The 72,089-nt window shown below is 45.8% G+C and overlaps 1 protein-coding gene and 1 pseudogene across 1 annotated transcript; one reads left to right on the top strand and one right to left on the bottom strand.

Moving 5' to 3' along the window:
- Positions 1–18,396: 18,396 nt before the first annotated feature.
- On the bottom strand, positions 18,397–42,457 carry LOC149359597 (uncharacterized). Its single transcript, XM_089567709.1, has 4 exons — positions 42,373–42,457; positions 39,415–39,588; positions 25,777–26,430; positions 18,397–19,225 (listed from the first exon to the last, which is right to left on the bottom strand). The coding sequence occupies exons 1-4, from the start codon at positions 42,455–42,457 to the stop codon at positions 18,939–18,941; spliced, it is 1,200 nt and encodes a 399-aa protein (XP_089423835.1). The 3' UTR covers positions 18,397–18,938.
- A 30-nt stretch (positions 42,458–42,487) lies between these two features.
- Positions 42,488–43,348, top strand: LOC149359596 (uncharacterized; annotated as a pseudogene).
- Positions 43,349–72,089: the final 28,741 nt, after the last annotated feature.

Genomic DNA, 72,089 nt, shown 5'->3' with positions numbered 1-72,089 from the left:
CGTGCGCACACCTTGTGGGGACGCCGGACGTTCCATGTGTGCTCATCCAGTTTGCGACGCACTGGCGTACCCTGGCTGTTGGGAACTTGAGAAAAGGTCCATAAATAAACTGTATACGGCTAGACAACCCGAGTAGAGTATTGTTTAGAATTATTGTAGCTGAATGCTCTTTTTAACCGATGTTCAGGTAACATACAGCGCAACAAGACTTCACCTAAATGAGATGATGAAGTTGAAGTCTTGTTTATCTAGGGTTTGAATGCAGCAGACAATATCCATGTCCTGTCACAGCGAACGAAACAGTATTATAAGCTGAGAGACACAAGGCGGCAGAAAAGAAAACTACACGTGCGCATATTGGATCATTTTTATAGCTCTGGTAATAACTAGTCACTTTAATAATCGTGCTCTTGCAGAAATTAAGCACAGACAGTGAGGTGGAACACTGGCGGTGAAAGTATTCGTAAAGCATTTGGTTCTTTTTTACTTTAGCACCCATTACTACTGCCGGCGCATACTAGGGACATGCTCTGTCTAGCGAGCATTTAATCCCTTCGAGATCGCCAGAAAGTGCTGAGTCAGGAAACATAGGGAAGCAGTGACAACCACAAACATTTTTTATATATATACATTTTTCATTTTATCATCCTTGTCATGCGGTGCGGCTGAGATCCCTTCAGCGGGGACGTCTGTTGTGTTCCTTGGCCCGGGTGGCCCCTGAACCGTCCCTGGTTTGTCCAATTTCACCTTGGGAGGTCCCGGGGGCACCACCACTAGTCTCAGAGGTGGTCACCTACCCCTGCCACATTGGGAGGAGCCGAGGGCGGCTCCTGCAGTGGTGCGGCAATGCGCCAGATAGTTTCGGAGGTGGTTTCGATTCCAGCCGTTTGACAGGACCTGAGGCCGCTGCTAGTGGTTGTATGGATGTCGGCCATTTGCGATGAGACAGGGACAGCACTAGAGGCGGTTCCTCCTTTTAATAACGATGTAAAAAAACCAATTTCCTCTCATTACTAACGCTGCAATGCAATTGCAAATAAGACAGGCTCTAGCATTCATCTGCTTTTATTTTTTCGCTTTTGTTTTCGCTCTACAATCCCCCAGCATCAGGCAAATTATGGTCAATTGATTTTTATTGAGAAGTCGGTGCTAATGCTCGTTCAATTATGGTCGAGTACCCGGAATGGCAGTGAACTAAGATAATGACGCATGAACCGCACGGCTCGCACCACCCCTACATTACCCCTAGGAGCACTACATTTTTTTTATGCGAAGCATATTACTAGAGCTACATTACAGCCCGTCGAGCGCGGCGGTGGAGCTACCATTGACCTTTAGCGTGACCACGTGACACCACGTGACAACATGACGTCACAGCAGAGGAGAGATGGGCTGCCGGCTCGCGCGGTCGGCCGCGGCGGTGGAGGCTCCACATCAGAGGCGCTGCAGCTGACCACGTGACGCTAGGGCAGCGGTATAAAGCTGAGCTTGCCTCGCTCTCTGGGCACTTACGCTGCGATGCCAGTGCTGGGGCACTTACGATGCCGGTGCTGGGGCAGCGGTTGTACACTCTGCATTGAATTCACCGATGATCCCGTATATAGCTGCCACGGCAATCCTTGCTACACTTCTAGTGGTTGTATTAAAATGACCAAGTATTCAACCAAGGAAAGCCATGTATTACCAAGCCTAGCCATCAATATGCTTCGCATCTGACTAGGCTTAACCTTAGCTAAGCCTCAGCCATTTTTTTTCGACCTTATCTGTGGTATCAGTGTGCGGTCAAAAGTCAGTTGCAGTTTCTCTTGCTTATTTTCTAGTTAACTTCGGTTCCCCTGGTCGCTTTTGATGCATTACGTGCTGGCAGATGCAGCCGCTTCCTTCTTCAAGTAGCAGGCGTCACGCAGGGTGTCTCTCGCTTGATTTCGCTCTTTCACGTGTCATATCCCTCGCCCGTTCTTCAGCGGCCATAGCTAACATTCTCTGCGATCATGACTTCCAAAACATAGCCAGAAATGCTACCAGTTAGAACGCGAAGACTGAGAGTCTACTGTGATAGCCGCGCGCTCCAAGGCATTGGGATGCCTAGCTGCACTGCGCATCGATGCTCCGAATTAAGCTTGGTGTAAAATTTTTATCAATTTTTTTTCGCTTTATATTTTTCTCACTCCAAAGTTCTCAAGTTCGGAAACATGAAAATGGCACCTGACAGGTGCTACACACAAAACAAAAGGCAAGGAAGAAAGTGTGTAAAGGACAAAAGAAACCCAAATTTATTTTCACGTGTTCTCTGATTTCGAGCATGAGAAATTATTTTATATAGTACATACACTGATCACAACGTACTATTCACTTGCGACTGCTAATTACTTTATAAATGAATTTCGGCGCCGGTGCTGTTTTTGTTTCGGTTCCAGCAAATGAACGATGGCTGTTCTAAGCAGTTCGCCGATAAGAAATCCGAGCACTGCGCCAGGGGTGACACGTTAAGGGTGATTTCATGGTTCTTTGCGTTATTATCGATGCTTGCATCGGACGATAAAGCTGTCTAAAATGCCTTCTCCTTTAACTATCGGAAATTCGTTCCGGCGCCGCTTCCACCGGGCTAGCGCGAGGAGCAGACGACAGTTCCACCAACAATATGGCCGCACCCAGGGAACCCTTATTTTAAAGGACTATAACAAATATTCTGGCGGTTTGTTTTGGCCTAAAAACAATCGCACGCCGTGGTCGTCATCTTGTTTGCTAACAGTAGCAAAACTTAAATTAATAAAAAACTTGTACAAAATAATTTTTTACGCATGGGTATACAATTTTTTATGTGAATAAAAGAGTGTGTTGTCTTATACAATTATTCGAAATTATTTTTCATTTTAATCAATAATAACCACGCAATAAGATGCAAAAACTGCGATATAATTATTTTTTTTTTCAATTTTGACATTCTCAGTGCAGTCATTCTACGTGTCGCCCCAACATGTCCAGTAGGCAAAGAAGCCGATGTCCCTGGAAGTGCGTCATATACGTTAGGAAAAAAGGGGGAGCTCGTCGCCGGTGTATTCTCAAGCTCGGACATAGTTTTCACGTGACGTCCCCGGCGCCATCTTTCGGTGCAGTAGAGTTTAAGCAGGAAACGGTCCTTTGGCCCCGTGCTATTGGGAGTGGCCTCTTCAACCCTAGCGACTCTAAACCCCTTCTTAAATTTCCCCCTTTCACTACCATTCACCCCTGGGCACCACTAGCGGAAATAATGAACCACCCTCACCCCACAGCAGCGGGGACTAGCTTCTGCTTCTCTGCCATAAAAAGCAACCGGTTGGCGATAAGCGAATCGGGAAACAGCCAGGCTTTCGCCGCGCTTTCTCCAGTCAAAGGTGGCGGTCTCGTTGACGTCGTGCAAAGCATGTATATCCCGACATTTTTCTTTTTCTTTGAGCTAATTGAAATTGTGGGCTGGGCCTTAAGGTCGTGCTGAGCAGTTATACGCATAGTAATTGAGGAAATGTAAATGAACTGAGAAAGAAGTTTTTCTTCCAACTATGGAAACGAAACTCCAATGGAGTTCTCCCATGTGGATGGTCACACTACCACAATAGAATGGGCGTCGTTTATTTGGACGCATCGGCGTTCGTCACAGAAGACATTTTGTTGCCCAGCGTGAGGCTTCAGCTGTGCGAAAGAGCAAACTGGGTGTTTTAGGCCCCCTATCGCATAAAATTCACATAAAACACAGAAAAAACAACTCACATAATCACGTAAAAAACAAATGAGCTTCAGGAAAATGAAATGACGTGGCGTTTCCACAGTGGGTTTTGCCTTTTCTTCTCTGCTTTCATTTTTTTTTATCATATCACTTGGTGATACTCTGCTTAGAAAAGTTAGCGAACGTTCGCTGAAAGAATATTCAATGTAATAGTTGCCATTTAAACACAAAACAGCATTACAGCTTGGCTTCGTTGCGCCTTTAGTCGTTTATACATCCATGTGATTAACGCCTCAGAGCAGTATATTAGTTAAGGCGGCTCTCTTATTATTGATAGTTTTCAAGCACCCTGATAGGAAGGCCACCTCAGAGGGTTGGCCCGATAGGCACCGTGCTTATAAAACTCGGAGCGATGGGTGCGCCTATAGCGGCGGGGCTAGCATCCAGAGTGGAATGGCGACGGTAACTCGGCATCAGCGGCAATTAGTTTAACACCACTGAAGTTCGTTGAAAAGTTGCTTTCACGCACCTAATGGCCCTAAAGAAAGTAATGCTAACTGCTGTGTCGTTGACAGCCACGGCTCTTAACAGAATTAACCGGGTGTCGAATTTTGCCGCCTTCCTACGAAACGAAATCGGTAAGATCTTCGAATAGCATGTCCACCGCTCTTGGGTGTGCTCAATTTAAAGCAGGCAACGAACTTGCGAGGTACGGCGTGCAAAGTGACAACAACAGCGTGATACGTCGTAGAATCGAATCTGCCTGGGTGCGATCAATCGGTATAACTCTGGTCGTCTCTTCCATCAGAAACGGCGTGATAAAGCCGATGCCGTCAGCTTCGAAGAATGAACAAATAACCATTAAAAATCTTTGCATCAATATTTTTAGGCGTAATTATTTTCATTACATATGCGCATGGTCTTAAAATCACTGTAAAAGGCTGCCTTCTTCTTACATGTATTCTTTAGAGTGATGCCCTACCAATAAATAACAATACTACCCTCATTATTTCCTCTGTCGCGTATCTTCTTTCATCGACCTGTAGAAGACGGCACCGCCACTTCACTCGCATCTTCGCTTACTAGTTCCCTCACGTCGTGAACGCGGCCGAATCAAAAGACGGCTCTTTCTAGCTGGAAGGAAACTTTTCAGGGCTTTGACAAGCCGAAGCCCTGCTTTGTCAGCAAATAGGGTGTTTTCGCGAACACTTTAGGCAGCCAGGAGTATCGTCTGCATAGGTGCGCGGCCTGCTTTCGTTCGCTTATCATGCCCTTTGTGAACCGCCGTTCATGTAGAGCATTCTATACTGTCCAGTTTCTACGGTAGTGCACGTGGCAGCATATCAGACTCCACGAGGAGCTAGTGTGATTCGGAGAAACACTAGATAAAAAAGCGCCTTTTACATTATAGCGTGCCATCATGGTCCGGCCGCAGAAGACGACGACAGTCCCAGTACGCCTGCCAAGCATGCGCAGACTGTATTTCGTGGCTGCTAACTGCAGGGCCGGCGGCACGCTGTTCCTTTCCCGCCTGGCTGGAATATATTTGGGGAGACCCGACGACGACCGGTGTCCACGATTCGTCTCCACAAATTTATTCGGCTGGACGCGCTCAGCCAGGCGGGAACGGAACAGCGTGGCGCCGGACTTGCAGTTAAGCAGCCACGAAATACAGTCTGCGCGTGCTTGGCAGGCGTACTGGGACTGTCGTCGCCTTCTGCGGCCGGACCGTGATGGAGCGCTACAACATCTATGTCCGGTGTCAAAACACACGTTCATCGTGTCGTTTTCAAAACACAGCTACTAAATTACTTTGCATACTTTGTCGCAGTTTTCTTCACAGCCCTGCCAACTGCTGCGAATGCCTGCATCCACGGGTAGTTTACGAGACGAGAAAAATATTTTGGAAAGTTGTTTATACGTGTGTCTCTGGGGGTCGCTTTCCCGTCCGGCACCCCCAGCCGGAAGTGAGGCTCATGGACAGGTATCGCGGTCTTTTAAAACTACACAGCGTTGAAATGATGCTTCATATCTTTAGAATTAGCTCTAGTGTATACTCGGCTTTTCTTCATGAAGGGACATCATAGCCCTAGTGAAAATATTGAGCACGGCTTCTGCGTGGCTTTCCGTGCACGTTTATGGCCACGCACAGTGCGAGGATTGAGCGTGACTCGCAAGACATGAGACAGCCTTGGAAAATGTGCAAGAGCTGAACGTTACACACAAAATTTGCTTGAGCTGAGCGTGGCTCCGCAGAATGCGAGAAAGTTGTCCTCGACTCGAAAAGCACTAGACAGCTTCAAATGGAGTTACCACAATCATATCGACGTTACTTTGGCTGAATTGAAGGCCCCAACATCACTGCTCACCACTATATAATACTCTCCTGTCTTAAGGCCTCCTCATCTGTCTGTATTTGCCTCATTCAGCATGCATGTTGTGGTACACTAAGCTTTGCTGAAATGGTGCCTCGTGGGATGTGTCTCAGGTGCATAGTATGCATTAAGAAATACACACTTAACGTCACCTTCATCGGGTCAATTAATGCCACACCCCTCAGTATGGGTGCCACAGGGTGGTCAGCAACTTCTTCAGCTCCTCGGAGTCCCGCACTCTGGCGCTTGGATAAAGCTTCACACTGTGCAGCGTCTCACGGTGTACCATGCTGTTACGTTCCAAAAATCACTTTCGGTTGTTTCTGAGCCATATCTTTAACTTAACGAAATGTGCTTGGGTAAAAATGAAACTAACATATGATTTATAAGTACTTAGAGCTCGTAACGACGAACATGTGCCGACGCGGTAGCGGCAGCGTTATCGCTGAGCGCGTGCTGCTGCTTGGCTGTTGAACATTCTGACTGTACAAGGCACCCTGACCAGCCACTCACTGTGGGTGTGCGTTGCTCCAACAGAGGACAACGCCGTTCAGTGTCAGGCGCTTTTAGGGAAAATAAACGCCTTTGCAAGTGGTGGCGGTAGCATTTGATCCAGTCCTGGAGTTGCGCACCGGCTCTGTAATATCCCTAATGACGAATGAGCCCCACCTAGCGCCCCAGCCTTCGCCTGCGTCCGTTACCTGAGCCAGCCATGGAACCACGGGAGCCTGCCGCCTTCAGTGGGACCGGCACGTGTGACGTCGAGGACTGGCTGGCTTCCTACGAGTGGGCTGTGGCGATGGCAAGCGCCGATATGTTGCGTCATGATCATCACCATCATCATCACCATCACATCATAAGGCATTGGTTATAAAGGGTGGCTAGTTTTACTACCACAATCCCCCCTCCGTAGTTCAAAAGATTTGCTGTTACGTGATGCTCACCAGCTACTTTCTCTACCGAATATGATATACGTGTCTCTTGGAATAAAGACATGGTCCCTCCCGCAAAGAACTAGCGTAGGTTGCTTCACTTTGCGCCTGCTCGCCGTCTTCAAGATAGCGCGACGTGGTGCCAAAAGTGCCGCCTGTCTAGCAGTGATATGGTGCCGCCGTTTGAGAGGGAGTTCGTTCCTTTTTGCTAAGTGGACGGAAGATACCAGGGCTAGGCACGGACTCGAAAAGTTGTCACGGTATGTTCGCCATTCAAGCACCGCCTTCGAAGGTCACCGCTATGCTTCCGGCTCCATTGAGCACAGCGACGAAGCGCACATGGGGACTTTCTTGTATATCAAGGCAATAGCAGCGAGAAATATCTTCAGCAGGCTTTATTTTCCAGTAGACACAAAGGAGTACGAAGTGTGAAACAACGCTTCGACAAGCCCTTCGTGGCCACCCAGAACCTAGTCTACGCAAGCAACACTTGCTATTTGGCGAGTTTGTTCATTTCCATGCTTGCAAGACACAGTGCAAAATACAACGGAAGAAAAAAAAAGGCGACACGACGGGACAGAGCGCTGAATTACTTTTCTTTCGAGAAGAAGCGAACCCGTACTTAATAGGTGTATATCAGGCCTCATGGTTAACGGGAAAGGACTGAACGAAAAAAAAACCGTAAAAAACCCGTGAGTGAAGCGAAAGAGAAATCATGACCACAAGCCAACTAAAATCTTAACAAGGTGGAGCTCTGATAGGGAATAACGTGGTAGCTCAGATGATATCTCTAAACCTACCACCACTCCCGCATACACCATGAACTTACAAAGCTTCTTCGTCAAACAACCAACAATGCATCAGTGCCAGGAGATCAGACACCTAAAGCGAAGCAAAGGATCATGTTTTAAGGCTGGACAATGAAAGAACCAATTTTTTGTCGCGAGAACATAAAACAAAAAATATGCCAAGAAATTAAAAATACTAATAACCGCCTTTAAATTATGGGTATCAATTTGAAGACTAAAAATGAAAAACCAAAACAAAGAACATGGCCAGACAAGGTAGAAACAGCGAGGGTCGAGTAACAAAAATGTCTGTACAAACATGTCTGGCAGACATGATGGTGAATGGACGAAACGCCAGCGAAAAACACGGCATAAAACAGGAAAAGACACAGCGATGATCGACTAAAAAGCACAAGAACTCCAAGATGTTGTTAAAAACAAGCGTGTTCAACAATGCCATCAAAAACTAGAATTTCTTGAGAAACGCTTTTTTTTTCCTTACAACCAAATTGAGCTTATGCTCATGCACTGATCATTTAACCTTTCTAGGCTGCCAGCTTCCATAATCTCGCATTTTAGCTTATCAATGTGTCATCCCATCAAAGCAGTTTTTGTGAACTCTAGTAAGCAGCCGGAGTCCAGATCTTTACAATCCTGAGAGTGAACGCCGAAATGGCGCAACTTATGAACACTGGTATTGTAGTTGTGTTCATTAGGTCTCTCATTTAAACAGCGACCGGTCCGACCAATGTACTTTTTGCCATTAGACAAAGAAAGGGAATAAATAACTTACCGAGAGCACTGAACAAAGCGCTGCTCGCGACTAGTGGTGCAAATACTCATCTTTTTTTTTCTACCCAATTTTTTTACATAATTGCAGAGGGAAGGTAACCGCTTTGGGGCACTCAAAAAGACCTCAAAACCTACTTTTCTTTAAATTCTTTACAGTTTGTGGAAACCTTTAAGCTTGTAAGGCCGCGCAACCAAGTTAAGTCATTTCTTCTCTTTCAGTCACAAGTCATTTAGACTTCATCATAGCTTAATAAGCACCGAGGCCGGAACCTTAAGAGGGTAGCCTGCCTTTTCCAATCTGGCTGTCTGCCCTAAGAAACTTTGTTCAGTGCTATGAATTTGGTAGGAATCATTTTTAGGCTTCTTGACACGATTGCAGACAGGAGATAATCGCTCTGGGGTACTGAAAACAACCTCAACAGCCACTTTTCTTACAATTGGAAGTTTGTGGGGAATTTGACAGCAACCTTAAAAAAGAGAGGAGTGTTTCTCCACTTGCCACCCGCAGCCTTTTGTTCAGTGCTCTCAGTCTTTAATTTCATTCCAATCAAAAGCATAGGAGGCCATCGAGTTTTCATTTGACCTGCGCACTGATGTTTCTGTTTATAAGGCAAAAAAAGGGATGGAAGAGAATATGCGAAAAATTGAACCCGCAGAAAATTTGCAATGCTTTTATGGATAGTAAAAAAAACTTGGCATTCAACCGTTCTTGACGCCAAAGACGCATAAACGATGTTGCCCTCTACGTGCTATTGCGTCACAACTTGGTACGTGGCAAAAATGTGTAGGGATTTTTCTGCAGCAACATCTTGGAAAAATGCGCCTCCAAGATCTTTTCCTAGTAAAAAAAGCAGGCAATGTTGTTCAGTTTATAGAGTAGAAAAAAACACGTTTAGGTTGTTCAGCGGATGCTAAGAATTCGTACTATTCCATTCCCCATGTCGACCTCCCCCTTTGTATCAATGAGAGCATAGATAATTCGAATACAGTCGCCTTTCAAAACGAATCAACCACTCCTGCTGAGGCCTTCATGGATCTCCTATCAGCTTACACGCAAACGTCTTTTGCGACGTGAAATGACAGTATTTACTGCCGAAGCAACCTATTTGGATTAGATCTGTTATAGCCCCAGTATTAAGCAACCTAGCTTCATTTAGCTCAACATGACAGTGTTATCAGTAGCCACCTTGAAGGAAGTAATCGCATTAAAGTCTTCTGGTTCATTGATGATTTTTTTGTGCTATTTGACTGTACACAAGAGATGACCATTTTGGACAACGCAGTTGTCCTTACTCGGTTTTCTCGGTGCTTGACACTGTTAAAGGTGCACTGAAGAGGATTCTGAACTTGTCTTTTTGCCGCGGGTACTCAATCTACACGTTCCTAGCATTCTTAGAAACTGCGACTTATTGCCCTCTGTGGCCGATTTCCCTAATTAAATTGAATTAACGTCCGGCTCCCGCCTTTTTTTTTTGAATTCTCCCGCGTACGGTGGGCGGAGTCGACCAACGCGTGAAGTGCCTTTCAGCCAGCTCCGTGGAGGCTTTGCTTTCGCTTTATTTTGTTTTTTAGGTTTCTATGAATAAATAGTTTCATTAGCAGATAATATAGCCGCAAAATAAGCCCGCATAAATAGAAATACGCGCGGACAATATGCTACTACGGACTACTACGCAATACTCCGCCGATGGCAGAGCGGCAAGCCGCCACGGGACTGGGTGAAAGGCGCTCCACGCGTTGGTCGACTCTGCCCACCGTACGCGGGAGAATTAAAAAAAAGGCGTGAGCCGGACGTTAATTAGATTTAATTAGGGAAATCGGCCACAGAGGGCAATAAATCGACGTTTCTAAGAAAGCTTGGAGCGTGTAGATCGAGTTCAGGCGGCAAAAAGACAAGTTCAGATTCCTCTTCGCTGCACCTTTAACTAATCACTTCCCAGAAACAGAGGGGTTTTACTATTCCTAGAAGTCAACCTTGAATTTAAGGTATATCATTCTTGCTGGACATGCAAACACAAGGGTAACTGGCACAATCTTCGCTTTGACTCGGGCTATTGAAAACTTGTTAAAAGGAATATTGTTGAAGCAGTATTCCAAAATGCTCCGCCAAAATCCTGCATTCAGAGCGCTGAAGGAAGTTTCTCAGGGTAGACAGCCGGATTGGAAAAAGGAGGGCAGCATCCTAAGCTTCTGGCCTTGGTTGCGCAAGCTACGCCAAAGAAGTCTGAACGACCTGTAACTGGCTGGGAAAAATGCGCATAATGAAAATGGTTCTTATGCCTTACAGGCATCAAATTAACCAGAACCGGAGAATAATTGGAACAAAAGTAGGTGTAGAGGCTGTTTTCTGTGCTCCAGAGCGGTTATGTCGTTTCTGCAATTGTGTCAAAAGTTGCATAAATAGAGGAGTTTCGCAACAAGCGCCAACATTAGCCTTTTGTTCAGTGCTGTTTATCGGTTTTTATTCCTTTTCTTTGTCTTGTCGCTTAAGTTGGTCAGAGTGGTCGCTGTTGAAATGAGAGGCCAAAACAACACAACTACAATCTGGGTATTCAAAGGTCGAGCCATCTCTGTATTCAATACAGGGGTTGTAAAGATATGAATTCAGGCTGCTTACTAGACTTCACAAAAAAATGCTTTAATAGGAAGACACGTTGATAAGCTAACTCGTTAGATTATGGAGGCTTCCAGCGTAGAAAAGTTGAATAATTGGTGCTTAAGCATTTCTTCAATTTTTTTCTCAGAGAAAGAAGTCACCTTGTTGTGAAGAAATTCTAGATTTTTGCGACATTTTTAACAAGGTTTTTTTTTACTCACATCTTTTTTATTTATTTATTCATACTGTTAACCCTCAACAGTATGATTTTTTTGTGTGTGTTTTCAGTGAATTATCGCTGTTTTATCTGGTTATGGCTGTATTCTTTGTTGGGCTTGTGTCATTTTACCGTCATGCCCCTCAATCATGCGCGTATTACATTTTACTCGACTATCGCTGTTTTTACATTTTTTTCCCAGGTTATTTCTCGAGATTTTTGTTTTTAGCCTTCAAACTGATGCTTTCAAACTGATGCCTTTATTTCATTGCGATTCCTTCCTTCACTTAATTAGCTTTGTTCTCTTTTATCTTTACCGCCTTGAAAGATTGGATTGTGTCGTTGTTCAGCCTTCAAATTTGATCCTTTGCTTTGCTTTAACTGTCTGGTCTCTCGGGACTGATGCATTCTTGGCTCTTGTTTGAAGAAAAAGTTTTCCATGTTCGCTGCTGTGTGTGAAAGTAGTGGTTGTTCTCGATATATCGTCTGAGCTGCTTATTATTTATTGAAGGTTCACCTTGTGAAATTTCTACATTGGGTTGTGCTGATGGTTTTTCCTCACTCCAGTCACAGCTTCTTTTGCAGCAGTGTTTTTTCCTTTTTAGTTCGTTTGCCTTCACTATGTGGCCTGATATGCACCTCTTAAATGAGCCTTCGCCACTTTTGGAAATAAAAGGGGTGCTGCGCTCCTTCCTGTCGGCCTTCTTGTTACTGAGTTTCGTTCTTTTTGCGCTCTGTCCCTCCAGCCATTATACGGAAGCGCGTGTTTACACAGACGCATTCAAGACGCTGGCGAATCTCTCGATTAGCTCGTCACTTTTCTGCATGCGTCGTCCGAACGATGCGAATGCGGCATGTTTTAAGATGGCATTATCCGCGACCGGTTCGTAGTGGGCCTTCACGATACGAAGCACTCAGAGACTTTGCCAACGCACGCAAGTCTCAAACTGGTCAGCGCTTTGTCGAAAGCCCTCCGTAAGGAAACTGTCGAAATGCAGAAACTAGTACTGTGAGAAGCTGGCGACGGGTTATCAGTTGCAGCGACCCCTTGGCGCCGCAGCAAACAAGTCCAACTAGAGGGATCAGACAGCCCGACCAGCCAATGCTCTGAAGGACAAAGCACCGGGCAAGACAAACCGCATTACTATTGCGGAAAAGGGCCGCACGCCAGTACAGCCTGCCCGGCGAGCTCAGCCAACTGTCACCACTGCGGCTTCTCGGATCATTTCGCTGCCGTGTGCCACAAGAAAGTTGGCGCGTACTCTAAAAAGGTGCGAGTGTTGTCTTTGCAGAAAGCCAGTAATGGCCATTTTGTTGGTTTGGTCAGTAGATAAAGCTGAAACTGTCGATCTATCCTGGCCGCAATTCATGGTACGCCAGTGTTTGCTAAAGTAGACTCGGATGCGGAAGTGTGTATGATATTGTGTAAGTTCTCAGGCTTACGTACTAAACTGTAGAAGTCAGATGTCACACTATAAGGTCCTATCAACGAAATTTTGTGGGTATTGTAAAGTTCAAAGCGATTATTCTGTGGAAAGAGAAATCGGTAGACCAGTAGGGGTATGCTGTCTCACCGTTGCACTCCGACCTGCTCGGACTTCCTGTATTTCGAAGTATTCAGTCGAGACTTCTTACACGCAGTTGTTAACGGTCTTTGGGTCATCGCGAGAGAACAGAAGACCAACCTGGTAGAAGACTGGGTTCCTTTCGCGATTCACGCGACGCGTCGCGTGCTGCTTCCTTTAGTGTAAGCAGTTAAGCAGGTGCTAGAGCCAATGGGGTGAGATGGTGGGATTATGGAAGTTGGCGAACCGACAGAATGGTGTGCAGGCATAGTCCCTGTTCTAAAACCGTCCGGCAAGGTGCAAATTTGTGAGGATCTCACGCAGCTAAAAAGTGGGTGCGCAGAGAAGGTTTTGTCACGCTTCCAGTCGACGAGATCCTTTTAAGTGGCGCAGCTGTGCTCTCGAAAACTGACGCCAAATCCAGTTTTATCCGATCAACCTCGCACCTTGGTGTCAAATCCTGAAAACCTTCATCAGCTACTTGAATACGTGGTGGATACCGGCCAGCGCGTCAGCGCTCAGATGTCAGTGACCGATAAAATAAAGAACATCATGAAAGCGACCGATGAGGATACCTTCCACAGGCTTCTGGCCAAGCAGCCGGGCACAGTGCCCTCCGTCTAGTGCCAGAGCTACGAGGAGCTCTGCAAAAAAAGCGTCCTCACTTGGCGCACCATACGGCACACCAAGATCTTGTCAGCTGATGCCATGGCATCCTCAGATCAACAGCTTAGCCTGATGCTCGGTGACATGCTGGCCATTTGCATCAGTCCCGATCATTGAAACTGGGACCTCGTACTTCGCTCGTCACATAAGCCTACAATACCATCGTCCGGTCAACAACCGGATATTCTCTGCTCTTTCTTTACGTACGCGAACCTGCCAGTATGCTTGATACAGTTCTCTGCCATCCTGATGCCACAGACTGCTCTCCAGGCTCCTGAATGGCTAAATATGCCGAGGAATGCCGCCAACTCACCCGTTCCCGCAGAACCGATGATCAGAATCGACAGAAAGAGCGCCGTCATTCTGTTCAAGCCCGGTAACCCTACCTACCGGCGCACTTGTTTGGCTCTGGATTCCTTCGGGCACTCCTAGCATCTCGTTCAAATTTGTCGCCAAATATCACGGAGCTTTCCGTGTTCTGTCTCAAGATTCCCCGGTGAACTATGTCGTCGAACCATTGACGTCCTCTTCTGAGTTTCACCGTCGTGGCCGTGAAATATTTTTCCCGTAAGTCTCCTGAAGCCACAGGACATGCAACTACAATGTCCTAGCAAACAACGTCCTCTGGAACGTCGTTTCGGCTATAAGCATTACAACGTTAGCATTGTCCTAGCATTACAACGTGGTAATCTGCCCTTAAGACTTGTCCTTACACCATAAATTCTCCCTCGTACCACAGCGGTGGCCTAGTGGTCTTCTTAGTACCCGCCTCGATCGCATGCGGGAGGTGCGGGGTTCGATCCCCTGTGGAGCCGGCTACCCAACAGTGATACAATGAGTACAAGCTTTCTCCTGGCCTTGTGCTCGGCTTATCTGGGTTGAAATGCTTGGGAAATAGGTCTTGGACCCGCCTTGAGTTGAAGAAAAATGCCTTGTGTAATGGTGCTCTTAGGCCATAGGTACCCATGCGCCATAAAAATCCATCATCATCATCAGCATCATAAATTTTCTCTTAGTGCCTCTTAAGGACGCATAACAGTTAAATTCGCATATGGCGAGAAGAGCAGTCCGATAAAGCTTCTTTATGTAAACCGTTAATGAGTTAAAATTTGTTTGAAGCCCACCGTGTATGCACGTAATCTCTATCAGCAAATCCAAACTGTGCTCATCGAGCCTTTGAAAAGGTACCTTATGTAATCGATGCTGACAAAAAAATGGGCCTACATTATTCTGCCGGGTTCATTACCACATCTACGCAAACCAGATAAAGAGAAATAAATGCCTTGTTGGCTGTCAAGCTTTTTGTTGTGTTGTCTGCTACTGAGCCGCGGAGTGTATAGTGCGATATTCTGCCACGAGAACCGCTCTGCTGTTCATGTCGAAGCCCGTGTCTGGCTCATTCTCGTACATTGGAGGCGTTCTTAGCGCAGGCCAACCATGGAAGAATCAATTTCAAAATTCGCCCACTTTTTGCTTAAATCTAACCCCCAAACTAACTGCTTCATCTGCCAGCCACATTACCAAACAGCTTCATTCGCGGAGACTATCTCTGAAGATTAAGAGAACAAGGTTAAAATAAAACAAAAAAGCGTTTTTTTCGAATTAAAATCAGTGAATGTTGTTACGAGTCAGTTAAAGGGGGCTCTGAAAGGGTCTCTCAGTAAAGTTGCGCTATGCTTGATCCTAAAGGATGCCCCCTGAGAAAAATCTGCTCGCAAGAATTTTTTTTAAACGCATCTTTTTTTAACCTCAGATATCTGCCATAAAAATTTGAATTACCGCGTCTTAGTACGTTTTCCTCTCCTCTCGTCAGTTTTCCCACGATGAAATGTCGGCGCTCCTTCGCCGGCTCCGCCCAATCAGCCCCTCCGCCGGCTGCCTACGCCTGCAGGAACTCCTCAAAAGGCGGAGCTTCCTGACCCGCCGGGCTGGCCGCGGACAGCGAACCAAAGATAACCCCCAGGCTCTTGACGTCACTTGCACGTAATGACGTCGTGTACCGGGGTTGGAGCGAATTCCCGACAACGCTGGTCGCTGGGAAGCGCGACAGCGGGACTTTTTGAAAATATATCGTAAATTACCCGCTCGTTTTTGAGGTCTCCTACTCATTTTGCCAAAAGTAACCGAGCATTAGGTTTTTGCTTCTCAACCGTATAACGCAGCCTTTACAGAAGCCCTAAAGAAAGAAAGGTCTAAGAACACAGAAAAAGGCCTCACCTTTTTTTGGACCGACTGAGACCTTAGTGGCTGCCATAAGTGATTCGTTACGCGGCTAAGAAATAAATCACCGGTGTCCGGTTACTTTTGGTAAAGACGGTGTGTGGCATAACCGCTCGGTGGCCAGTAATCTGCTTAATGAAAACATTTCATAGCCAACCTCGAACACCCCTTTTCAGACGCATAAACTGTAGAGGCTAGTACTTGTTCCTTACCCCTGCTATAGTATTTAGTCGACATTAATTAGCTTCCTATAAGGCTCTAAACCCCGGGGAAGTTGTCGGTTGCTATAAAATGGTCCGACTCAGGAGCTTGAGTCGAGGTAGCCATAGCGTAGCCGTTTTTATTTCGACAAAAAGTCTAAGCTCGCGTATTTAAAAAAAAAAGCCAAATGAAAGCGTTCTGCGTGCATGAGAATGTACACGCGATTACAGAGCTCTCATCCGCGACTTGGTGTAAAGCGTTGCCCACGATAGTGCTTCGCGTTGTATGTAGGCTTGCAGCTGGCTCCGAAATAGCAGACAGTGGTTGCTTACAGCGCGCCTTTCCGGCGAGCCAACGGCAGTTACTAGCGCATACCTCGGAATCAACACAAGCCAAAATTTCTGTCGTGGGCATTGGAGAAGGAACAAATTTGGCAGCGCCGCATTCTGGCCTCTGGGTCACATTTTCACGAGATATCTTTTACTATTCGCGGGCTGAGATTTCTCGCGAAGAAAAACGGCTGGGCTAAGGCTACCTCGTCAGAAGCACCTCAGTCGGACCATTTTCTAGGCGCTGGGCTAATTTTCTATTGGCACATGACAGTTTAAAGCCATATTTAATTGTTTAAATTAAAGTCAAACAAGTATTAAGTAGACGGAGAGGGAAAATTACTTGTCTGTACTTTACAAAACTCTACACACATGAACTTGATTTTAGTTCCGAACAGCGCTTTGTGTTTTTGTTTACATCTCCATCCGTTTAAGATACGAGAACCTAAATACAGGATATTTCACCCAAGACTTGGTACTTCATAACAGTAGGCGCGTGATTTAGAAGAGAGCACATTTCGGCGTAGCATTGTTAGAGATGTGTGTGTTATAATGCAGCTATGACGTGTTTGCTAACAGACTTGTGAACTAATACTTGATTTCTAACAGACTTGTAAGCGAATTCAGAATAGCTCACTTTATAACTATTACTGTTAGGTTCCTCGTGTGTACCCCCCCTAACTGAAATCGGTATTAGTTTCTAGATTTTCCAAAATGCCATTCTCGTCGCCGCTGTGTTGGAAGGTATTTTTGTGCCTCACACAGTAGAAAGCGAAGCAGCTTGTTCAAAAAGAATGCGTGCCCCGCCTACCACTGCCCGTCGCACAGCAGCGCGTCTGTGACGTTCTCTCTTCGCGGCGCCCTTGTGGATGGAATGAGCAGGCACAAACCACGTGACGGGTGAGCGCGTGGGTGAGCGCTAACAATTTTTCTGGTCGCGCGATTGCGGTTTCGCTCATGTGCAGCCCCAAAATTTCTCCTGCTGCAGCGGCGACGGCAATGGTATTATCGGTCAACTACAAACTGATTAGATAATACTTATTTTGGCCTACAAGCTTCTTAATAATGAAGAGCCTAACTGCAATAACTAGAAAGTAAACCATTTAGTACTAGTTAATCACCGTGTTTGTTCGCACGTTTTACTTGTGTTCTGATGCACAAAATTGCAGGCAATGCTTTGCCGAACTAAAAAAAAAATATGTTAAAAATTTATAATAGCCTTCTGTGGAACCCCCATCATATACACTCATCTTCCGACTCACGTGTGGTGGAGAACGTCGCATCCGTAAGAAATAAAAGAATATCTGAGCTCCTCTTCAACACACACAGCAATCTTTTCAGAGTAATTTTCCCAAGCTCCAACTCTAATCTGCCTCAACTAGTCATCAGGTCTCTTTTTCGACAAGATGGCAAATGGACAATTTCAAAACAATTTCATCACAATCTAATTGCTTTCAACTCACAGGTTCTAATCTGGTAGCAGGGTTCTCGTATACAACGTCCCTGGTGCACCACGCAACGAGTTCCAATGGGACAGATGCGATCATGGAAGTCAGAAAAGGAAACGGCACCGATGTCATCCAGTAAGCATGACAAAACGAGATGGGTTCTTTGATTCAATTCTACATTTTTGGCATCCCTCCTTCACTTTAAAGAATTGAAAAATTCGTAAGCAGGGTGTATTATTATCACGAAGAGGGCTTACATTGGTTATCGTCTCCGTGCTGTATTTGATTGAAAGCTCGCTTAGCCCGCTGCATGCAGTCACGTCTCCTCCACAAATCTCTAATTTTTTTTCTGAACTCCTAACACCCTTACCGAATCCTCTGCACCATGCATTGCTTGTAATTTACCGTGTTTTCTACTTAAATTGTAAAAAAATCTACGAAGGGCAAGCTGCAGATTAAGAGGTTTTTCGTGACAAACAAGAGGCAGCAACACTACTAAGTACTCGAGCATAGCGCACTTTCTTTTTCTTTTTATTCTCTTTCAATTTTTTATGGCTTCCTACGTGTGCACGCTTTCTCACAAAGTCCTCCCTCGATTGTTTATTTTTTTTTTTTCGCAACTCCAGACGCATGCTTGTCTGTATCCGCTGTAAAGAACACAGTTTTTGATGCCTTCTCAGTATATCGTTGCCATAGATTTTGCTTTCAGGCGCTGGCGATTGAGAAAGGTATTTACCTAGGTCGGGATTTCAGAGGCACTGGAGAACTTGCCCTGTGTTTTCACGGGATCAAAAGAAGCCTTATTGCACTCGCTTTCCTGGGTGGCCACGATGGCTGTCTCTTACAAAAAGTCCGACACTTTCTAGACTGTCTGCAGATTGTGTACTAAAATTTCAAAAGAGGAAGGTAACCTAAAGGTGTCGCGGCCAGCTTATGCGCCCCTGAGAAAGCGAGAAGTCTTCTCTTATTCTGTTGCACTGAAATCTGGCTCGATTGCCTATATGTTGAAAATCGTCAGCCTTAGACCTAAAGCAAGCCATAGCACAAACCTCTTGTTGCGATAAATGTAGTGTAGAAAACAATGTCTCTGAAATACTATTTTGTCCTCAGGGAATGCCACTGACTCCGCACAGCCTTGGGTTAGTTCCCCCTGGAAAGTCTCCCGGGTGAACATCCGGACCGGGGAATCCTCCTGGTCTTCGCCCGGGATAACCAAAGGGGGAACCGTTTGGAATCCTCTCCGGGCCTCGCTCGGGGTAGCCGCCAGGGAACCCACCGCCGAGCTCCCGGCCAAGCCCGCCGCCAGGAACCAGTCCACCCGGACGGCCTTCTGCGAAGTCTCCGGGCACCCGTCGTACGCCACCGCCGTAAGACTGGGCTCGTAAGGCGAGCACTGCACGGTGCAGAGAATTAGTCAGGTAACGACAAAGAACAATGATTTCGCGGCTAAAAGTGTAAGGCCGCAATGTTTCCATTCGGAGGCTTTCAAGTTTCTTATAGCCGGATGTTTACATAAAGGGGATGCAAAATTTACCTATAGTGGCACTGTAGTTGCTAGGGACTACCTGGGACATTTTTTCCGGATACCTTTTCTCACATACCGGTGGGCAGGTGACCACGTGCCAATGCTGGCAGGTTGTGATGACGTCACAAGATGACATGACCTAACCATAAGGTCGGTAATCTTCTTTTTCGCTCACAACGCCGACGATGCAACGACGACACCTGATTTTCTGCCAAACGGGAGGCTTAACGCTATCGTGTTAATACGTGGAGCAAACGACCAAGTACAACCATGCCTTCTCATTTCACCGAAAGTTGGCCAGCTCCGAATCACGCTAAACCGGCACACAGCTGTATTAACATCCATTCAGAACCTGTTACGAGAACGTCTCGCATGTAGTGCCACTTTCTACACTCTAAACACGAGTAAGCCTATTCAAGAGTTAAAAGGGAGTAAGCTGTCCTGTAGAGCACACTCTTTTATAAACGGGTGTGTGCTGGAAGATGGCTTATTACATTTTTATTCCTTTCTGTTTAGAGTGTAGTTCGAAAATGTTGCACCGACAAAATTTTCTGTTCAGTTTGGCATACGGAGAGTTGCTAGCCAGAAGCGACAGTGCCATCCGTTCATTAAATTTATGAATTAACGAAATATTGTTGAGAATTCCCCTGTTTCTTTTGAGGCGAGAGCAGTTATAATTCTGTTTTTGACGCTCAAATGAGGGACTGCGGAGTGGCTTTTCTTTTCGCGTCAGCGCTTCACCCGATCGCAACGCTCATAAAAATGCAAATAAAGGACTTCAACCAATTGCGGGGTTAATCTTACGAGACCACGCTTTGCCACTGATCTCATCTAATTGGGTTAATATTTAAAGGGCAAATAGGCGCAAGACTTGTGCGCCTTTGCGAGTGTAAGGTGGCGCTTATTTGAAGAAGCTTCGTAACGGGAGCAGGGCAGCAGCAGTCCGAGATCAGTTAGTCCAGCCTGGAGCGTGCACCAGGCGATGGCCATGCGGCTTCCGCGTATGCCCGTCGTCTTCCTTGCAATGGCCCCCGGACAGAAGAGGAGCCATCCTTTCAGTTATAAAAACAGCAAAAAATATTCATGGGGAGCTAGCCAAAGCAACTGGCATCGACTACGCGGCTCACTGAAGGTTAATTAAGTTTTCAAAAAAACCATGTGGCCCCCTGAGGCGATTAATCAACCGCAAAAAATGGAATGCGGAACACAGGGTTAAAAAGACTTGAGCCCTACACGGCTACAAGAGCGGCGAAAAGCAACTAATAAAGGAGGTAAAATACAAATACATTCAGATCGCTGGAAAAAACATGTCCCAGCCAGAAGACGGAGGGAAACAGAATCCGGAAATGGACAAAATATAACGATCAGGGAGGTAATAACTGCGCCAGAAATGAGAAATAATGTTAGTCCGGGTGGAAATAGGGTCACTGTCACGATGCTGGCAAAACTCGATGAAACCCAAGTTAAAAGGCTGACAAAATTCTTCAATAGCTGCTCGGCCGAAGGAAAAATGTCCTTGGCCTGGATGACGGCATGCTGCAATTCATACCCAAGCAGAAAAAAAAAAGAACATGGCAAACTTAAGACCAGTCTGGATCACACCCTGCTCGGGAAGCTTTTGAAAGAAAACTACCCGTAAAAGTATACAGTGACATGAAAAAAAAAACGGAGAACTATTGGCACCATGGTTGGCTTTAGAATCAACCTGTTAATCCATGACATCCGCTTTCAGCCAAGAACTGTAATCAGAACTCTTAATATTCAGGAAATAAAGAAGCGACAACCGAATTAAGGTAGAGATTAACGAAACCTGAATTCAGCAACTCCCAAGTCCTTGGGCTCACTATCGCAAAGAACAATAACAAAGGGGATATAAAATACCTAACCGATATGACAGAACAAGAAACAAGAATGACAGGCAGAACCACCAACAGGAGAAGCGGCATTTAAGCGCGTTGCACCCTGAAGCCAATACAGACATTCAAAAACAGTAGCATTGTTTACGTCCCGCTATCCCTTCGATTAAAAAAAGCAGACAAGGAGAAAATCAGCGCGTTGAAAAGGAAAGCATGTAAGAGAGCCCTCGGTATTTCCATCAGCGCCTCTACAGAAAGGCTACTGAAGCTGTAAATCCACGACAGCCTGAATGAAATAGTTATTGATAGGCTCACGTCGCAAAAATGTTGCCTAGCCAACAGTAGCATAGTCGTAGAAGTGTTTGAGAGATTCAAAATGTCGTGTATAAACACAACGCACGAACGATCTGAAGATCCCGGAAAGATGAACACCTTTCAAGTAACGCCCATAACAGGAGCATGCGCCTGATACCCTACTGAAGAAGTCAGCCCAGATCTCAAGCTATACAAAAGCAATGAAAGAACGACAGCAACACAATTTGGAGAGACGTGGACGGGCGCATGGACGAGCACAAGTACTCAAACATGCTGATCCCGTACTCAGAAATCCTGCAATACGATAGGCTAGACAGAAGAGAATATGCTCTGCCGCGTGAAGAACTAGGCAAGGAAGAACCGATGGCACTTGGAATAATGCAAAGAAATACACACTCAAGCCCAAAATGATATCGCGCAAACACCAAGAAGACTGTGAAACGCATTGTGCACATTATGGTATAGGGTCGTGCCAATACCAAATAGCTTGACGCTTCCAAGACACCTTTCAAAGAGAAAGTATAGAAGAACAGACGATTCAGAGGTGGGAGGTAATACTGTCAATTTAGAACAGAAGCTTAAGCAGGAGCAGACCGCAGAAGCAACGGCAGATTCAACACCCCTCGGGCTCCTGGAATAGGGGGACCGGACAATGATTTCTGGTGCAACTGCAACATCGCTGCATTATCATCATCGTCAACAGTAGCATCATCCACTACAGCCCTTCTTTCGTCTTTCACTTGGTCCAGAGCACAGAGTGGAGGGAAATAGATCAATATATGTTTATTAGAATGGGGAGCCCTCAGTCATAGATTATACTGAACTTCAAAGACAAATGGAAAAGACTGAACACGCTGGGTGAATTATCCACTTTATTTATTCTGCCGATCTTTCTAGATAGTCCCCAGGCTCTCTGCTTAGCATTAAAAAAAACATTTCATATAGAACCAATGAGCACCCGTGCTAAATCCATACCGTGTGGCGCCGGTGCAAATGTTTAGGCGCCCAAGAGTCCGAGGTTTCCTTTGAATACCCAGATTGTAGTTGTGTTGTTTCGGCCTTTCATTTCAACAGCGACCACTCGACCAACTTAAGCGACAAGACAAAGAAAAGGAATAAAAACCGACAAACAGCACTGAACAAAAGGCTAATGTTGGCGCTTGTTGCAAAACTCCTCTATTTTATACAACTTTTGACACAATTGCAGAAACGACATAACCGCTCTGGAGCACAGAAAACGGCCTCTACACCTACTTTTGTTAAAATTATTTTGAGGTTGTGGTTAATTTGATGCCTGTAAGGCACAAGAACCATTTTTATTTTCCGCATTTTTCCCAACCCGTTACAGGTCGTTCAGACTTCTTCGGAGTAGCTTGCGCAACCAAGTCCAGAAGCTTAGGAGGGTGCCCTCCTTTTTTCAATCCGGCTGTCTACCCTGAGAAACTTCCTTCAGTGCTCTGAATGCAGGATTTTGGCGGAGCATTTTCGAATACCGCTTCAACATTATTCCTTTTAACAAGTTTTCAATAGCCCGAGTCAAAGCGAAGATTGTTCCAGTTTCCCTTGTGTTTGCATGTCCAGCAAGGATGATATACCTCAAATTGAAGGTTGAGTTCTAGGAATAGTAAAACCCCCCTCTTTCTGGGAAGAGATTAGTTAAAGGTGCAGTGAAGAGGAATCTGAAGGTTTATTTTTGCTGCGGCAACTCGATCTACATGCTCCGAGCTTTCTTAGAAACTTCGATTTATTGCCCTGTGTGGCCGATTTCCCTAATTAAATCGAATTAACGTCCGGCTCCCGCCTTTTTTTTTTTAATTCTCCCGCGTACGGTGGGCGGTGTCGACCAACGCGTGGAGCGCCTTTTACCCAGTCCCGTGGCGGCTTGCCGCTTTTCCATCGGCGGAGTGATACGTAGTAGTCCGTAGTAGCAAATAGTCCGCGCGTATATTTATTTATGCGGGCTTATTTTGAGGCTATATTATCTGCTAATGAAACTATTTATTCATGGAAACCTAAAAAACAAAATAAAGAGAAAGCAAAGCCTCCACGGAGCTGGCTGAAAGGCTCTTCACGCGTTGGTCGACTCCGCCCACCGTACGCGGGAGAATTAAAAAAAAAAGGCGGGAGCCGGACGTTAATTCGATTTAATTAGGGAAACCGGCCACAGAGGGCAATACGTCGCAGTTTTTAAAAATGCTACGAACGTGTAGATCGAGTTCCCGCGGCAAAAAGACAAGTTCAGAATCCTCTTAAGGGCACCTTTAACAGTGTCAAGCACCGAGAAAACCAAGTTAGGACAACTGCGTTGTCCAAAATGATCATCTCTTGTGTACGTTCAAATAGCACCAAAAATCATCAACAAACCAGAAGACTTTAATGCCATTATTTCCTTCCAGGTGGCTACTGATAACACTGTCATGTTGAGATAAATGAAACTAGGTTGCTTAATACCGGAGCTATAACAGATCTAATCCAAATACGTTGCTTCTGCAGTAAAGACTGTCATTTCACGTCAAAAAAGATGTTTGCGCGTAAGCTGATAGGAGATCCATGAAGCCCTAAGCAGGAGTGGCTCATTAGTTTTGAAAGGTGACTGTATTCGAATTATCTATGCTCTCATTGATACAACGGGGGAGGTCGACATGGGGAATGGAATAGTACGAATTCTTAGCATCCGCTGAACAACCTAAACGTGTTTTTTTCTACCCTATAAACTGAACAACATTGCCTGCATTTTTTACTTGGAAAAGATCTTGGAGGCGCAGTTTTTGAAGATGTTGCTGCAGAAAAATCCCTCCACATTTTTGCCACGTACCAGGTTCTGACGCAATAGGACGTTGAGGGCAACATCGTTAATGCGTCCTTGGCGTCAAGAACGGTTGAATGCCAAGTTTTTTACTATCCATAAAAGCATTGCAAGGGTGAGGTGGCGTTCCTGGGCCAGACAGTGGAGGAGGCGGCCTGGTTTGAGGGTTTGAGGGTAGCCCCAGAGTGTATGAGGGGCATTGAAGTCACCACCAAAGAGGAGATGGGAGTTAGAAGCAAGAGAGTGAAGGAACTTGCCCAGAGCAGAGAATAAAGAGGAGGTGACAGGGGGGTTGTAGAAAGACAAAAGGGTGAGTGAGGCGCGGGAAGAAGGATGGTAATAGACCACACCAACTAAATATTTAAGGAGGGTGGAGGGGATGTCAAGTGGCTCCACGAGCACGTCGCTGCGTACATAAATAGACGCAAGAGGTGTGGACGTAGTGGCAGGGTAGGCGCGGTAGCCTGGTACAGTGCGGGCCATCCGAGTCTCCTGGAGAAGGAGAAAATGGGGCAGGGAGGAGCAGGTGAGGAGATACTGGTGGAGGGGGTCTTATTGTAGCGAAGATTTCGGGCGGCCTGGGCGGTGGAGGAGGGAGTGGTGAACGTGGCATGGTGCTCATTTAGCTTTGTAAGCTGGGAGGTAAGAAAGGAAGTGGTTGTCTGGAGGGTTTGGGTCAAGGCATGGATCTGCTGTTGTAGGTCGTGGGAAATGCGCTGCTGCTCTCGCTGCTGGCGTTCGAGCATAGCGAGCCGGAGGTCGAACGAGCGGCTCTCATCAGTCAGGGATGGAGAGGGTGGTGTAGGGGAAGAGAGGGACGCTGGAACCGAGGATCCTTTAACTATGGCGGCATAGGAGCCTGGTGGTGACGTGATGGGAGCTGATGGAGGTTCATGATTAGAGGAGGAGGAGGAGGAAGGGGTGGTGGGTTGAGTGGCCCGGCGCAAAGCTAGGCGTCGGAGGTACGCAGCTTTGGCACACTCGCGTTGTTTAGCAAGGAGTAAGGGGCAAGTGGGGTCGAGGGAGGGTGGGTGTTTACCTGGCAATGAACGCACCAGGGCTGGGCACACACATGAGCGGAAGCGTCAGCGGGTAGAGGAGCAGCACAGCGACGGCACTTGGCCGGAACGCTGTGCTGGGGGCATTGGTGGGCGCGGTGTCCTAGAGTGAGACAACAGGTGCAGGTGGGAGGCTTAGGTTTATGAGGACGGCACCGGAAGGCAAAGCGTTTGAAATATACAAAGTGGGAGATGACGGTACCAGCGAAAGTTATGAGCACCGACTGAGTGGATCCCATCATGCGAGCAGCGAGAATATCTGTTTTGAAAGATTCCAGATCATGCATGAGGTCATCAGGAATGAAGTGGCCCCCGACGTTATGGATGACGCCGAGGCATGAGGTGGGAGGATGGGGGTGTAAGTTTTGATGGTGACAGGCTTACCATGAAGCTGAAGATGCGTGACAGAAAGTAGGAGGCGGGCGGTAAGAGGAGAATGAGTTTTTAGAAACACAAGGCTTTGGGCTGGCTTGGCCTGAAGGGTGATGTCGGCACTGGTCTTGGAGGAAAGTTGTGCAGCGGAGGCCACTGCGGCGAGTACGTCGTAGAGAGGTAGCTTGGGGGTGAGGGTTCCAGGGGGAAGCTGGATGGCAACTGTGATGAGCTCGGCGCGGGGTCGGGCTGCGGTGGCAGGTTTACGGTTCGCACCGATGGTGCTCCAGCCGATTTCCTGGGATGGAGTGTCGTCTGCCGGGGACGTCGTAAGGTCCATGTCTGAGTCCTCAGCCGGAGTCTCAATGTGCGACGCGAGTGCCGAGCTGGAGGTCTTGGTGTCAGTGGGACCTTTGGCTGGAGTAGGTGCAGCGGCTCCAGCGGCGGCGACGAACGCAGCCGGCTGCAACGCGTCTATGGCCCCGAAGCTCTTGGCGTCCCTTAGAGCGTGGAGTTGGCTAGGTGTGGACGCTGCGCCGACGACGAACGCTGCCGGTTGCGCCGCGGCCGTCGATCCGGAGCTCCCAGCGTCGCTCAAGGCGTTCAGTGTGGCAGGAATGTGCTCGGTTGCGTGGGCCGCGTTGAACGTAGCCGTATGAGACACAGCTGTCGACGTGGTTGGAGCAGGCCCCGCGGTGGAGGCATCGGTGGGTCTGGGCTGCAGTGGCTTGGTCAGACGCTGCATTGCGGCGGTGCAGGCGCGGCGCGTTAGGGTTAGCGAGGCGCCGCGCCGCTTCACAGTTTTGGAGACGCATGGAGGGCCAGTTCGGCAGCGGGCCGTGATGCCGATGGTTTCTACGTGCTTCGGGAGCCTTCCTGAAGCGATGGAGTGTAAATCCAGGGGCGGATGAGGCCCTGGACCAGGCCAGGGGCAGGTTAAAGCAGAGCACGGTAGGCAGCCAGCTAACCAGGGCGGCGCCACCTAGCGGAAATCCCCTGAATTGATATCTTTACAACCCCTGCATTGAATGCAGAGATGGCGCGACTTTTGAATACCCAGATTGTACATGATGTAAAAAATAGCGCACAGGGAACACACGGGACGGAAAGTAAACGACGCAGACAAGCGCTAACTCGCAACTGAGGTTTATTGCTGACGCGCGCAATATAAGGTAGTCACTTTAAAAACATAAAACAAAAACAACCACAAACAGTCCCTCCTGGAAAGACCAAGTCAGAGGAAAAAAACGTGTGTTCCCTGTGCGCTATTTTTTACATCATGAACGTTATCCAACTTGCCCAACTTTCCGCTTTACCCAGATTGTAGTTGTGTTGTTTCGGCCTCTCATTTCAACAGCGACCACTCTGACCAACTTAAGCGACAAGACAAAGAAAAGGAATAAAAACCGACAAACAGCACTGAACAAAAGGCTAATGTTGGCGCTTGTTGCAAAACTCCTCTATTTATACAACTTTTGACACAATTGCAGAAAGGACATAACGGCTCTGGAGCACAGAAAACGGCCTCTACACCTACTTTTCTTCCAATTATTCTCAGCTTGTGGTTAATTTGATGCCTGTAAGGCACAAGAACCATTTTTATTTTGCGCATTTTTCCCAGCCAGTTACAGGTCGTTCAAACTTCTTCGGCGTAGCTTGCGCAACCAAGGCCAGAAGCTTACGAGGGTGCCCTCCTTTTTCCAATCCGGCTGTCTACCCTGAGAAATTTCCTTCAGTGCTCTGAATGCAGGATTCTGGCGGAGCATTTTCGAATACCGCTTCAACAATATTCCTTTTAACAAGTTTTGAATAGCCCGAGTGAAAGCGAAGATTGTGCCAGTTTCCCTTGTGTTTGCGTGTCCAGCAAGAATGATATACCTTAAATTCAAGGTTGAGTTCTAGGAATAGTAAAACCCCTCTATTTCTGGGAAGTGATTAGTTAAAGGTGCAGTGAGGAGGAATATGAACTTGTTTTTTTGCCGCGGGAACTCGATCTACACGCTCCGAGCTTTCTTAGAAACGTCGATTTATTGCCCTGTGTGGCCGATTTTCCTAATTAAATCGAATTAACGTCCGGCTCCCGCCTCTTTGTTTTGAATTCTCCCACGTACGGTGGGCGGAGTCGACCAACGCGTGGAGCACCTTTCACCCAGTCCCATGGCGGCTTGCCGCTCTGCCTTCGGCGGAGTGATACGCAGTAGTCCGTAGTGGCAAATAGTCCCCGCGTATTTTTATTTATGCGGGCTTATTTTGCGGCTATATTATCTGCTAATGAAACTATTTATTCATGGAAACCTAAAAAACAAAATAAAACTAAAGAAAGCCTCCACGGAGCTGGCTGAAAGGCACTTCACGCGCCTTGGTCGACTCCGCCCACCGTACGCGGGAGAATTAAAAAAAAAGGTGGGAGCCGGATGTTAATTCGATTTAATTAGGGAAATCGGCCACAGAGGACAATGAGTCGCAGTTTCTAAGAATGCTAGGAACTTGTAGATTGAGCTCCCGCGGCAAAAAGACAAGTTCAGAATCCTCTTCAAGCACCTTTAACAGTGTTAAGCACCGAGGAAACCAAGTTAGGACTACTGCGTTGTTCAAAATGATCATCTCTTGTGTACAGTCAAATAGCACCAAAAAGTCATCAACAAACCAGAAGACTTTAATGCCATTATTTCCTTCCAGGTGGCTACTGATAACACTGTCATGTTGAGCTAAATGAAACTAGGTTGCTTAATACCGGGGCTATAACAGATCTAATCCAAATGCGTTGCTTCTGCAGTAAAGACTGTCATTTCACGTCGCAAAAGATGTTTGCGTGTAAGCTGATAGGAGATCCATGAAGCCCTCAGCAGGAGTGGCTCATTCGTTTTGAAAGGTGACTGTATTCGAATTATCTATGCTCTCATCGATACAACGGGGGAGGTCGACATAGGGAATGGAATAGTAGGAATTCTTAGCATCCGCTGAACAACCTAAACGTGTTTTTTTACACTCTATAAACTGAACAACATTGCCTGCATTTTTTACTAGGAAAAGATCTTGGAGGCGCAGTTTTTTAAGATGTTGCTGCAGAAAAATCCCTGCACATTTTTGCCACGTACCAGGTTCTGACGCAATAGCACGTAGAGGGCAACATCGTTTATGCGTCTTTGGCGTCAAGAACGGTTGAGTGCCAAGTTTTTTTTACTATCCATAAAAGCATTTCAAATTTTCTGCGGGTTTAGTTTTTCGCATATTCTCTTCCCTCCCTTTTTTGCCTCATAAACAGAAACATTAATGCGCAAGTCAAATGAAAACTCGATGGCCTCTTATGCTTTTGATTGGAATGAAATTAATAAGTGACAGAGCACTGAACAAAAGGCAGCGGGTGGCGAGTGGAGCAAACACTCCCATCTTTTTTAAGGTTGCTGTCAAATTCCCCACAAACTTCCAATTGTAAGAAAAGTAGCTGTTGAGGTTGTTTTCAGTACCCCAGAGCGATTATCTCCTGTCTTCAATCGTGTCAAGAAGCCTAAAAATGACTCCTACCAAATTCATAGCACTGAACAGAGTTTCTTAGGGCAGACAGCCAGATTGGAAAAGGCAGGCTACCCGCCTAAGGTTCCGGCCTCGGTGCTTATTAAGCTATGATGAAGTCTAAATGACTTGCAACTGAAAGAGAAGAAATGACATAACTTCGTTGTTCTGCCTTACAAGCATAAACTTTTCCACAAACTGTAAAGAATTTAAAGAAAATTAGGTGTTGAGGTCGTTTTCAGTGCTCCAAAGCGGTTACTTTCTCTCTGGAATTATGTAAAAAAATTGGGTAAAAAAAAAGAGGAGTATTTGCACCACTAGTCGCGAGCAGCGCTTTGTTCAGTGCTCTCAGTCAGTTATTTATTCCATTTCTTTGTCAAATGGCAAGAAGTACATTGGTCAGACCGGTCGCTGTTTAATTAAATGACAGACCTAATGAACACAACTACAATGTCAGTGTTCAGAAGTTGCGCCATTTCGGCGTTCACTCTCATGATTGTAGAGATCTGGACTCCGGCTGCTTACTAGACTTCAGAAAAACTGCATTGATGGGATGGCACATTGATAAGCTAAAATGCGAGATTATGGAAGCTGGCAGCCTAGAAAGGTTGAATGATCAGTGCATGAGCATACCCACAATTTGGTTGTATAAGGAAAAAAAAAAGCATTTTTCAAGAAATTCTAGTTTTTGGTCGCATTGCTGAACACGCTTGTTTTTAACAAAATCTTGGTGTTCTTGTGCTTTTTAGTCGATCATGGTTGTTTTGTCCGTTTTTTTTCTATGTTTTTCGCTGGCGTTTCATCCATTTACCATCATGTCTGCCAGACATGCTTGTACAGACATTTTACTCGACCCTCGCTTTTTGTACCTTTTCTCGCCATGTTCTTTGTTGGGATTTTTCATTTTTAGTCTTCAAAATGTTACCCATAATTTAAAGGCGGTTCTCAGTATTTTTAATTTCTTGCCATATTTTTTGTTTTATCTTCTCGCTACAAAAAATTGGTTCTTTCATTGTCCAGCCTTAAAACATGATCCGTTGCTTCGCTTTAGGTGTCTGATCTCCTGGCACTGATGCATTGTTGGTCGTTTGAGGAAAAAGTTTTGTAAGTTCTGGGTGTGTGCGGGAGTGGTAGTAGGTGTAGAGATATCATCTGAGCTACCGCGTTATTCCTTATCGGAGCTCTACCTTGTTAAGATTTTGGTTGGCTTGTGGTCATGATTTCTCTTTCACTTCACTCACGGGTTTTTTTTGCAGTGCTTTTTTTTTCGTTCAGTCTTTTTACGTTAACCATGAGGCCTGATATACACCTATTAAGTACGGGTTCGCTTCTTTTCGAAAGAAAAGTAATTCAGCGCACTGTCGCGTCGTCGTCTTTGTTCTTGTGTTCCATTGTATTTTGCACTGTGTCCTGCAAGCATGGAAATGAACAAACTCGCCAAATAGCAAGTGTTGCATGCGTAGACTAGGCTCTGGGCGGCCACGAAGGGCTGTTCGAAACGTTGTTTCACACTTCGTACTCCTTTGTGTCTACTAGCAAATAAAGCGTGCTGAAGATATTTCTTGCTGCTATTGCCTTGATATACAACAAAGTCCCCATGTGCACTTCGTCGCTGCGCTCAATGAAGCCCGAAGCATAGCGGTGACCTTCGAAGGCGGTGCTTGAATGGCGAACATACCGTGACAACTTTTCGAGTCCGCGCCAAGCCCTGGTATCTTCCGTCCACTTAGCAAAAAGGAACGAACTCCCTCTCAAACGGCGGCACGATATCCCTGCTACACAGGCGCCGCTTTTGACACCACGTCGCGCTATTTTGAAGACGGCGAGCAGGCGCAAAGCGAAGCAACCTACGCTAGTTGTTTGCGGGAGGGACCATGTTTTTATTCCAAGAGACACGTATATCATATTCGGTAGAGAAAGTAGCTGGTGAGCATCACGTAACAGCAAATCATTTGGACTACGGAGGGGAGATTGTGGTAGCAAAACTAGCCACCCTCTATAACCAATGCCTTATGATCTGATGGTGATAATGATGACGATATGACCTTTGACAGAACATATCGCCGCTTTCCATCGCCAAAGCCCGCTCGTAAAAAGCCAGCCAGTCCTTGACGTCTCAGTTGCCGGTCCCACTGAAGGCGGCAGGCTGCCGTGGTCGTGTCCCGTGGTCACCGTGCGCGTGGTCCCATGGCTGGTTCAGGTAACCGACGCAGGCGACGGCTGTGGCCCTAGGGGGGCGTCATTCGGCATTACGGATATTACCGAGCCGGTGCGCAGTTCCAATAGACCAGATGCAACCGCTACCACTTGCAAAGGGTTTTAGTTGCCCTAAAAGCGCCAGACACTGAACGGCGTTTGTGTGCCCGTCGCAGGTCTTTGTGGTTGTCCTCGGTTGGATCAGCGCATACCCACAGTGGGTGTTTGGTCAGGGTGTCTTGCACAGTCAGAATATTCCAGAGCCAAGCAGCAGCGCACGCTCAGCGATAACGCTGCCGCTACCGCTTCGGCACATCTTCGTTTTTACGAGCTATATGTAATTATAAATCGTTTGTTATTTTCATTTCTACCCAAGCACATTTCGTTCAGTTATAGACATGGCTGAGAAACAGCCGAAATTTTTTTTCTGGAACTTAGCTTCGTGGTGCACCGTGGGAGGCTACGCATTGAGAAGCTGTATCCAAGCGCCAAACAGCTGGACTCGGAGGAACTGAAGAAGTTGTTTCACCACCCTGTGGCACCCATACTGAGAGATGTGGCATAAATAGACCCGGCGAAGGTGACCTTAAGTGTGTATTTCTTAAAGCATGCTATACACCTCAGACACATCCCACGAAACACCATTTGTACAAAGCTTGCTGTACCACAACATGCATGCTGAATGAGGCAACGGCAGACAGATGAGGAGGTCTTAAGACAGGAGGGTAATATATTGTGGTGAGCAGTGATGTAGGAGCCTTGCAGCCATGCAAGGCATCGTCGATATGATGGTGGTAACTCCATTTGGAGCTGTCTGGGGCTTTTCGAGTCGTGCTCGGCTGTCTCGCAATCTGCGGAGTCACGCTCAGCTCTTGCACATTTTGCAAGGCTCTCACGTGTTTTTCTACTCACGTTCAGTCCTCAGACTGTGCGTGGCCATAAACGCGCACGGAAAGCCACGCAAAAGCCATGCTCAATATTTTCAGTAGGGCTATGATGTCCCTTCATGAAGAAAAGCCGAGTATACACTAGAACAGATTCTGAAACTATGAAACTTCATTTCAACGCTAGGTAGATTTCAAAGACCACGATACCTGCCCATGAGCCTGAATTCCTGCTGGGGGTACCGGACGGGAGAGCGACCCTCATAAACACACGTATAATCAACTTTCCGAGATATTTTTCGCGTTTCGCAGTCTACCCAAGACGCGCGCATTCGTAACAGTTGGCAGTACTGTGAAGAAGACTGCGACAAAGTATGCAAAGTCATTTTGTAGCTGTGCTTTGAAAACGACACATTGAACTTGTGTTGTGACGCCGGACATAAGCGTAACAGGTGCTTTTTCCTTTAGTGTTTTTCCGAATCACACAAGCTCCTCGTGGAGTCGGATATGCTGTAACGTGCGCTACCGTTGAAACTGGACAGTATAGAAAGCTGTACATGATCGGCGGTTCCCAAACGGCATGATAAGCGAACGAAAGTAAGCCGCGCACCTATGCAGACGATACTCCTGGCCGCCTAAAGTGTTCGAGAAAACACCCTGTTTGCAGACGCAGCCGGGTTTCGGCTTGTCAAAGTCCTGAAAAGTTTCCTTCCAGCTAGAAAGAGCCCTCTTTTGATTCGGCCGCGTTCACGACGTGAGGGAACTAGTGACTGAAGATGCGAGTGAAGTAGCGGTGCCGTCTTCTACAGGTCGATGAAAGAAGATACGCGGCAGAGGAAATAATGAGGGTAGTATTGTTATTTATTTGTAGTGCATCACTCTATACAAGACATCTAAGAAGAAAGCAGCCTTTTACATTGCTTTTAAGACAGCAAGGCACGCGCGCGTATGTGATGAAAATAATTACGCCGAAAAGTATTGACCCAAAAATACGTAATGGTAATGGTTAGTAGTGCACATTCCAAGCTAATCAAGCGGGGAATCGTTGCGACATGCCTGAATGCAGCATTGGAAAAATCTTCTGAGCATGAGATGGCACACAACTTTGATGCGCAAACTGAACGAATTCACCAAGCCGGGTACCCAAAACACCTCATCACTAGTATTAGTGAGGACCTGGTCAAGAAGCGCAAGCGAACGTTAAATGATGAACAGAGTAAAAAAAACAAGGATAAAGAACAACAACCTACGGTGATGATTCCCTATATTCATCGGCTTTCGCACAACCTGAAGAAAGTGGCCAGCAGGTATCAATGTGGTGTTTTTCTGCTCCCTGCAAGCTGTCGCGCGTTTGCACCTTGAACTAAGTAAGAATGGTTAGGGAGTGAAAAAAGAAACACCAAGTCTGCGCCACTGAATGCATGGCTGATGTTGTGTACGCTGTGCCTGTAAGCTGCGGTAAGGAGTATATCGGCCAGACAGGTCAGTATTTCAATGAAAGAGTGAGATGGCTACTCACTGCAAAAGCTGCAAATGCCGTCCCGGTTTTGAAAACACTAGATTCATTGCAAGGTCTAAAGACAGATTAGAGCGTGAAATAACAGAAACATATTACATCGAGCAGAGGGGGCATATCTGCATAAGCAAGCGATCTGTGTCGCTGTCAGATGAAGAGACTAGTTTTCTTAGTGGGTCTCTGTCAGCGTTATAATCAATGCTTTGGTCCCTTTGGCACGTGTGGCTTTATTATAAATCACCCCTTGTATCTGGTGCTTTTTCTGTTTTGCTTTTATCCTTTTGCCTGCTCGTGTGGTTATTAAGGAGGTTTTGCCGTGAATAAACTTAGTTTGAAGTTGGCGCCAGTCCTGTCATGTGTGTGTCGTCTCCGTCTTTTAGCGCCAGTACGCTTCTTGCGTAAACATGTCATACCTCTGGAGAAGCCGCCCTCGGCTCCTCCCAATGAATCCCGGATAGGTAGCCAGCTGTGGGACTAGTGGATGTGCCCTCGATACCTCGCAAGGTGTAATTAGAGAAACTACCGACGGTGCTGGGGTCATCCGGGTCAAGTAATACATAAAATAGTTGAGTCCGAAAGAAGGAGGGCTCCCCGTTCCACAAAAGTACCGCGGGTAAGGCCAAAAAAGACAGTCGATCGAAGTCCTCGCTCAGGTGGTCTCAGTCGAACCGCATGTCAGCAATGCTAAAAAAAACAATATATATTTAAAAAATAATGTTTGCGGAAGTCACTGCCTCCTCATGTTTTCTGGTTGAGCACTTCTTGGCAGGCTCGAAGGGGTTCATTGCTCGCAAGACGGAGCATGCCCCTAATATACGCAGCAATAGTCATCATCATCATCATCAGCCTCACTATGGCCACTGCAGGGCAAAGGCATCTCCAATGTCTCTCCAATTAACCCTGTCCTTTGCCAGCTGCATCAACTGTATCCCCGCAAACTTCATAATCTCATCCACCCACCTGAGTTTGTGCCGCCCCCTGCTACGTTTGCCTTCCCTTGGAATCCACTCTGTTACCCTTAAGGACCAGGACAAGCAGTAGTAATCAGTGCTAAAGTAAAGATGAATCAAATGTTTGACGAATGCCTTCTGCGCACCCAAAGTGTTCCACCACACTCTCTGAGCTGGATTTCTGCAAAAGCCCAAAGATTAATGCGACTAGTTGTTACTAGAGCTCTAGAAATGCTCCAATATGCCCATGCGTAGTTTTCTTTTGTGCCGCTTTGTGTGCCACGCGTACCGCTTTTTGTCTCTCAGCTTAGAATCCCATCTCGTTTACCGTGGCAGGACAAGGCTGTTACCTACTGCACTCGAACCCTAGTTAAATAAGACTTCAACTTCGTGAGCTCATTTAGCTGCAGACTTGTTGCGCTGTAGGCTAACTGAGCATCAATTCAAAAGAGCCTTCTGCTACAATAATTCTAAACAATACTCTACTGACGTCGTCTGCCCGCCTTTAGTTCTTTTATAGACCTTCCCTCAAATTCCTGACAGCCAGGGTACGCCAGTACGCCGCAAACCGGATGAGCACATATGAAACGTCCGGCGTCCCCACAAGGTGTGCTCGTGCCGGTGCTTTCGCACAGCCGCTGAGTTGTGATGGTATCAGACTTCACAAGGTTCGGAATGTTTTCAGTGGCGAAATTGTCTCCCGTAGCACGAATCCATAGTATCCCGTAGATGTAGCGAAACCTATCCCTGTAACGAGCCAGCTGTTGCAAGCTGGCAAATTTGGGTTGCCTGGAGACGTCTCCAGATAACCCAAATGTTTCTTCCTTTACGAAGAATTTCCTGGATAGCAGCTGTGCATCAGGAGATATGGCTGCCAGTGTAATGTTCGCATGTCTGTTTTGCTCACTTCGTTCAAGTTGAAAAATGCTTTAAGTAGCCCGCTTGCTGCAGTGCGTTGCCTCGCTCCTTGTACTTTGATTGGTGACCGTTGGTGCGATTGAATGGTATGGGTGACCTATCACTGCATTTCACTTCACCCAGTAAGTGACTGTATCCAGCAATGGGATTCCTCCAAGACGCTTTCACTTACTGCTGGCGGTGTGGCGCCAAAGAGGTCATATAAAACTTATGGAGTGGAAGCGGCGCCAAAAGTGAAACTGGCATCAGCAATCTTGCAAGCGAATCTCCTTGGGCGTCACCATCGAATAAGCCGCAGTCAGCAGCCGGGCTTGGGCGGCCTCGTGGGAGGGATAAGAGGCAGAAAAAGAACAAAAGAAACAAGGAAGATCCCGCTACACGTTTTCCGTTTTTTTTTTAATAGAAATTTTAGTCTAAGGAACGAAATTATCCAAATACTCCACTCTTTGTACATGAGTCGGTTTGTACCCGCTATGCGTCCTGGCAAATAGCTCGTCGTGGGTATGTGCAATTAATCCCGAGGACGCATCATCATCACGTACGCCGTGAGGAGGCGAAGCGTAGTGGCTTCGCAGTCAAACTCCCATCACTGCCAGATAAACGCAGGGTAGTTTTCTGGGCAGGGAAGTATCCCCACTATTTATTTATCATTTATCATCATACCCACAGCGCCATTGTCTGGCATTACACTGGAGGGAGACGGGGGTTGAAAAAGAAAAAGTATACAAATGCCACGGCGTGCAGGTGGTTACAAAAAAAAAGATAACAATGAGATAAAAAGAACACGGAATTATTATGCATAAAAAATGTCACAGGATGGAAGAAAATGAACCATTTGATAATATGGAGACTACTTCCTCAGGCAGCTTGTTCCATTCCGAAATCGTTTTGGGGAAAAAAGACATTTTGAAAAGGTCAGTACAACATCTGCATTCTTTAACTTTAAGCGAATAATCTCTCCGTAAAGACACATAATCAGGGTTGACTATATATTTGGTTCTGTCTATTCCAGTTCTTGAATGAAATATATTATGAAATAATTTTAAACGCAGAACTTTCCTACGTTTTAGAAGTGTGTCCCAACCGAAAGCTTTTTCGCGCTCGTTGCACTAAAATATCGCCCATAGTTATTAAAAGCAAAACGAATGGCCAAATTCTTAACTCTTTGTAGCTTTTGAATGTCAAGAAAGGATTTCGGATTCAAAACTGTGCAAGCATACTCAAGTATGCTTCTAACATAGTATTATACAGCAGTTCTTTAGTCTTTAAAATGAAAAGTTTAGCGTTACGGCGCACAAACCCCAAAACACGACAGGCTTTGGCAGTAACGAAATCTACGTGACGATGCCAAGACATTGCACTGGTTAAATATACACCAAGATATTTAAATTCCAACACTGAAAGCAGTCTGCTATTATTTATGTTATGAGTGAAATTATGAGGAACCGCCTTTTTAGTGAAACATATATGTACAGATTTTCGTAAATTAACATGCATCCTCCTTGGCCATGCTGGGACCGTCGACGGAGCGAGTCCCTACTAAACCTCGGCTACCGGATGAACAACGTGCTCGCATAGTCGAAGAGCAGGGGGAATATTGCCACGCGGACCGCTTTTCGCTGCATTTCTCGTGTTTAGCATGATTTTAACCATATTAGTGGTTTTTGTTCGCATAACCACTCCCCTTTTAGGGTCCACGGCCGCACTCAAAGAAAGCATTTATGTGTTCACATAAAGACGCGGCCATAATAATATGAAGATGGCTACGGCGATCAAACTCTTCCTGCACTTTGCCTAACAAAAATTAGCAACTACTTTAGGGGCTAGATAGGAACTACTGCTATTAGGGACTACTCCTTGATAAAGAGCTGCGATTTCTGGAAGTACACGTGTAGGTTGTTTCTTTTTTGGGGAAGGTGATTGGTGTCGTCTTCCCAGCGATTTTCATATGTCTTGAATACCCTTCGAGTGGGATTTCCTTTGTTTTGTTTTTGGCACTGCTTTCCTACGACTGGTTTCCCACACTGGTTCCTTGCTTTCGTCGTTTCCTTTTTTCTCTTTGGACGAAGCCTGGCTAAGATGCATATATTTCTTCTTTGATAAACGCAGGTTGTTTGTTGTTTATTCCAGGTTAAAAGCCAGTTTGATTTTGATTTTCTTGTTCTTTCTTGTTCAGACCAGTGGCGTGTTCTGTTAAAAGCAACAACTGTGCGGAGAAATAAGGTTTATCACTTGATCACGTGATACATGTTTTGCACAAGTGGCGATGGCTGTATCTCTAAAATATGTCCCTTTGAAGCTAAACAAATCATTTGGTAGTCAGTGCCCGTCTTGTAAGTGGTCCTTCTCATTGTCCACGCAGTCTTGACGCTGTTTCTAACACTTCAAGGAAAGAGCAATTTGTTTTATTGGAACGCATTAGCTGGGCATGACGTATCGCAAGAAGCATCCATAGATGGCGCCAGCTACACCAGGAATAATGACCGCGAAAAGCGCAACGTGCCTGCCAGCGATGCACTCCTCCGTGCGTTGCCGAACTATTTGACGCAGTGACATCGTCACATACGCTTCGCCCCGGTAGCCTTTTTTCCAGAGAAGTAATGGATTACCGGCAATCAATTAAAGAAAGACTGTAACTGAATTGCCCCAAAAGTTACGGTTTGAAAAACTAAATCAATTAATTACAAAATTGCACGAAATGTAATTAATTGCAAGTAATCGATTACAAGTAATCAATTACGTACAACTATGCATGCGAGCAAGGAAGGTATGCCTTCCGATCCCGCTATAGACGCAGGATCCACCTTCACCGGTCTAGCGTTCCGCTTCTTGAGCTCACTGGGTTTTCCGGACGTGAGCGGCAGCGACGACTCGGTTAATGGACCATCAATTTCGCGACGTCACCTGCCACTTTCAATTATTTCTGAACGACCACGTTCGCACTGCATGCGGCAATGATAACGCGCTCGAGCTCAGTAAACCTAAAAAAAAATTATCAGCAGCTCTTCACTCGCGTTCCGGTGCAGCGCCGTGCACAACACTAGACAACGTGGACCGGGATGCTATAAAACCTTGCGTCGCACTCCATAAGGAAAGTGCTGAGCAAGAGTGCAGAAACTTTCTCTTGGCAAGGGTGTGTGGGAGGCCCAGCCAGAGCTATTTCAACGTGAGGCCTGGAAATTCTTCGTTTAGTTGATTTTAAAACTAAAATAAGTTGCATGAATTAAGAATTGAGAACATAAAATAATTGCCGAGATATGCGCTATAGACGGGACAAGAAAGCGACTACGCACGTGCAGATCACTACGAGCTGTTTTCTGCCCTGTGTACTATTCACTAACTAGTCCAGCTCTAGACCGCTACATACAAAAAATAAGATAAGAGAACCGATGCACCTTAAAAAATTTTATTTCATTACATCTTGAGAAGGGACCGAAATGGCTTAGGGATATGAAACATCCTTATGCAAGAAATTACCGCCGAGAGAACGCATCTAGGACCAGTTTCTTTAGGCTCCTTGCAAGCGCTTACAATCAGCGTCGACTTCTTTCTCCGCTTGCTCCTGACAAGCGGTTAGGATCAGAGCCACCACCCAAAGAGCTAGGTCTTTCACCGCTTAGTCCTGGCAAGTGCGCAGAACTAGAACCGCCGCCGATGGGACCATGAGTTTCACCATTTTCTCCTGGCAAGCTGTTAGAATTAGAGCCGCCGGCGATGGGACCAGGGCCAGTCTCACCCTCCTCCCCTGACAAACCACCAGAAGAGGTGCCACCGACATGGTGGCGGCCATTCAGGATGACAGTAGTTACCCCTCCGATGGTTTCAGCTGCGCCGCATGTGAACAGCGCTGAAAATAAAATAAAATACAGAGCGTTTAAGAAAGCCAGCGTCACTAGCAACTTTATAATTGGGCATTTTCTTAAGACATAGAAGACGGTAAATTCGTGCTAAACAGTGCAGGCACTTGGTAATACATATGCTTGTAATTCCTTCAAAAAACAGGAAAAGTTGGAGCAGTTCTTGGTAATGCTTCCTGCGAGTGCTCTACCACGCCGCTCAACAACATCTTAGAAATTTGTGCAAAGCTAAAATCACGTGGTGCAGTTGAATTTGTGGAAACACGTATAGTGTTTACAAGCCTTTTTCATGCAAGACGTGATTCAAGTATTGCATGCTCCATTTCAGCCACAATTAAAGAAGTTAATGCGTTTATATCTCTGGCTGAGTATCCGCATACTTCGTTGAACCGTTTCAATCCCGTTGTCTTAGAGTGAACATACCCAATTGTTTTTTTGAGCAGCATAGATATGACAGTTATTGAAAGCAAAACTGAAATAGCTAGAATTTCTTGTGTATTGATTGCGTCTAACCTTTTTAATTTTGTTCTGTTCGTTTTGTTTTAAAATGACAGGGAGGCTGGCGAACGACATAAATCAAGCACGCGACGGGACATAAAGCAAGCCAAATATTTAGCTTTAATACTTGATCGGAAACTTTTCTCGGAACAATAGAAAATGCCACGCTAATCACAGGGTAACTGCACCCGTGATTAGTGCTTTATGGCGAATTGTGCACAATTGTATGTAAAGTGATCGCACATCTTTTTCTTAGAATGCCCTGCACCTAGCTGTGATTTCATTGTTCCGGGGGAATTTAAAAACCTACATGTCGCTAATAAAATGGATTCCACAATATATATAGAGGTGGAATTTTTTTTTTTGCATTTCGGGATTTTTTTTTTTTCGGAGTGTATGTGAGAGCGCTGCGTGTGTGTGTTTTTTCCCCATATATTATTTACGACAGATGGCTTGCCTTCTTTTCATTTCCAACATAATGCGGCATTCCTGTGCGGTCAAAAATCACGTGTAGTTTGCGTTCCCCTTTTTCATGCTAGAGCACTTGGTGTACAAGTAATTAACACATAATTGCCCTAGACAAAGCAGAGCTTGTAATAGAAAATGCTACCGTCATTAAAAAAAATACAGGGCATGACATGATAGCCTAATGAGTTATTGCCCATATAGGCAGAATTGGTTAATCTCTACTTTACAGTTGGGCGTGTTTAGATAAGAACGGTAATCGAGGTCCCATGACCATTTTTTGTTTTCAATGAAATTTTTATATATGATGGGCAAATGTGTCCACACAAAGGAATGAACCTTAGTTTTGCAAGAAGCTTCGTAGTTTTCTCGGAAAAAAATCGCATGTCACAAGAGGTGGAGAATGTCGTTTTTGGCACTTCGCAATGTTGCAAGTTTGAAGCCTCATTCCATGCACAAAAAATTTTTCCCGCGCATAAGCATTTTTTCAGAACTTCTTTACAACTGGTACAATCTTAGAAAATAAAAAATGTTTTCTTTCTCTTTCAATCTTACGAGTAAAAAAATTGCAAACTTCGCTTCCGGAGCTATGCGGCGCAAAAAAAGGCACTTTTCAGGGCAGCCTTAGGGCAAGATGCCTAAAGATCTCCCCACTGAATATTTTTCTCAGTATTTTTCAGCTGTTTTTACTCACCTCAGGCAAGTTCTGTTGTTCTAGACTTGACAGATAGTTTTCAGTACAGTCTCAAAATTGGCCGAAGTTCAAAAACGCCAAAAAAGTGACAACTTTCACTAGGGTTTAAAAAAAAACACCATCATCGAATTTTGTGAAAATTTGCCTGAATAATCCTCAATACATGATAACTTTAAGGCACTAGAAAAGTGTTGCATTATATTGTTTTAAAATACAAAAATAAACACAAAACTGAGTCCATGTTTTTGTCATATAGAATTGCTTATTACTGCCTCTTAGAAATAGTAGCTGTCAGAAATTTGATTTAGCACTCATTGAACGTGGTTAAATTTTATTTACCCCAATATCCGAACCATTCTCAATGCTTATAGAACTTCTATTCGCTTGTTAGCGGCGCTCTTAATGCGTGAAAATGGGAATAAATTCGCTATTTTGCCTGATGTCATAACAATTGGCTGGTGGCGGTCAAACGTTGTTCGTATTCTCTAATTTATTCGTCGTACGGTCTACTGGTATATATAATCGATTCCTTAAAGATATTAGATCCTTTCTCGGGTCTTAGAAAAATTTCTATATATAAAAGTTAATATTAACGCGTTTCTCGAGTCGGCGTTTTCGAACCTGCGTCTATTTACCTCTGTGTTCAATGGTTCTACAAGGCACTGTTAGGAGACAAAACGTCGTCTCCTGAGGGGACGATTTATCTGCAAGGTTTTTAATCATGGGGAGTTTTAATCAGGAGGCAATTTAAAAATTTGATGCCGCTTCATGTGCACATTGCAATTCAGAAAATCGTAACAAGAAATGAACGGCGGCAGTTGATTTCGGTTTTGCGCACAGTATATTGTCCAGCACGAAGCACTAGCCAGATCACAGTCCCTTCCATTCAGAAGCAGCGGTGGAGGCCACGTAGGATGCACTGCCTTAAGTTGACTGAGCGTACTTCCACAGGTGGAGCGTCTGAACTCCAGGCACTTTCTTTGCCAGTTTCCATTGTTCCTTCTTCACTTCGCGAAAGTCTGCAAGCTCCCTCTGTGGCAGCTCCAGAATGGTGATGTTCTTTAGTGTTTCTTGAATTGCGTCTACGAAGCCTCTGGCTGTGTGTATATGGCCTCACTTACAGGCTTCCGCAAGTTGTGGTTTGATGCTCGATGGTGTGATGCTGCGTCATGTTTCCTCAGGAATTGTGCCACTATCCACATGATGGCATTTTAACTTTGGAAAATTTTCAAATGAGCAGCGAGGATGAGGTGTTGATTGCTACATGGGAATACGGTAAGCTAGTTAAAAAAATTCTGACCGCTTCATCGTTTATTAGAGAATTTCTAAGAGTGGCCATGAAATGCATTCCCTACAACTACATTATATCTGTGCAAGCAAGAGCAATACACGAAAAAGCACACAGCTGCAAGAGAGGTGCAATTCTTTTACATTTTGATTTCGCCAAAAAATGAACAGTTGTGCTTCCAGACTGAGTACAAGCGTACCATTGGCAGAAAAAGCAGGTAACCGTGTTTACCTACGTTGTCATGTCAAGAAAATCGACTGGTAACTACGCCGTTAATTTCGACGATATGTCTCATGATTCCGATCATGCATGCTTGGCTCTGTCGAAAATCAAAGCACATCTCGAATAAAACGCGCCAATCTACATCAAGATAATATATTTGAGTGACGGGGCTCCCGCTGACTTCAGGAATATATACCAGTTTCATGAGCTGCAGCGCAGTGAATGTCAATGGACGATATTGATGTTATCGGCCTCTGGACACTGCAAAAATGCTTGCGATGGTGCTGGTGGGCCAGTGAAACATCGAGCATCAAACCACAACTTGCGGAAGCCTGTAAGTGAGGCCATACACACAGCCAGAGGCTTCGTAGACGCAATTCAAGAAACACTAAAGAACATCACCATTCTGGAGCTGCCACAGAGGGAGCTTGCAGACTTTCGCGAAGTGAAGAAGGAACAATGGAAACTGGCAAAGAAAGTGCCTGGAGTTCAGACGCTCCACCTGTGGAAGTACGCTCAGTCAACTTAAGGCAGTGCATCCTACGTGGCCTCCACCGCTGCTTCTGAATGGAAGGGACTGTGATCTGGTTAGTGCTTCGTGCTGGACAATATACTGTGCGCAAAACCGAAATCAACTGCCGCCGTTCATTCTTGTTACGATTTTCTGAATTGCAATGTGCACATGAAGCGGCATCAAATTTTTAAATTGCCTCCCGATTAAAACTCCCCATGATTAAAAACCTTGCGGATAAATCGTTCCCCTCAGGAAACGACGTTTTGTCTCCTGACAGTGCCTTGTAGAACCATTGAACACAGAGGTAAATAGACGGAGGTTCGGAAACGCCGACTTGAGAAACGCATTAGTATTAACTTTTATATATAAAATTTTTTCTAACAACCGAGAAATGATCTAATATCTTTAAAGAATCGATTATATATACCAATAAACCGTACGACGAATAAATTAGAGAATACAAACAACGTTTGACCACCACCAGCCAATTCTTATGACATCAGGCAAAATAGCGAATTTATTCCGATTTTAACGCATTAAGAGCGCCGCTAACAAGCGAATAGAAGTTCTATAAGCATTGAGAATGGTTCGGATATTGGGGTAAATAAAATGTAACCACTTTCAATGAGTGCTAAATCAAATTTCTGACAGCTACTATTTCTAAGAGGCAGTAATAAGCAATTCTACATAACAAAAACATGGACTCAGTTTTGTGTTTATTTTTGTATTTTAAAACAATATAATGCAACACTTTTCTAGTGCCTAAAAGTTATCATGTATTGAGGATTATTCAGGCAAATTTTAACAAAATTCGATGATGATGTTTTTTTTAAACCCAAGTCAAAGTTGTCACTTTTTTGGCGTTTTTGAACTTCGGCCAATTTTGAGACTGTACTGAAAACTATCTGTCAAGTGTAGAGCAACAGAACTTTCTTGAGGTGAGTAAAAACAGCTTAAAAATACTGAGAAAAATATTCAGTGGGGAGATCTTTAGGCATCTTGCCCTAAGGCTGCCCTGAAAAGTGCCTTTTTTGCGCCCCATAGCTCCGGAAGCGAAGTTTGCAATTTTTTTACTCGGAAGGTTGAAAGAGCAAGAAAACATTTTTTATTTTCTCGGCTTGTACAAGTTGTAAAGAAGTTCTGAAGAAATGCTTATGCGCGGGAAAAATTTTTTGTGCATGGAGTGAGGCTTCAAACTTGCAACATTGCGAAGTGCCAAAAACGACATTCTCCACCTCTTGTGACATGCGATTTTTTTCCGAGAAAACTACGAAGCTTCTTGCAAAACTAAGGTTCATTCCTTTGTGTGGACACATTTGCCCATCTTATATAAAAATTGCATTGAAAACAAAAAATGGTCATGGGATCTCGATTACCGTTCTTATCTGCACACGCCCAGTTGTAGATCCTTTGAGTACCACTCCTGGGGCAGTGGTGCAGCGGTTAAGCGATGCGCCACTGCCTTGCGATGGAAGCTGGGCAATGCCACCGGTGGGGCTTGCACGACCCAAGTTGCTCTTCCCGAGTGACCAATCATTAAATGAACTGTCACCTGCCACGGTGGGCCATTTGCTCACAATCCTGTGGGCAGGTTGACATGAGGCTGCAAAGTTCCGCCCCCTAAGCGTACCACCTTCTTCCCAGGTTGCTTCTGTGGGGATTTTTCGAAGATTTTTCGCCGGGTTTTTTGCGACACTAGCTGCTCAACGAAATAACAGCCGATCTGCACATTTAAATGCCAAGTAGGTGCGCTAGTACTGCTTACGCCTGCTATACTCTTGTTATCCATTCACACTTTGTTATGCCTGACATAGCAGATGCGCTAGTGTTCCCGCAGCACCACATCTGGAACGGTGAGGAGGATTCTCCAGCGCGAAGAGAGATAATTCAAGAGCAAGGGAGTACGACTGAAGGCGAGTACCAGCTAAGGTGCGCAGGTGAGCGCAAGCTATTTCATGATGCGGCGAGAACCCCGAGCGACCACTGTCGTGAGACAGTGGGTACCCGAGGTCTAGGGAGTCTACACATTGGCAGTTGGACCGCGCTTCCTCCTCATTGGCTAAGCCACTTGACGCGCTCGTCGCCATTCTCTTTGTCGCGGCTTCTGATGGGCCCCACTGAAATCTGTAATTGTGGTCTTTGTGCAAGCGCACTAAAAAAGTATGTGCGATGAATGCGGAAGAGAACGAATACGCACTAATAACAGAATACCTTACAGTATTCTGTTATTAGCGCGTATTCGTTCTCTTTGTGTACCAGATGAGAAAAACAGGGACATTTGTTTAAGGTTTTCACTCTGCACCTGTCGCTTCCCGCTTTCTTCGTCCTCCCATTCCCAATGTCTTTTTTCCTCCTTTTTCCCTGAGGCAGAAAGCGCATCTGCCTTCCGCGCTTTGCCACCCGCCACCTATTGTCTCCAGTACCCTCTTCATCGTGCCACTCCTCTGAAAGTGGGGAGGGCAATTTGCGTCTTTCCGCTTTGTCACCTGCCAACTTTAGTAGGTGAAGGCCCCAGAGAACACCACCGATGGACACTTTTTCTCAAATAAAGCCTCCAGCGCTAACGCATTATTAAATAGCGGAAGATAAATGATGCAACCGTAGGGCAAAAAATGAAGTCAGTATTGGCTGCCAGAAGGTTAGTCGTGATATTGTCGTTTGGCTGTTGTGCTGAGTTGAGCTTGAGGAGGGGGCATCACGTGAGTCGCGTGTTGATGAAACCGATAAAATTATCTCTTCACCGTAGCGGTAGCCAGAACAAGACGGCTTTTGGGGTGCTTATGCATAGTTTCGTGTTCGTGTCGTTACAAGGGTCGAAGAAACCTACAGAAATAAGTGCTTTGGGCCGATGATCGTAGCGAACAGCATGGTACGCCAGTGAGCGCTGTTTGGCGAGGAGTTCGAGCCCCGTGGTCCGCAGAGAGAGAGATAACGTAGCAAAGCAATAGTGTGCTTCAAAACGCATGACTGCCCTACTTGATCCATCGGTACCACCGTCCAGCTACGAGCGTGTCATGACTACTTCAAGTTTATACTTTGAGCGGAACTCCTCCTTGAGGGCTAGCTTGATGTGGCCATGGATAATAACGTTTTTCGGCTAAAGAAACGTTTGCAAATGGAATTATGTGTATTTAATCATTTTTGTTCGGTTTAAACTTAAAAGCCCAACGTGCACACAGACAAAGCAGTAAATAACATTGAGCACAACATTTACCAGAACACAAGATTGTCCGCGATATTCAGGGAATCAGAATTTGCCATCACTTATAAGGTCAATTTTTTTTTGCTATTTCAAGCCTAATATGTACCTACGGAACAACAGTTTACTCCGCGATTCTTCGGTGATATACATAACAATTCTTGGCATTTCGGTAATTCTGCAGCTAACAATAATATGCTTCATATCAACCTACGCACATCACAGCAAAAGAAATGAACAGTTGGTATTTTGCGCTAGCATATGCCTTGAGGCGTGTATATGCCATTTAGTCGATATTTTGGAATAGAAAGAAAAAAATTGCGGCCGGAAATGGTTCATCATCAAGTTTTCTCAAGTTTGCTCCATCACGAGCCGGCGGAGCCCGCACATGTATACTAAGATTTATCCAAATGCAAGGCCCGGACATCTTTCATTCCTTAACTGGTTATTGAGCGTTCTGAGAAATTTCTATATTTTTAAGCTTTCCTGGAGAGAAGAGTCCCACTGCATTATTTTCTTTTGGCATTAATATAGTCAAAGATTGCTTTCAGTTGACGCCATGAGAGCGTTGTGGTAAGTGTAAACTCTATAGGGCTTGCTCCTAACAGTTTTCCTGCGAAAGAAAAAGCAGAAGGAATTGACGGATGTATCGACATTGCCTGTGTGACGCATCGAAGAGTGGCGGCTCGCTCTTTTGAAGTACGCTGTCAATTACCAGCCTCCTCACTCAAATCCTTAGCTAGGGGGAAAGCCAACCCTGCACCACCCCAGGTAGCACAAATAATCTGCTTAATATACACTGCGGTCCTTTGTAGGACCAGCATTTCTCAATACATATTGGGCCGATTACTGGTGCTGCTTGGGACCACTCTTGATCGACGTCCTGACCATACATCCTGCCACCATTACTTTCCAGAAGTGCCCACCAAACCTACCGCCTTGTCCACCTAACTCTAACCTAAAGAACAGGCACCCATCACCTGCCTGCCTGCCGCCACCTTACACAAGGCTTCCACCAAGTTGCAGCCCACGTAGTTGTGGAGCGGAAGAACGACGGCGATATCGAATTCCTGAAGCGCCACCTACCAGCCATCAACCTTAACCTTCCAGAAAAACTCTGTTGCGCGTGCAAAGCGCTGGCTTAAAATAAAAGCTTTCAACGGACTAAAAGCAGCCAAAGTAATAACGGAGGCCACATCCAACTGTTATCGAAGCTTTCTCTCGCCAGGTTTGGTTAGAGGCCTGTCAGTTTTTTTACACATTTTATTTTAGCCGTTAAATTACATTTTCTATTCTTTTTTCTGTGCGAATCACCATCGTTGGTTGGAAAAGCGCTGGCTGGGCACTGAGAGCTCCCTAAAGGTGGAAGCGGAAGTAGCGAAAGGAGCGCCGCCTCGATGACAAGGTGTCACTACGCGACGTTCGCCTGCCGCTCTTATCCAGCACGCAACCTATGCCCTACTTGTCGAGGAACTTAAAAGCAAAGTCCTAAATTTCACAGGTGGTTCAGTTCTGTCATCCTACGGGCAGGCCCCAGCAGACAGCTTTGTTCCTTCACTTGGCCGTTCACGCACCTGCCACCCGGACTTCCCAGCGAGCTGTGCTGCGGCAGAAATGGCAGCCCTTCGCCTAGTAGCAGACGCTCTTGAGTCCCTACACCTTACAGGCCTTTTCGCAATACTCTCAGACTCCCAAAATGCTTTATTAAGCCTAAGTCGACCTTAGAAATCCCCATTCACAGCCACTGTTCCTGAACAAAGGCTACGGTCCATTCAACTCTTTTTACAGCGAATCCCCTCCCATACAGACATTCCAGGGAAGGAAAAATAGATGCTTTGGCAAAGGCAGCTCATAATGAAGATCACCCTATACCCCAATCAATATCTCCTTTTAAATATATGCTCGCCACATGATAAGAATTCTGATTTCCTACCATCTTGACACCAGGATATCTACTGGGTGCCATTTCAAACCCCTCCGCAAACAAGGACTCGCCAGGCGTGAGTGCTCACTATTCTAAAGGGTCACAGTAAGCTGCAGATGGAAAGCTTCCAGAAGATACTTCCGGTGTTGGCACCCTCTCCCAGCTGCTATTCTTGTGTTGACCAAAAAACCATCAGTCACCTTTTTATGGCCGGCACGGCATTGTCCGGGCCGGCCATGCCGGCACCCTTATCTCCTATTCCCGTCCCCGGGTGCTCAGCAGTGTTGCCCTTCACGGTAGCCAAATACCCCACCCGTAACCGTAACTGTTCCTGTCATCTAAGTCATCAAGCTTCGTGATACGGCCAGCGGAAAGATCCCGCGCCTTGCCACTGGACTTGTGCTTTGAGGCAGCGGAGCGATCGTAGCAAACGCGTGCTCTCGTCACCTGCCCCGGAAAATGCACGGGGATGACTTTTGCCCCAAGGATGCGGATCGCACGGGACCAGCCGGCCGCCATTATCAGCGAGTGCAAACATTCGCCGCCGATACATGCCGATGACGCGCCCCTGCCCCTGCCAGTCAGTCGGAAGCCCTTCTTACTTAGCCTTCTAATTGCGAGGAATGGCTCGTTGATGTTATGTGGCTATGGCTGGCCCGCTCTGTGTATTATTTGCAAGCGCAATAATATCACATGACTGTTAACGCATTGTTGTCCTTCCCGAGCGAAGACGAGCGAGCGAAGACGCAGCAGGTGCGGAGTGGCAGTACATGGCGGAGGAATGGCCCCCAAACTTCCACAGATGTGAAAGTGGACAGCTAGCAGCCAATGTCATTCGGTTGCTCCCTCATAAAATTTCTGGCGGGAAAATGGTAATGGAAAGAGGATCAATTTAAGATACCTTCCTGGACGTCCATAACAAAGTGCCTATCCCAAAGATGAAATCTCGGCCAGCAGTAAAAATGCGTATACATAAAAGGGCGCCTAACAGGCTTTGTTTTACAAGTTGAGGTAATTCAGCATTATGACTGTGTTCATGGTCTAACTTTCGACCCTTTGAATACCCCAAATCACATTGAAAAGTTAGCTCCACGTCGTTTTTACTCACCTGCCACCAAAAGGGAGCCTGCCAAAAAAGCGTTCATTGCTGTGGTGCTGTGCCCGGTGTCCTTTCTTCAGTAGCTCGGCGGAGAGTGAAATTTGAACCGCACGAGTCGCTATATATAGCCATTCGAGCCAAAAGGCCATACCCTTGATCCAATAGCTGTTGTTCAGAGCAGTGTTGCCAGTATATTTGTCTGTACAAAAGGAATAAATCCTGGGATTAAAATGATATTAAAAGATCAAGAAGACAGCAATTCCCAAATGAAACCGGAAAAAAAAAACAGTTGTTTAGACTTCAACGTGTTCGATATCCTTTATACAATGCAAACAACAAGAAGCTAGAGAGACTAAAAGGCCAAGAGCCTTTTTGCGCTTTTGCTCTGTATGAACTGTTACTAAGCAGCCTAACAATAATGCTCTCTCTAGAAACTAACTGGGAGGTATTGTCATCACGAAATGATATATGTTCTATCGAGGTGTTGAAGATCAAGGAAGATTTTAGAATATATTTATTTATTCACCGCACCAATGTACACTTGAAGAAAAAAAGTCTATTCTTCGTTAAAGCAGGCTAAAAAGTGCTGCGGGTTTATAACAAGCCCAGAAGGGCCATTGTCAGGTTTACAGGTGTCAACATTAACGCAGAACGGATTTGAATAACAGTTATGAAAATAAGATCTTCTGAGCTGTTGCTTAGCTGAACGATCCAACGAAAAGCTGTCCCCGTGGTGGAGTTCCCGCTGCTGTCTGACGCCTGCATAACGGCCGCTACTTCCAACAGCCGCCAGGGCCCCCTGACTTGTTCGCAAGGAAGGAATTCGAGGGGGAGTAACGAACGGCAGTAGCTTCTACTAAATTCAGTGCATTAGATTTAAAGGACGATAAATAGGCTTTATTACTGGGACGGAGAGCGGCTACCACTCTACAACACCATCGCTAGATCTAGCACAGCATTGATATGGAAACCGCGCTGTTTTGGTTCCCAAGAGGAAGCCAGGACCTCTCAAGCTCGCTATACAGCTTTTTCCCTGCTGTCCTCGCAACACCTAATTGCGGAAATAAACCTTCAACCTTCTACAGGCGGACTTAGCGCAGTCAATCGCTCTCCGAGTCTCACCCCGCATACCCCGGGCAGAAGGTACTAGGAAGTGATAGAAAATGCAGAGAGGCATTCCTAATCCACAAATTTAAAGCCTTCCTTATCCAGAGTAAAGTTAGCCTCTCAGGTACATTCCGGCACTAGCGTAATTCTTTAATTAGGCCATCCACATGGTCCGAGGTTTCCCCACTACTTCATATCGTTCCTTTATCGTTTCTTTCACCCTAACCCTCCGCGTCGACAAGTCTTTTCCCTCTCAATCCCCCATTCCCTCCTTCCGTTTTTCTCTGTCTTCTTTTATTTATCGTTCTACTTTTACTTTGTGCCCTGCTTCTTCTGCTCTCGGAAACCTTTCTCTCGGAAACACTCCTCCGTCCTCCCCCTACCCCTTCCTTTCACGTTGTCGCTGAACCCGTCCCCATTTTTTTCTTTTGCGTTCAAGTTGTTCCTTTCTTCTCTTCCCCTGATATTTCATTCTGCCATACTGCTTACTTACTTAAGCCAGCGGTACAAAGATTCCTTGGCATCCTCACAAGCCCACGTTCGCTATCTGTTCGGAAAAGGAACCAACGGCAGGACTAGAGGGAAAACACACACACACACACACACACACACACACACACACACACACACACACACACACACACACACACACACACACACACACACACACACACACACACACACACACACACACGCACGCACACGCACACGCACACGCACACGCACACACACACACGCGCACGCACGCACGCACGCACGCACGCACGCACACACACACACACACACACACACACAAACACACACACACAAACACACACACACACACACACACACGCGCACACCTGTTTTTGCTGATTCCTTTTCCTAGTAAACACGAACCAACTGGCCTAACAATTCACTCTTCCTCGCTATCTAGCCACGCTACACACCACCGGATTCCTTTATGCTGAGCTGGCAGTTTTAATTTCATTTTTCGAGATCAACTGGTTAATCCTATTTAGCAGCCCTTATGCCTTAAAAAGTTCCCCTCCCCACCCAAATACCCTCACTACTTCAGCCCACCTCCTCTTCGCCGGGCCTTCCTCCCCGTTGTGAAGGTCTTGTGTATGCTACTTCTGTGCTACCCTAATTCAACCCAACCATCATTCGACCCCTCGTTCCCCATGCATTGCTAACAAGACTAAGGCCGAGCCAGTGCAATATAAGAACAGCGCATCAAGCAGTAAAATGCAGCTTCTACCTATACACCTATAGCTCATACGGCTCTATATAACCCAGTCCTAGACACGAAGTCGCAGCCTATCCTCCGCAAACTTCCAAAGCTCTATCACGTCGAATGTGGGGAGGAACCCACCTACATCGCCACTGCTATCACCCTGACCACGAACTACTCCGCCGGCCCAATTGTTTCTGCGTTCTCCCACCCTTCAGCTCCCTGCCCAGCCTTGGACACAAACCACGAGCCCAGCAACATCGACCCCGAGTCAGCCTACCACCTGGTCGAACCCGTGATCTTCGGGATAAGTATGTTCCCGATCAAACTCCAGCCGAAGGCCAATACCCCCGCCGTCTCTTCCTGGCCCAGGTGCACCGATACCGCCCTCTCCCATAACTACTCCCATCCACCTGTCCTCCACTGAAGTTCTACAACAATACATTGGCCTCGAAATCTATCTCCATTCCTCATATTCCTCATATTCCTCATTCTCCATGACCCAGTGGCGCCGCGGTTAAGTGATGCGCCTCTGCTCTGTGATGGCTGTTGCTGCTGCTGCTCAGGATTGTGCCACCCAGGTTGCTCTTCCGCGACAACCTCTTGAAACCGGTCATTAATTTAGCTTCCACCTACCACGGTGGGGCGGGCATCACTCCAAGGGCTTCACTCCGTTCACTCATCAACCCACTTTCTCCGCTACATGTCCCCTGTAATCCTTATGCATTAATAAATAAATACGACGTGCCATGTAGTGCCTCAATCTTTGCAACAGACCCACCAAACACCATTTTTTTTGTTTGTTTGCTCCTTTACTGCAGTCTTATCTTCACCTACGAGCGACCCTGACAGATTTTAAGGCCCCATACATCAGCTAGGGGCTCCCTGACTACATTATACTGTGGCCGTATTCTACACAAACATTTCATACAGCCTCACCCAAGATACGCCCTCTGGCGCGGGCAGAAGCACACAAAATACACCTACCCCTGACTTCGCATAGTTCCTCAGCAATTACTACGTCATACACTCTCTCATATGTTCACATTTGTGCTTGCTAGAAGAAAAGTTCTCGGCATCTCGCAAACTTGGAAATCTTCCGCAAAATCCGCGCTTTTGCAAATTCTTCAACTCTATGCTACCATGGTTGGCTGAAGTGCCTTCATCCGGTGCGGTGGTCTGTAATTATGACTGAAGTTTCTTTTGTCGTACTCAGATTTGTGATCTACACCAGATCAGCATGTAAAAATGCTCTGTTAGCGAATCAGTCAACAGACACACAAACCCCAACCGAAACAAATGGCAGACCAACTCAACTATGGCATCAGATACTTCTGCACTCCCCTTAACACATCGAATTGTAATAAGGTATGCAACTGCATGAATGATAGTTTCCACCTAAAGTCCACCTGCAAGATCCTTTGTTCTGTCGTCGGTTCCCAGCATTTTACGGTTATCCGGTTATGAAGCATTTACTGCTCCCACGCGCAACAGAACCAGCAAAGTCGTCGTCTCCAATCGACGTCAACTTACATATGTGCTCCATTGGGTTCCCCCACACAACGACAACCAGTACCTCTTGTAGGCCAAGATCCTCGGTCCGTGGCCACAACAGTCGACTACCATTAAGGCTCACAAGGCGCTGTTTTGTTTTTTCTGAGAGACTGCCTTGAATGATGGACTGTGACATTGTCTCTCGTTCCTCATCTCTTCCCTTCTTAATCCCCTCATTCCCTTCCCCAGTGCAGGGTAGCCAACCGGAAATCTTTCTGGTTCGCATCACTGCCTTTCCCCTCTCTGTGTCTCTCTCTCTCCCTCTCCCAACCTCTCATCCTGCCTCCTCTGTACAAACTGCCCTGTCTACAATGTCAACCTTATCTAGCCCGGACTATATTTTTTTGCCATATGTATCATATAAGAAACACTCGAAGGGAATGCATTGCGCGCGCTAATTTTATTCTTTGTTCCATATTTTTGGTATTTTCATGGCAACATTTTTATCTCAGCCTGAGCCAAAGGGGCAACAGCAGACGATCGCACACATCGCACTGTTGTTTGGAGGCATTTTAGTGCAATCGATCGCCGAGCACCACATTTTCCGCGTCGAAGACTTTCGCCGCCGAACATGAAGCACGCTCTTCATTCTTGCTTTTCCTCTTGCAATGAGACAATAGCCTGACACCTTCGTGTGGTCGTTTGCTCGCCTCTTATCGCCTTCTCAACTGCCTATGACGCATTCTTCAGCCATTCTGGAATGCTGTCACTCATTTCAACCCTACCTCTCTCCTAAAAATCAGATATAATCATCTTTTGTCCCGGCTGAGCTCCTTTCTCTCAAAAGCGCTGACCTCCACTACGCGAGGGACTATTTTTCTTTGTCATTTTATTTGAGTTTTTCCAATCTCTTTTCCCCTCCCGCCTCGGCCACACACACTGCGCCGCTCATCCACCAGCTCTGGACTTCACTGTAGCCATTTTTCAGCCGCTCTTCTCATTCTACAAGAAAAGCTCCAAAAAAGATAATGAACCTATCCTGTTGACAACTCCTCTGCACTGCCATGGCGCAGGTCGACTCTATGGGTATGGCCTGTGGCTGGCATGACGGCGAAAAGTCATGCAAATAGTGCACCGAGGAAGAGTGCAGGCTCAATCAGACGCCGTTCGTACTATGCTCAAGCGAAAATCAGCATCCGATACGTTATGGCAGCTCCGACGTAAATCAGTAGTAGCCTGGCCTGCAAGATCCTATTTGTGAGTACCAGCGTCCTTGTATCTTGGAGTGCGTTCCGAAAGAGATATGGTTATAGGTGTAAATGCTGCTTTGAGCACGCGCTGAATAACTTTTCTGCAGCAGGAACAGAGAAAGCGACAAATCGCTGGGAGGAGATCTGTGTACCAACTCTCCTTGCGAAATGTCTAGCTTGACGTCGTGTTGAAAGTAATGCAGCCAGAATTGTGATAACTTTATTTTTGTCTTTTCTGAAATGGATTCACCGAACGTTTACCGCCTTTTCAATCAGGGGGGTGTTGTGTCATGTGGCATGACATATGTTCCATTAATGTAGAATCTGGTTGTGTATCGTTTGCGCAAGACAGGAATCAGAAATGCGTTCTTGCACTGCAGCAGGCCAGTCATAATATATGTAATGTTTCCTTGTCATTTTTCTTGACTTGCCCATTTCCAGGCATGCCAGAAAATATTAATTTCTGGTTGCCACAGAGTTTTCACGAGTTGGCTCTGAAATAAGAAGCCATCGACTGCCAGAGGAGTATTTTCGGGTCGTTGTAGTCGAAACACTATTCCAGACGTACCAACCCTGAGCAAGAGTCTTATCTTCTCTTGTCTTGTGCTGCACTAACCCGAGCTTACGAGAGCTACTCGGTAAGTTGCATGCGAAGCAAAGTAGATAAACCTTGCTTTTTCTTTGAACAAAGGTGTGTCCTCCTGCATTCAGCGCTTTTCTTAAAACTCTGCAAGCCGGCTTTGCACGGAGTATTTTATTCCATACAGAAAAAAAAACTTTGTTCAAAGTTGCTGTTTTAACCTGCGTGGGGAGATGTTGCCTCCTGTGCCATAACTTTGCTGGAATAAAACAAAAAACAAAACAACTCGTAATATAGAGATGCATAAATATGGTAACAAAGCTAAAGTTACATTCATTTGTATTATATACTATATTCATCTCCTTCTGTGACTTTTAATATTTGTATTTCGGGTGGCACACCGCATATTAAGATTTGAAATCGGCTGTTCAGTGGAAGCCAAATTTGGTAAATTGGAATCCACATTTTGCAATTAATACGACAGTAGTTCTTAATCAACATTTTCAAATTATTCTCTAAACATTTTTCCCGAGTACCTTCTCGCACACAATATGTTACTTAATAATTTTTCTCTTTTACCAGCGATGGCCATCCTTAGCTGATTATCGCATCGTGCACTGCTTTGCACCTTGGACGTATTGTGAGGGCATCGTCCATAACCGCTGCGAAGCATTTGTTTCAAGGCAGTGGAGCAGCTCTCTTGTGACAGAAATGCCTTCATTAGTTCCGATACGATTCATCAGTTGACTGAAGGACAGCTCCACGAAGTACTTTATGAATGCCTTAGCGGTGCCTCATCAGCTTTGCAAGCTGCATTGCCCAGCCTGAATAATCTTATTTGTAATAACGTGGAAGTAAATGGTGCTTCAGTGAAATATGTCTGGTATGATTGTTTGAATCACCTAATTGGTCGCAGTTGAAAATGCATGTAGACCTGTAACAAATTACACGTTGTGCAGCAAAACGTACCACGGAATAAAAAAACACAGGCAGGACCTCTAATTGCATGCGGTAATTTACCACAGAAATTGTTGGAAGCCAGCGGTTTACCTTGTTGGAAATGCCTCTAGGCAGCCATGCTATGCCAATAATTGAGAAGCCACTATAAGCGCATCCTGGGTCATGCACTGGCTGTGACCTTGAAGCTCTTTTCGGCGGTCAGACTGGCTGTACCATTTCCAGCGTGAACGATAGGACACGCTTAGAAAAGTAGGGCATTGCCAAATTTTCAATGAAGGACCGTTATCGGAGCCAATTTTCCCGACCATTATGCCATCGGTTGTCCATTAATGGCATGATGCTTGCGATATATATATATATATATATATATATATATATATAGATCAATTAGCTTTAAGCGATAACATGTTCAGTAATATCTAAATTGATCAACACCACACAATAAAAAATAAATTAAACATCCCCTGTGCCCCTTGGTTTCTGTGGCTGTTGGCTTCTTTCAAATTTATAACGAGCCCCTCAATCCCCTTCCCTTGTTTGCTTAATTGCTTAGCGAGGGCCTCGGTTCTGGCAGCCTTGACACCACAGGAAGCATAAGAGGGTTCTCACGCAGCTTCCGCCCTCTCCGTTCGATGACGTTCTACGTCACACCTGCGGTAACTCAGGACGTTCTACGTCCGCCGCTTATGAACGTGGGTGGCGCTGATGAACACTCTCAAAGGTTAGGTTACTTGTAAAACATAAATACCCCCGAAAGCAGAAGATTTGACAGCCGTCGCCGTAGCTCAGAGGTAGAGCACCGGACGCGTAATTCGAGGTCGTCGGTTCGTATCCCACCGGCGGCAGTGGTTGTTTTTTCTTCTGCTTTTCTAATCAATTAGCTTTAAGCGATAACATGTTCAGTAATATCGAAATTGATCAACACCACAAAATAAAAAATAAATTAAACATCCCCTGTGCCCCTTGGTTTCTGTGGCTGTTGGCTTCTTTCAAATATATATATATATATAGACAGCCGTCGCCGTAGCTCAGAGGTAAAGCACCGGACGCGTAATTCGGAGGTCGTGGGTTCGGATCCCACCGGTGGCATGTGGTTGTTTTTTCTTCTGCTTTTCTAATCAACTTGCTTTAAGCGATAACATATTCAGTAATGTTCTAAATTGGTCAACACCACAAAATAAAAAAATGAAAAAAAAATCCCCTGTGCCCCTTGGTTTCTGTGGCTGTTGGCTTCTGTCATATATAAGGGGATAAGGGGATGCATTAACAGGTTAAGGGGATCCCTATAAGGGGATGCATTAACAATGTAAAATCACTCCTGAAGAAGATCGGTCTTCCGATCGAAACGTCGAGTTGAATAAATATGTTTCCTTTAACGAAGCGTATACTTCGCTATATATTCTCATCAGCAGTCTAGTACTTCACGCTTTCGCAACCTATATATATATATATATATATATATATATATAATCATTGAAAGTACTACTGGATATGTTATGTTATCGTTCAAAGAAAATTGATTAGAAAATTAGAATAAAAATCAACCACATGCCGCCGGTGGGAACCGAACCCACGCCCTCAGCCTTGATGCCACAGGAAGCATAAGAGCGTTCCACTCAGCTTCCACCCTCGTCGTTCGATGACGTTTCACGCAACACCAGCGGTAACTCAGGATGTACTACGTCCGCCGCTTATGAACGCGGGTGGCGCTGATGAACACTCTCAAGGTTAGGCCACTTGTAAACATGAATACCCGGAAAGCAGATCTGAGAGCTGTCGCCGTAGCTTAGTTGGTAGAGCACCGGACGCGTAAATCGGAGGTCGTGGATTGGGTTCCCACCGGCGGCATGTGGTTGTTTTTGCTTCTGCTTTTCTAATCAATTACCTTTAAGCGATAACATATTCAGTAATAATCTGAATTGATCAATACCAAAAAATTAATCAACAAACTTAAAAAAATCTCCTGTGTCCTTTGGTTTCTGGGGCTGTAGGCTTGTCTCATATGTATAACGAGCTCCTCATTCCCCTTCCCTTGTGTGCCTATATATATATATATATATATATATATATATATATATATATATATATATATATATATAAACACACTTATCAACGTGCCTACCGTGGCAGGCGGCAGCTCAGTTTACCGCGAGTGGTTGCTCGGGACGTGGAACCTGGGTCTCAGCCCAATCCAGTTACCTCAAGTCTCGCCGATGGAAGCACCTGCCAGAGTGGGGCAGTGTCCCATCGCTTAACCGCTGCACCCCTGCGTCAGGAGTGGTGTGAGGACTCATAGGGATCTATGATTGTAAAGGAGAAAATTACCACTTCCGCATAATTGGGCATTAACCCATTATAGCTATGCAAACAACTGCCATAAGTGAACACTGGCTCTCAACACCGGAACCGAAGTGCAAACAGAAGTGCTAGCGCACCAAGTTCGCATTTGGTCTAACTGTGGAAAGTGAACATAATTTTTTCTTTTAAGGCATAATGTTTTCTTGTCTCACTGAGCGAAACCCCTTCTGTGTGTGTGTGTGTGTGATAACAGCCGATGGTAGGCATAAATGATGGCGTCCTCGTGCGACCTGCTAGGTGGCGGTTAAATTAATGATTGCTCGCTCGAGGTGCTTCGGGGAAAACTCGAACCCACAAGTCGCACTCGTGGCACCACCTGCCCTATCCCAGGGCAGTGGTGCATCGTTTAACCGCTGCACCACTGCGGCAGGAGTTGTATGAGGGCTTACAGAGATATATGCACGTTAGGTAGAGAAAGATGAAATCTGGATATGCGAGGATTAAACCATTAGCTATCGCGTCATACCCTTAAGGCGGAGCACGGGCCGTGATATGGCGGCGACTGCCTTCACGAAGTTAGCGCGAACAGCAGGATGAGCATGGCGCGTAGCGGCAGCGGCTATATGGAGTCATGCAGAGGTAGAATTGCCAGCTACCTAGCATCCGGTTACATCACACCGCAATGCGCGGCGATGGCGTTCACAGAGTAAGCGGACGGACTTACACCTCCATACACGTAAGTAGTCTTAAGTGTCATCGTCGACTTTTTATGCGAAGCATATTACTCGCACAACCGAGCTCTTCCTTGCTGCGCCGCGCACGGCCGCGTAGCTACCACTTGACCTTCATCGGCGCACCACGTGATATGACGTCACAACAGCAGTGAAAGCTGGGGCCTCGTGTGCTCGCTTGCGGACGCGCAGCCTCCGCCGGCGGCCTAACTCCCGCTCCTACCGCTAGGAGATACTGACGTCACGCAAAAGGCGACGCACTCGTTGAGTCAGTTGAGCAGCGAGATGTCGGCCAGGGAGAGGGCGGCTCGCCAGACCGCAAAACTATGCTTCGCATCCTAGACTTAACCATAAGCTAAGCCAGGCCATTTTTTCTTTGCCATTTTGCCAGAGCTGATTCCGCATTGCACGTTCTTGCGTCTCAAGAGCGCAGAGAGGGACTAAATATTTCCCGTGCACCTCAGCTCGATGAAGCCTGTTTGGGTTAAGTTCGGCGGGTGTTATTACTTTTTATCAAAGAAGGATAAAGTTAGATGCTGCGAGCAGTTTCTGTTCTTTAATGGTGTGCTTGAAAGTATCCTTTGTCGTACGTGTTTTTGTTTTAATGCAATAATTTTTGTAAGCAATAGCTTGTTTTCAGCCGAGTGGTTTGTAGCCGCCAAGAGTTAGATTGCTACACACGGCACAAGAAAGGCAAACGCAGAATGGAAGCGAAAGTAAAACTGAGGAAGCACGAGGAGAAATACATAGGTAAGTCACATGACTCTGATTTTTTTATAATTTGGTGAGGAGTATTGCCTTTTTTTTCCGCCTCCTTTTTCAAAGCCGAGAACATAAAGAAACAAACATACCCTATCATTCAAACGGGCAGGAGCACAGAATAATTCGATTTTGCACGTTGTGTGCTTTGGGAATATTGTGACAATGGGCTACAGCTACCCGAGCAGACCGCTCCAATTCGGAGAAAATCAGTAACAATCTGTTGTCATAGCGTTCCCGAAAGAATGGCTGTCGCACGTAGGTAGGTGTCAGCTGCTTCAAGCTTTATGCGGCCGAAGCATGCTCTCTATTGCGCTTTTTCCGTGGCGTTTTTCGTGCGTCATCTTCACACATAGCAAGCCATAGTCCATTCTATATATCGATAACATGCAGGACAATAGACACCAGCGTTTAGTTTCTACGTATTCGTTTCTCATTACCTGTTTAACCTTGCATTTGGAAGTCGAAGTAGTTAGCAGCTGTTCAGGATAGGAGTTCCTTGGGCCCTTTCAATTGCTTTGTTCCCTTTTCGTGGCAGTGATTCTTTTTTTATCGCGCGCAGTACTTACTAGGCAGGGTGAGAGAGTGCTGTGAAAGTGGGAACACGTCATCATGCTCAAGCGGCAGCAACTACACTGCAAGCGACATATGGGGCGATGTTCGAACTGTAGAAAATTGTTCCCACTCCAGTATAGGAAAGCCCATGCGGTAAACATGTTCAATTAGGCTGCGAGTTCTGGCGTCCACTGATGCAGGAAAATAGTGTAGATGGCAATACTTTAGCTTACGACGACGCAAATCACTTGTTCCAGAGGCATGGACCACCATTCGTGTCGGAAGAAAATGCCACAACGAAGAACATCAACACACAGGAACGGTTTGATAGTTACGAATTCATGTGGTGCTCAGAACTAGTATGATTGGACAAAAAAAAAATCAAAGGGCACTTAAGCTCAGTCCCAGGCGTTATGCGGCACTGTTAATGGTTGTTTACTGCTTTCTTTCTTGATTAGTAGATCTTTATAGTGAAACATTAATTATCATTAGCGTTCATCAATAGGCATACCAGACCACGCGATGCACCACAATACAAAAAAGATCTCCTTCCTTTAAACAAGTCGAACGAGCATACACCATGGCCTACTTCCATGGACTAATTACATGCAATAAAGAAAAAAGTGTCTCTATGGCCTACAGGTAACGTGTCGGAGTCGCAACTCAAGAGTTACGGGCTCGATTCGCTATTGATTAACTCAATTTTCGTTTCGGCATAAATAATTCACATTACCTCCTTACATGTGATAATAACATTAGAGCCTTGCTGTGACCTAATATTCACAATTTAACTCAACTTCTCATCGTTTCAATTCCACTCCTTTACATACAAACGGAACTTCCTCGACACGTAAACGCTTACAACTGCGGCGGTTTCTCCCCTGAACGGGAGCATAACGCCGTTACGTAATGCACCGTTCAAGAAACTAGAGTTGCCCTCTACTTCGCTGACCATATCTTCGGTACGAATGTCCAGTGCTGCATGTTTTAAGCATTTCACAACTGCACAATGGGGTCCCTTTGAAGCCAACCGTCTAGAGGCAATGAGGGCCTGAACTTGTTTTACACGCACACCACGACCGATCGTGTCTCGTCAAAAAAATGCGCAGCTAAACACAACAGATTAACTAGTGCACTCACGACGTGAGACTCGGAAGACCAAGGTGAGCCTTTCACTCGACGGGAGCGCTGGTCTGTTATCCCTCTTCTCAATCCTTGCTGCAACCACCCTCGCCAGTCCATCCTTCCTGGGACTTGCGACAAACGGACGAAAAGAAACTCACCGACAGTTGCCATCCAACACCAATTCAGGGGGCCTCGTCTCTTCGCGAGCGAATATTCAACAAGATGCTGGCCTGCCACATCGCTCCATCGTCATGGAAGTAGCATTCAGGGCTGGGAAGCAACGCATTTTGCTGTCCTTGCCTTCCTTCTCTGCCCTTATTAAGACGTTGAGGCCTAGAATAACCGAACCACTTTCCTTGTTTTTGATGTAATTCTTCATTGTACTGGAGACATTTTTTTCTGTTGCTCCCTGTGGCTCGCACTGTCATGTGCACCGATGACGTTCAAGCCATGCGCATACTTGGACGCATCACTTGCAGCCAAGTGATTTGTGAGGACATTCATTGCCTGGCTTTCATCCCCTAAGCGATTAATATTGAATTGACCGACGTCACCACCTCAGATACCGAAGTAGGAGATAATATGTGACTGAACAGGAGACCACACCTAATCACCGCCTAAACTGCTCAACCTTCCTGAAGCTGCCCAACTTACTTCGAGCAAGAAGCACCTCTGGCACTGCAGACGGGCTTTAGTACCTCCGTGTGCGTTGACCTCCATCGCAGTCTTGCACTCTTAGGAGGATCCAGGTCGAGGTTGCACTCACTCTGTCCGTCACTCGGAATTGGCCCCATTTCCGAAACTTCTTTCCACGCACAGGATGCCCTGTATGCCTTTCCCGGGAGGCATTAGCCGGCATCCGCCACTTTTTGTGGGTCTCCCCAGCTGTGCTGGTTAGATGAGTAGATGCCCGAACTTCAGGGGCGCAAAAGGCAGTTCACTGCTAATCCGCTTCAGAATACCAAACCAAACGTGGCGCTGCAGTTAGGGGCCTATCGACAAATGTTGCGTGTGGTTCGCTACTGGTATCACTTGATCGTGCTATCCTGTGCCCAGTTTAATACTAAATGGTGCCTAGGAATGACCTTTTCCCCCACTGATTTAAATATCTGCAAAAAAAATCTGCTTTTATTTCATCTAAACATTACTTTTATATCGTAATTTCCTCATTTGTTCTGAATTAACTGCAACTCCGAACGGCCTATGGTAATGCCGGACCGAAAAGTTGTCAGAAAAGCTGCAGCAAAGGACATTTCCTTGAACAGCAGGGTAGAACATTCTGCCGTCTGCCGCGGAAAGGTGAACATTACAAAGCTTTATTCAAGTTCAGAGAATCAAAACCGATAAAATGAGGGAATGTTCGCCGAATCACTGTTTTCAGCGAAAACGTTTTAAGCAAAAGCACACCAAACAAAACTTCTTCAGCGCAGCAGACAAACCTTGCACCGAAGTACTTTTCCGCCCACCGTGGCCCTTCCTTGGATTCAGCTGTTTTCCTCCCACCGTGGCCCTTCCTTGGATTCAGCTGTTTGGCATCCCGCTGCGACTGTTAAGCCAACACTTTACACTTGAGGTAGCTCCAGAAATTGTTGCTCTTGCTACACATTTCTGTAACCTCCTTTTTTGCCTCTCACTCTTTACCCTCTTTATATCTCCACATTTCCCTCCCACGTCCGGCAGATGTCGCGGTGACAGTTCTGAGGTTGGCAATCGTGGTGCAGCAAAACATTTTCTCTTTTGTTTTTTACATAACCGCATATGACACTATGACCGGATTACCCTGCAGAAGCACCCTTTTCATACTGGTAAAAAAGGCGGCGCTGCAAAGGTCTGTGAAATTCGACCGCCCGAAATAGCCTCGCGTCGAGCAGCCAGTTCTTTGAGCAAAAGACCGGGTAGCCAGTGCTGTCAGCGATTCTCCCGAAACAGAACCAGGAATTGTTAAAGAACTATGTGAATGGTTTTCGCACTGGCCGCGGCTACCTTCCTCTCTAGTGTTCGTAGTTCGCGCTGTTTTAGAGCGGAGATACATTATACTTGTTGCTGTTCAGAGTTTTTGTTTCGAAGGCTGAGAAAATGCTGGACGAGAATCGAAACAGTGCTTAAAATTTTTAACGTAAGCTATCTTTAACGCAAAAGTACACCATGACGTGTTAGCGGTGGCCACCCGTGACTCGCCGAAGTACTTGCCATCGTCATGCAAGAGCGGGTGCGTGAGGACTCCAGACAGTCACTGCTCCATTCCAAGTCGATTCATGATGTATTATCTGTTGCTGTGAAGTACGCGTGTGGACTGGAATCTTCGAGCATGCCGGCTAGTTTCGACTCAACGAGCCAGCGGCCGATGGGTGAGAAAATTCTGGGGAAACGACTCACTGACTTTACTGGAGTCAGACATGCGTGGCGTGAGAGACCGCGATAGCTATGCACTTGAACACTGCCAGGTCAATGATTTTCAGCACGTTCTGGTGAGCATAATTCATAGCGGGTTTCCCGAGTCCTGCAAAAAAGCCAGATATTTTTCTGACACTGCTTCTGGTTCCTCGTGCATTGATCTCAGCTGGAGCACAGAAAATTAAGAAATTTACTCTTTGATACAACGACTAACACGAGATTTAATAGTAAGGAAGTGTTCACTGCTGCCTATCGCGTTGTTTGTAGAGAACCGCCGACAACACATCTAATGCACTTACATCTGCCCTCGGGGCTCACGCTCATCCTGGCTTGCTTGAACTTGAACTTTACCTTTATTTCACGTCATCGTCTCATACAATGATGCACTTTACAGAGTGATGGAAGCATATAGCTCGGCGGTGGCTGCAATTAAGAACTGTCCAAATGGGCAATTTTAATGTATTAGGGAGCTCTTTAGAATGCCAGTCCCCTTTCTGGTCAAGCCAGGAAATGGCAAATTGATAGCTGCTCATAGTGGCGCCTTTGACGTGTTGCAGCAACCTAGCAGAGCGATGATTTGGCCCACCGGCATTGCATTTATACGGCGAATAATAAACCATTCACTGCTGCAAATAAGCGCCCATATCGCACTTAAAGTGCTTTATAGTACTTGTAGTGTGCCAACTGTGACAGGTTCCGCTACCGCCATGCGCCGACACTGCGCTGCGCCTGACGACGACGAAGTTATGCGCCGACACTACGCTGCGCCTGACGACGACGAAGTTACCCCGCTCTCTTGGTGCTGGCTACGCCCGTCTACGCTGCCAGATCCTGCACGGCGGTTCGGTCTCTTGAGGACGCCTAATAAACGCACCCCTACAATTGGTGGAGGTGCTGAGTTCGTCCCCTACCAACCTGGAACTCCGGAGCCGTACGCTGCCGCCTGTGTCAACCATGCCAGATGAGACTGCCCCAACACCGGCGGCCAGTTCAACCACCGTCATTTGTTCTGGCGCCATCCGGCAGCGTGACCCTGCCCTCTTCAGTGGGACTGCCGACCAAGATGTTGACGACTGGTTGTCATCGTATGAGCGAGTGAGCAGCTATAACAAGTGGGATGACACTATCAAGCTATGACACTACATACTGCTTAATTATAATGCATCTAATGGCGCCACTTCATTTCTTATTGCAACCAAGACGATGTTTTTCGGTGTGTGTTTTATTTATTTTTGTAGTGGCAAAAGTACGGACAAACGCTTTGCACACGACGATTCTGCCTGCGTATATTATTCGTTCTGCATGATACCCACCTTTTCATGGCCTTGTACTTGTTCGCAGTATCAGCTAGTCGTGCTGAATCGGAATGTGTTGCACCTTGAGTACTTAGAAATCAAGTATTACTGTCCACACGGCTTTGGCCAACGGGATCTGCATGAATAGTTAGAGCCGGCACATCGATTAATGCAGTTAGCAATTTTACGTATTCGCACACGCCAAAGTAAAAAGTACAGTAGAAAACGTATTTGTTTTCCTGCCACTTCTGGTATAGTGCTTACAGGCAGTTTCTTTCCAGTATTTTTTTGTCAATTCTATCCAATGACACGTGTCAGAAGAGGAACTGTTGTGTATGAACAATTTATTTTCTGCCAGTTCAGTTGTAGAGCCTACAGTGCAGGCGGTTTCTTTGCAGCATTAAGAAAAAATCTCGACCAGGGAAGATTATACTTGCGAGTTGAGTTACGAATCACATTCGAGATGAATTACCATCGAAGGCAATAGATATAAATTAAAATAAAGTAATAAAAGCCTCGAAAACTCTGCTTCTTCTACAACGCTAGGTAGGATGCAGTACAACGCAGCTCTTTTTTTTTCCATTAGATTCTACATGTTACCGACGCTCAAGATACAATACACAATACGCATTCTACATATTTCTACGTACAGCTTTATGGGTAAGCAGTGATATACAGACTCTTTACAGCTGATGCAACAGATCAGGTTAGGTAGAGCATCAGCTCCCGGTGTCATATTCTGGCTCCTGTGATGTTTTTTACAGGCCCCGAACGAATGCCTATGCTTTAACACAGGAACTATTCATAAAAGCTGCAAGCAACTCAATACCCCTTAGCAACGCCTTCCTCAACCCCACTTTTGCCTAGTTATCACGGAAGCTGAAAACCTGAAAAAGATTTAACCAAACCGTCCCTACTCTCTTTAAGCACCATTAATAGAGGCTTTTGGCATACCGAAAACGTATACCGGTTTATCGGACGCTAGGTGCCCACGCTCAGTGGTCCTGCCTGACCCTACCCATGCCAAAGCGCGTGTGCAGGAGGCGTCCGGTAAACCGATGTGTGTCTACGACAATACGTGCGCGGTATGCAAAAACTCTCTAACATCGACTCTATTCCTACCGTTGCTGCGCAAACTGCTCCTCCGCGTACATAAACTGGTAGCACTGCCGTTTACAGTGCCCGATGCCCTTAGGAACACCCTTTTTTTTTCATCCCTCTCACAGTTCCTTGAGTGCCTGGCTTGTGTGTACATAACTGGGGCATCGTTAGCCTTGGGGTTCCATGCCGAGAACATTTTAAACACTTCTGTGATTTACAAAGTGATATATATCGATCTGTCTCTGTCGCGTAGAGTCTTTCATAGAAAAAGTCTGTAGGAGGAAAATCATGATCTGAAGGTGCTAAGGCGTACGAGACGTCTGCGTCCCACTGATTCATCCGAGCTCAGCATCTTTCCAAAAGCAGTGACATGCTGCATTTCTTCCAGTTACAGTACTGCTGCTTCACTGATCCGAAAGTTGACACAATCAGAGAGAGATCTAAATACCCAGTGGACAAGCGATGAATACAAGCGTGTGCTGTGTCCGTTGCATCCATGGCGACTTGCGCCGATGCTGCAGCATCGGGTGAACGTCATAACGCTAAGGATTGTTGGACACACATACTATAATCTTTAAGGAAAGTGCACAGCCTACCGGACATGTTTCTGGCCATGCAGTGCGACTCATTTTATGTCATCTGCATTGCAAATCCCTCAGAGGTAAAGGTGGGAAGGAGCATGCCAATCTACTGTTCGCCTCACGGTTGTAACGGTATTGTGGCGCGGAAAGAGATGCAGCACGCCACTGGTTTTTGTAATATGCCGAGATCTGAAGATTCAGTGCGGCGCAGACGTCTCGAACAGCCTGTTGCCTTCAGAGCGTAATTTTACTTTTGATACTTATTCCATAAGATCCCCTGCGTGACTGAGACTGATAGATGTCAGTTTATAAGTCACAGAAGTGTTTAAAATACGCCCAGCATGGATCTCCTCAGCTCCACAGAGCTGATAATGAGTCTTAAGTATGATTCCCAACTCAGTGGAGCTTAGGACTTGAAAGGTTGTTAGAGAGGGCCGTGTCGAATCGAACCCTTTGGTGTATATATTTCCAAAAAACAGTGTACCCTAACAGCTCTCAAAGCGGAGTATAACAAACATGGTTCTTACTTCAGCTAGATCAGGCAAGCAATGAGCAATAAGGTATTCTCTTGGTTTGTTCTAAAAATTGTTTCAAAAGATTTTGCTATTAGCATTCATTTTTATCCACATCTGGTCTGCCGAACCTTTCATGTCATATTGCTTTAGGAAGCACGGTTTCGTATTGGCACAGCGAAAGTTCAGTACTTGACGTTTTCTTGATTGTGTGATGTTCCCCCGGCTTTCCCATAGATTTTGAATGCTTGTTTTGTTGATTATGATGTTTTTAATGATTCTATTATGTGCGATGAGCAATCCTGCTGCTTATGGCGCTTGCCCCCGGAGAAGACCCTTTGGTAGAGAGTTTTAGAATTAAGGACCCTATGGCGTGGGGCCCCCAAGAAGTTTGGGGAGTCAAAATGCGCATGCGCAGAACCAAGGGTGCACCTCGCGTCTTGGGCTAACGTTAGCGCCGAACGCCATTTTCCCAAATAGACTGCACCAAAAGCCGCCTTGCGTTCCAGCAAGATCCTCGCGGCTATAGCATCGATTGGTCTTTGTCGGTATAGTGTCCCACGTTCAGATGAAACGAAAGGCGCGCGCAGCTTTTGATTTCTTGCGCCTAGTTTTCAGATTGCTTCCAGTTTACAGAGCGGCTAGGATTAGCGAGTGGGAGTTGTTTGGTTGCCATGGGAATAAGACATCACAAAGCACCAAAGGCTGAAAGAAAATAATAATTTGGTCCAAACAGAGGTTATAAAAAAGGGTTATTTGTTAATCCGGACCTTTTTTATTTTTTTAGTAATTGTATTCATGCGGCGGAAGTAGGCTCGAGCCCGTTAGTTCGACCGACTACGCACCTTATACGGCCGCCCGAGAAAGGATGTCTGCTACCTGCCCGGAGACTTTGTATGGTTGTCGACGCCCATCCGGAAGGATGGTTTGTCCCAGAAGCTGCTCTTCTAGTATACAGGCCTGTTCATTGTGTTGCTCGCATGAACTACCTGAACGACGCGGTATCTCGGCCACCTCCACAACGTCATTGCTCTAGGAAAACATAGTCGTGTATGTCACACGTCTGACTGCTAATTTCGAGACACTGATTCACTGCCACAGAGGGCTTCGTCTGCGTAGGTAGAAATGTCACACGGTCCCAATAGGCACCGAAATAACAACGAGGAAGTCGGGACACGAAAGAAGAACTCGACATCTTTGCGCTGACGCACCACCTCTGACTCACTCACCTCTTTAAAGAGAACCCGTCATTTTACATTATGTACCTTTTTGGCCGTAATGCCACTCTGCAGTAACGAACGCAATCCTGTCGCCGTTGAATAGAGAAAAGCCCGAATCTAAAGGTCACTTTGGTATGTGTCCGTATCATTGGGGCCCGTCATTTCTTTGAAGTCCCAAACCGCTGGCTCCTTCTTTTCTAAAACTCTCCAAATTTCGACGAGTTTGGGGTTTTTCACTGGAATCATTATTTGAGTCCCTCAGTGTTTTTCAATGTTTAGTTTATTCAATACGAAGAGTGGATCGAAGGGGTCTCAGACTGCTGAGCTCGAACACGAAGAATTGAATCCCAGCTGCGGCAGCCAGGTTTTAATGAAAGGGAATGAATAAATATCCGTGGGATGTACGCGGCAAACGCATGGTAAAAATCCCACCTGTTCGTAATAAACCAAAGCCCTCCAAAATGGCGCCTCTAAAACCATATACTGTAACATACCGTAATAAGTGAAATTATTCCACAATGGCATTGTCACAACGGCGCACATGATTAAATTCTGTTCTTCAAATTGATTTTATTGGTATAGATCAGCTTCAGCATGCTGTTCAATATTTTGGAAGTTAATGAACCGACTGCTGGTATCGTCATCGCAGTGACGCCCAACTAACTCTGATCTACTGTGGGTAGCGTTCGTGTGCTTGTCTTTTCTGCACAATCATGGGATAGTTTTCAACTGAAAGCTGTAGCGATAAATGTTTCCACATAGATATCCTTCACCCAAAATACGAAGAAAAACAATGTTCGACCGGATGAAACCAAACATTTAATATCTCGCAATATATATTAATAGCGATGGTCAGGCTTCTTGCAACTCCTCTAAAAAACTATGCGTGTTGCGAATGGCTTTGGAGATAAGCTACGCAAAGTAAGGCGCTTGTCACACAATCAAACCGAGAACGTTCAGCAGAACGGAAAGAACGAGGTATCAGACATCGTAATCAACACAGGCATTTTATGACCGAGAGGAGGAAATTGAAGAAAGCAAGGCGGACAAAAAATGAGTTGTCGCGTAGAAATCAAGAACGAGTGGGCGTGGCTAAGAGCGCGAGCTCGGCAGCGTGAAGCTTTAACGCACCAAACAAAAAAAAAAAACCTATCATTGCGTTTCAAACGGAACAAAGCTTGAAGGGTAATATGTGCCACGCCTGGTTCGGTGCACTGCATCAAATGTGCTAGTGTTTTCTCTTATGAAACAGGTACCTTCTCGTTTGCGTGTGTGTATGTTTGGATAGTAATGCTAACCCATTAAATTCACAGGTGGTAGTACTTACCCTTCGGCCTAATTTCCGTATTCCACCTCTCTGGATCTGGTTTTTAAAGACAGCAGTCATTTAAACCCAACAGGGATTTTCTTGGTGGCGCTTAGGTGCTATGTGAAGCGCGGAGGGCAAAAAGGTGATGCTCTGAAGTCGTTTTAGTGTTCGCCTCCGGTTTCCGCGCTATCGCATAACGCAAGCCCTCGTTTGTTTTTCAGTATATTCGAGAATACTGAGAATTGGCGGTTAAGATTTTAACTGAATAAGTGTAGCTTAAACATCTAAGCTTCGTCATAATCCCGTCTGGCAAAGGAAATCCATAGTGATTGCCAAAAGCATACACTCGCCAAAAGTGGCAAAAAATGAAGAAGAAGAGAAACAAGGAAAATTGAAACGATTCTTTCCTTTTTCTTGCAACTTTAGGGCACGTATTTTTTTATGGATGGCTTTTAAAGGTGGGGAGAGGGAGGAGGCTGTTAGGGAAGCTCAAAAGTGTACATCATAGAAATATAGCAAGTTCTTTCTGCGCCATCGCTGATTGCTGATGTTGGGTTTCTATCAGTGGGAGCCTGCAGCCTTGTATTTCACAAGCCAGAATCGTGATATCCTACTGCTGAAAGAATTAGAAAGTTCCAGCGTACCCAGCAACTCCGGAAAAAAGCAGTTCTCAACTTGAGAGAGTTTATAAATGCAATTTTTTCATATGTTTTAAGATTTCAGTGTAACAATCAACATATCCGCAGATCCCCCGCCGATAGGCTGGCGTTTTTTTTGGCTGTAAGGTTTTTGCTATCGTTTTCTATGGCAGTCTTAGCTGCTCGACGCGAGCGATGAAAAAAAAAATTAAAAGAAAGAGGTTGCTACGCATTGGAAGTGTGGACCATTACCTTCAATATTTTTCTACAGTATCTTACAATAATCCTATGTTCAACATTTTAGTCCACGAATGTTGGACGTGAAGAATCTTGTTGCCTCCTCTTCCTCTGGCATAAAATCATTTTGTATCTCCCTGTTTCTGATATATTTCGTAAGAGCACATTGAGCCTATAGTCACAGCGTTCTTTTACATTATGTGACCAGACACGGCATGAAAAGCTGGCATGAATGTTTAAATCTACAATTATTACGCAGAAGTCAAGGCAGTCGATTTTACTGAAAATTAACAGCATTTGTACCGCTGGGTCGTCATCCGAAGTTCAATAATTAGCAAACTTTACTTCTTCTAGGTGCAGCTTTTCGTGGTATGTTTCAAAACGAACACCACCCTGCATAGATATCACGAAACAAAATGCACTATATCTGCAGCGCTGGGGTCGAGTGCACATGTTCTTCATTTCGAGCACAGACCTGAATTAGGTAATGCGAATTAAGAGCGAGAGATAGAGGCTATGATCAGGAGCTGTTTATAAGCGTCTTGGCATAGTGAAAGCAGACATAAGAAAATCACAGCAGTGCTATGCTGAAATTCCTAAACATCGAAAAACCCTGAAGAAGTGCTTAAAAGAAATAAATACGAAACACTCTGTAATCGATAGTCTTCTCAGTTGTACTGCTTTCAGCATTGGCTGATTGTAGGGTTTTTAAAGATTATTTTGCTTATTTATTGCCTTCAGAAACACACGAGTGGTTCAAGAATTTCATAATTAAGGTAATATGCATTTTGAAAACCTTGTTTCAAGTATCCACCATGTCAGAGAGTTAAGATGCTAGAGCGCCGCTGCTAAGGTAGCGATTTCACATTTCAACATCCACTAAACCGGGTTTCAAAGGTACCCCTGCATGATAGTAAACTGCAGTGCAAACTCCTATTTATCAAGTAAACATTTAGTCAGCCCTCCGGGGCATAATTTCACTGCAATTTCAGAACGCTTGCAGCAAATATACAATGCTCAATAAATAATCGGAGTCGCCGTCCCTTACGTGCCAAGACGTGGGAGTTTGCCAGAAAAGCGTTCGTGGCGTCGATACTCTGCCTGGTGTCTTTCTTTTGGCAGCCTGGGGAAGAACGGATTCGGAATGGACAATGTCTCATATATAGTCCACAGGACCAAATATCAGTACTCTTTCTCCAGCTGCTATGTCCATCAAAGCATTTCCTATT

Source organism: Amblyomma mixtum, chromosome 2, assembly GCF_055824585.1.
Source record: "Amblyomma mixtum isolate Tamu chromosome 2, ASM5582458v1, whole genome shotgun sequence".
NCBI lineage: Eukaryota > Metazoa > Arthropoda > Arachnida > Ixodida > Ixodidae > Amblyomma > Amblyomma mixtum.
This window is presented reverse-complemented; position numbering and strand designations above follow the sequence as displayed.

What these genes read in the sequence shown, in the direction of transcription:
- LOC149359597 (XM_089567709.1), bottom strand. Translation starts at nt 42,457, where the DNA reads ATGTGGATAGTGGCACAATTCCTGAGGAAACATGACGCAGCATCACAC. An exon ending in CAACTTGCGGAAGCCTGTAA is followed by an intron (nt 39,589 to 42,372) that starts GTGAGGCCATAT and finishes TTTTATTTTCAG; the next exon opens with CGCTGTTCACATGCGGCGCA. An exon ending in CACGCATCTTCAGCTTCATG is followed by an intron (nt 19,226 to 25,776) that starts GTAAGCCTGTCA and finishes TGCACCGTGCAG; the next exon opens with TGCTCGCCTTACGAGCCCAG.